General features: G+C 38.8%; 6 protein-coding genes and 1 pseudogene across 8 annotated transcripts in view; 3 read left to right on the forward strand and 4 right to left on the reverse strand.

Annotated features, from left to right (window-relative positions):
• Nucleotides 1-5,192: 5,192 nt before the first annotated feature.
• LOC126583298 (ubiquitin-40S ribosomal protein S27a) lies at nt 5,193-5,881 on the reverse strand. Its single transcript, XM_050247633.1, has one exon. It carries the CDS (start codon nt 5,794-5,796, stop codon nt 5,326-5,328), a length of 471 nt encoding a protein of 156 aa, XP_050103590.1. The 5' UTR covers nt 5,797-5,881; the 3' UTR covers nt 5,193-5,325.
• Nucleotides 5,882-6,001: 120 nt separating this feature from the next.
• On the forward strand, nt 6,002-15,177 carry LOC126583290 (uncharacterized). The gene is made up of 9 exons (XM_050247626.1): nt 6,002-6,156; nt 6,235-6,300; nt 6,445-6,813; nt 6,893-7,130; nt 7,277-7,334; nt 13,993-14,079; nt 14,206-14,337; nt 14,465-14,603; nt 14,734-15,177. The coding sequence occupies exons 1-9, from the start codon at nt 6,083-6,085 to the stop codon at nt 14,957-14,959; spliced, it is 1,389 nt and encodes a 462-aa protein (XP_050103583.1). The 5' UTR covers nt 6,002-6,082; the 3' UTR covers nt 14,960-15,177.
• A 911-nt stretch (nt 15,178-16,088) lies between these two features.
• Nucleotides 16,089-18,389, reverse strand: LOC126582025 (autophagy-related protein 8i-like). Its single transcript, XM_050245987.1, has 5 exons — nt 18,222-18,389; nt 18,061-18,116; nt 16,942-16,994; nt 16,543-16,661; nt 16,089-16,417 (listed from the first exon to the last, which is right to left on the reverse strand). The coding sequence occupies exons 1-5, from the start codon at nt 18,259-18,261 to the stop codon at nt 16,317-16,319; spliced, it is 369 nt and encodes a 122-aa protein (XP_050101944.1). The 5' UTR covers nt 18,262-18,389; the 3' UTR covers nt 16,089-16,316.
• Nucleotides 18,390-18,460: 71 nt separating this feature from the next.
• On the forward strand, nt 18,461-27,897 carry LOC126582022 (uncharacterized). 3 transcript variants are annotated; one of them, XM_050245983.1, is made up of 20 exons: nt 18,461-18,693; nt 18,769-19,067; nt 19,181-19,301; nt 19,406-19,488; nt 19,782-20,005; nt 20,101-20,218; nt 20,637-20,719; nt 20,915-21,118; nt 21,697-22,053; nt 22,348-22,498; nt 23,317-23,505; nt 23,724-23,930; nt 24,037-24,129; nt 24,379-24,593; nt 24,733-25,296; nt 25,378-25,458; nt 25,547-25,632; nt 26,164-26,895; nt 27,098-27,251; nt 27,385-27,897. In XM_050245983.1, exons 1-20 carry the CDS (start codon nt 18,564-18,566, stop codon nt 27,458-27,460), a joined length of 4,167 nt encoding a protein of 1,388 aa, XP_050101940.1. In that variant the 5' UTR covers nt 18,461-18,563; the 3' UTR covers nt 27,461-27,897. The 3 variants fall into 3 exon arrangements, with proteins under 3 accessions (XP_050101940.1, XP_050101941.1, XP_050101942.1); XM_050245984.1 differs by having other exon boundaries at nt 19,184-19,301; XM_050245985.1 differs by lacking the exons at nt 19,782-20,005; nt 20,101-20,218.
• Nucleotides 27,863-28,842, reverse strand: LOC126582023 (chlorophyll a-b binding protein of LHCII type 1-like). The gene has a single exon (XM_050245986.1). It carries the CDS (start codon nt 28,766-28,768, stop codon nt 27,971-27,973), a length of 798 nt encoding a protein of 265 aa, XP_050101943.1. The 5' UTR covers nt 28,769-28,842; the 3' UTR covers nt 27,863-27,970.
• A 38,483-nt stretch (nt 28,843-67,325) lies between these two features.
• The window catches only part of LOC126582636 (aspartic proteinase 36-like), a 6,097-nt pseudogene continuing 2,099 nt past the window's right edge, over nt 67,326-71,323 (forward strand).
• Nucleotides 70,280-71,323, reverse strand: part of LOC126582640 (uncharacterized) — a 36,085-nt gene continuing 35,041 nt past the window's right edge. Inside the window, exon 2 of the mRNA XM_050246802.1 lies at nt 70,280-70,292. The gene's annotated coding sequence lies outside the window, so the exon portion shown is untranslated. The remainder of the gene's footprint in view (nt 70,293-71,323) is intronic.

The following is a 71,323-nucleotide window of genomic DNA, read 5'->3' on the forward strand; positions in this document are numbered from 1 at the left end:
CTCAATCTATTGTATTTTTAGTCGAAGGAAATAGAAAAAAAAGGGGCTCTTAAGAAAATACTCATATTGTTGAATGTTGAGGATGATCCTAAAAGTCTAAATGAAGCATGAACTTCAAGAGATGCAGCCTTTTGGAAAGAGGCTATAGATGATGAATTAGAATCATTAATATCTAATCAGACATGAGTTTTAGTAGACTTGCCCTAATGATCAAAATCAATAAGTTGTAAGTGGGTGTTTAGAAGAAAATACAATATAGATGGGTCTATTCAGACATTTAAAGCCAGGCTAGTTGCCAAGAGTTTTAAGCAAAAAAAAGGAATATACTATTTCGATACATATGCAATAGTAGCTAGGCTCACATCAATTAGAATATTGTTTGCATTGGCATCTCTTTGCATGTGCATCAAATGGATGTGAAAACGGCAGTGATTTAGATGAAAAAGTCTATATGGAACAACCAGAATGGTTTGTTTTCCCTGGGAATGAAAAGAAAGTTTGTAAATTAGTCAAGTCATTATATGGATTGAAGCAAGCACCAAAACAATGGCATGAAAAGTTTGATATTGTCATTTTATCATATGGATTTAGACATAACAGTGCTGATAAATGCATATACTCTAAATTCACAAATGATTATGGTGTTGTTATATGTTTATATATCGATGACTTGCTAATTTTTGGTACAAACATGAAAGGTGTATATGAAATTAAAGAGTATCTAAATTCAAAATGAAAGACTTGAATGAGGTAGATATTATCTTGTGAATTAAAGTAAAGAAGGATAATAGAGGTTACGCTTTGTGCCAGTTACATTATAAAGAAAAATTGCTTGTTAAGTTTAAGCATCTACAAATAAAAGAAGCAAATACGCCTTATGACCCTAGTGAGACTTTGCTTAATAATTCTGGTAGGTCCGTTGCATAGCTTGAGTATGCTAGTGTAATCGGAAGTTTAATGTATGTCATGCATTGCACCAAGCCAGATATCGCATTTGCAGTAAGCAAACTTCCTAGATACACTAGTTATCCAGGTAATGCCCATTGGAAAGATATTTATATGCAATACTTGAGTTTCCAGCAATACTTGAAGGATATTTATATGCAAGTTGGATAACAAGTGCTAATGATAATAAGTCTACATCAGGGTGGATTTTTACAATTGCCGGATGAGCAATTTCTTGGGCTTCAAAGAAGCAAACATGTATAGCACATTCAATTATGGAATCTGAATTTATAACATTAGTGGCAGCAGGTAAAGAAGCAGAATGGATTATAAATTTGTTATTGGAAATAGAGTTGTGGTCATAACCAATGTCATCCATATCTTTATACTGTGATAGTGAGGCTACTTTGTCTAGGGCATACAATAATGTATACAATGGAAAGTCTAGACACATTAGCTTAAGACATGAATATGTCAAGCAATTAATAACTGATGGAGTTATTAATATTATTTATGTTAAATCAAGTAATAACTTGGCAGATCCTTTAATGAAAGCACTTTCAAGAGCTTTGGTAGTTAGTACATCTAGTGGAATGGGGCTAAAATCCATTACTGAAAATTAGCAACCAATAATGTTAACCCAACTTTGTCTAGAACATCACTAGTTTAAAAGTTTAATGGGTAATAACAAGTTATTGATAAGTGGTTGTGAAAGCAATGAAAATTAATATATAGCTCATTCTAGGATGATCTGTGCAAGACTGCTACGTTTAGGAGGATGAGTTTTATCTCTTAATGAGTTTATTTGTAGTTATGTTTATAGTAGCAGGGACATGGGAATGAACCTCACCTATATGAACATAAGAAGTGATGCCGCTTCTACCAAAAGTTAGGTTTTCTCTTGTAAATGTTCATGAAACCAGGATGAAGCACAAGGCCATAATAGTGCTTAATTAGTTTAGAAATTTCTTTAAGGAAATAAGATATGGTCATGTGTGTAGTGATTTCGGTTTTAACATAAGAATCGTTAGTTTAAACTTAGGTCACCATCGCATTCGTTATAACTTTGAATTACTTACACTAATTAAAGGTTTAATTCGAAAGACACCTTTATTGTATGCATGATTATATCAGTATGTTTGTGGTTAATTACATATATATATGACTTGGTGCTGCATTGTGCAGCATGTGTGTGTACGGACGACAACCTTTTGTTGAATGGTTGCAACTTTTGGTTAAAAGACATGATGCTTACTTAAATTGTATAAGTAGAATTAAAAGATGTAATTAATCAATATTTATTTTCTGAAAATTCTAAATCGAAGACATGTCTTTTGGGTCAATGTTATTAAGAAGGGTTGTATATCTTCAACTAAAATGAAGGGACTCGATGAACGGATGCTTTAATGCCTATAAATACCTATTGTGGCATAATGTTTCACACACAATTTCATAAATTTGTTTCTACATTCCTTGTTTTCTTCTCTCTCTCCATCACATTCATACAATTTCTTTCTAGTTATTTATAAGGGAATATAATTTGGTTTTGCTAATTGAACATTTCATATTTGGTTGTATCCTGTAAGTGATTTGTCAAGAACCCATTAGCAAACTCATTCGAGTGGTGACAAATATCACTTTGAGGAACCAATTCAAGTTGTACCTCAAAGTCATTATTCAGATTATTCTCTATATTTCTAGATTATCTCTAACATTTAGTTCGAATAGAGGTTAATCTGAAGATAAGGATGAAAGACAACTTGCAGAAGCAAACAGAACATTGATGTGGGTATTAAAGGTAATTCCATAGACCAGGAAGAAAATGCTAGAACACTTCAAAAAGAATGGAGTTTGAGAATGTGCAAGCATGAGGAGGGATATAATCTCTTAGATAGAGTCAAAATTGACCTAATAACTAAAAACTATTAATTTAGAGATAGCCCTAGTTCATCAAGGGGAAGAGATAATGCCCAAAACGGTGTCAGTTTGATTGTATTCATAAAATAAGTGAAGAATATAAAAAACAGGATTAAGTACCTAAATCCTCCAACATTTTAGTGTCATTCTAAATTGGTCTCAAACTTTTTAAACATTCTAAACAAGTACCTAACCTATTAAAAATGTCACATCCGTTAAGCGCAGTTAATTTGTCAAATATAGATTATGTTTAAAATCCACTGATTGGGTATATCATGTTCAACATTTATATTAGTTGCCTCAAAATTCGAATTTCAAATTTAGATTATGCAATATGGCACCCAATGAACAAATGAGTGTTGAATTGAATTGAAAATGCACCCAAATTGAAATTATATCAAGAGGGCAATCTTCTAAAAAGAAGAGGGTTAATAATTCAGATAAGGTTTCAAGGAGTTTGTTTCTGCTCGTGCGATTTCCTCATACACTGATTCTCAGCTCGTAAAGCTTCTAGTTCTTCTTTGTGGAAAGAGAAGATGGTGGTGGCCGCATCATGACAGTCCATACCATTTCAGCAACCTCCATGACCTTCTCGATGTTGGCAGCTAGAGTTGTAGGGTGAAGTTAGTGGTTTTGTGTTGGGTTAGGTGATGGCACGATGGGGCAGGTGATGACCATTAATTGGTGGATGATATGCTTCCATGACCTTTTATTGATTTTGAAGACAAAGTATGTCATAGTTAATTCAACAGATTTTTAATTATGGCTTAACGGATCTGACATTTGCAATAGGTTGGGTATTTGTTTGGAATGTTGAAAAAAGTTAAAACCAATTTGGAATGACATTAAAAGGTTGGGGAGCTTTATGTAACTAATCCTAAAAAATATATAGGCTTATTTTTAGCTACACTTTTTGAAATTTGATTTTGATTTCACTTTGCCTCCTGAAATTTAAAAATCGCCACTTTACTTCTTGAAATTCAAAATTCACCTCCTTTTTTTTGGTAACTTTTTATAAATAAAACTTATGTAGTTTATCTTAATTTATTTTTATGAGCATTTTAATCTAAAAATATTTAAATTATGATGAATAATGAAAAATCATTAAGTCTACCTCATTCTTACACGTATGCACCGCATGAAAGAACACGGAAAACTACACAACATACCCCATTCTTAAACACAAATACATAGGTGGACAGAAAGAAAAAAAAAGGAAGAATTGTATGACGAAAGTGAATTTTTGTGGATGTTTGGACAAATATATAAGTATTTATAGAGTTTGGGGTGTTTTATTTAAATAACTTTTAATTGTTTTAGTCGTTGGATCTTTTTTTTATCGTTATATTTGCTCATATTCGACATCAGCCGTTAGATTTAATATATTTACAAATTTGATTTTTTTTAAATTTAAATTTGGACAATTGGATTAACCAACGGCAAACCACATGAGTCGTCTGATAAAAAAGTAGTAGTTGGTCGTTCAGCAAGTGGCCGACAACGTCAGCAATTGGATCTTAGCATCGTGCCCTAGTCACTATCTTTTCTCATTTTCTATGCTAAATTTGACCCAAAATATAACTAAAATTAGTTGGCTTCTCTGCCCACTTCCCATACACTCCCATCCTCTTATATTTATGCGGTTACGGTTAAATCATATCAACATTTTATATTGATTTATGATGGAAATGGGAGGGCAGAGAAGCCGGTTCCGGTTTTATTTGCTTGAAGATTAGAAGTTTATACGTCTTTTCGAATCAAACGCGTGGAGGTGCTGCAATGCTAACAGACATTGTACATGGGCCGTCTACCACTCTTGATAATTGGTGCTATAATCCGACAATGAGAGTGTTGCAGGAGGACGTTGAAAAACGACTGTTAGCCTAAATCCATTTAGAAATCCAAATGCTCATCATTATGCAACATGTTATGAAGAACACAATACGGAATGCCATCTTAGAAGCAACTCTGGCCAATCACACAGCCAGGCCCAGGACACTCCACAAATGAACCACCCAGGGCCTACCAAATCACTAAACAAATGGCTTAGAAGAAGCAATTGTTTAAAAGCACAAGTGCTTCAGCAGTAAGTGAAAGAAGCAATCAAACACTCTCTTTGTGTTTAATCCAAGCAACAATCAGAAAAGAACCCACTGCAAACATAATCAAATTCCATCCGGGAATTGTCTCCGCAGAAAATCACAACCAGGTTGCACCAATTCGATAACAACAATCTGACTTCATGCATCCATTCAATAAACTATGCCACAGAAAATGGCAGGACAAATAATATAACAAAATTATGATAGCTAACCATTCAACTCCAACAATTTGAAATTAAAATTCTAAATACCATATCAAAATATATCAAACATAATCCACAACAACCACGGTTCCAAGTCTAAATCAAAATTATGATAGTTAACGATACTCTCAACAACCATATAAAACGGTGCGTTTGACTCAGTCGCCGCCAGCCTTCTGGTACACATAGGTGAGACCACACTTACCACAGTAGTGCCTGTCGAAATGGTTGGCCATGAAAGTCCCGGCGCCACACTCAGCGTTGGGGCACTCCTTTCTCAGCCTCTGGACTTTTCCAGAATCGTCGACCTTGTAGAACTGGAGGACAGCGAGCTTCACCTTCTTGTGCTTGTGCTTGATCTTCTTCGGCTTGGTGTAGGTCTTCTTCTTACGCTTCTTGGCGCCACCGCGCAGGCGGAGCACCAGGTGCAGAGTCGACTCCTTCTGGATGTTGTAGTCGGCAAGGGTCCGGCCGTCCTCCAGCTGCTTGCCGGCGAAGATGAGGCGCTGCTGGTCCGGCGGGATGCCCTCCTTGTCCTGGATCTTGGCCTTCACATTGTCGATGGTGTCGGAAGACTCAACCTCTAGGGTTATCGTCTTCCCCGTTAGGGTTTTCACGAAGATCTGCATCTTTGCTGTCCGCACAAGACACAGAGGGAGAATCGGCTAGGGTTTCAACTTTCGGCTCTCTCTCAAATGTGCCCTATTAGAAGGGAGTGGGGATTAGGGTTTTGAGGACAAGGGGACTTTTTGTCCCTGGGCTTTAGCAAATGGGCTTTGGCCCAGCAGTAACCTAATAATACGACGCGGCGTTTATTTTATACGAAAAGGCGTTCCAGCACCGTCTCCAGGTGGAAGAAGCATTTTCAACTTCGCTGGGCTGGAAGCGGTGAGGAGTGAAAAAAACCGAGCAAAAATGGAGAATCGATGCAAATTTTGGCTTCCGAAAAAGAAGAGATTTTGTGCCAATGTCCCCCTCAACGACTCTCTGTAAGCTCACTCACTCTCTCTCTCTCTCTCTCTCTCTCTCTCTCTAGAGTTGGTTTGTGATTGTTCATATCATGGTAGGTTTTGTGGGAACCACACAGCGAGGTCGGACGGCGAGTGGGTTCCATGCCCAATTGACCCTTCTCAGTAAGTTCCTTCCTTCTCTTATTAGTCTATGAAATGTGTGAAGTTTGAATCTTTCTTGCTTTTAGCAAACATGGTCTTTCTGTGTGTGTGCAAGTGAGTTATGAAACTGTTTATTTGTTGTGTTGGTTTTATGTGATTGAATAGCTCTGTACTTAGCGAAAATCTCGAAGGACATGTGAGGAGGTGCCCTTTACTCAAACAAGTGGAGTCTTTGACCAACCAACCCTTTTACCAAAAGGGTATCAATGCTGGCAAAGAAGACGACCACGATGAAATAGAATCGTTGGGAGTCGAGGGGCCCGGAGATTTGGCATCGTCTAATGAGCCCGTGTTGGGCGCTTTGGACATTGTTTCGGAGATGAAGAGGAATGCTGTTTATAGTATGACTGTGCCTGATTTTTACAAATTAGTTGAAAAAATTGAGTCTGTTCATGAATCTTTGTGTAAGGATATTCGGGAATCGTATAAGGTGACAGAAGCTTGTGCGATGTGGATTAAACGAGAGGTAGACAGGTATGTATAAGCTGGAATGTTTGGTTTGTTCTCATCATAGGGGTTGTTTGATTGTGTAAGATTAAGTTGTTGTTTGCAGAAAAATTCCGTTTCAAGAGAAACATGTTATGCAGCAGGTGTCAATTCTTGGGAACTTGGAAGATTTTGGGGTATTGAGGAATTCGGAAGGAGGAGAGAGGGCTGACTCTGGTGATGGCAATGGTGTTCCTGCGGTGGTTGAGTTTGGAGCGGGGAGAGGATACTTGACACAAATGCTGGCAGATTGTTATGGGATCAAAAAGGTTTTTCTGGTTGAGAGGAAATCGTACAAGTTAAAGGTTAGTTTGGTTGAATGCATCCTTTTCCTAAGGTTAGATTGATTGCTTGTATTTCATATAGGGAAATTTGAATATGCTCAGCACCTTCGCAGACCTGGATTGTCTAATAACTTACTTTTTCTCTGTCATGAAAATGCTAATTCTAGGCTGATCGATCCCTGCGTCAGAAGGAGAGCTTGATTTTGCAGCGTTTGAGAATTGACAGTAAGGTTTCTTGAAATTTTGTCTACTAGAAACTATAAAAATTTCCTGTAGTTTCAGTATCTCAATCAGAATATGATAATTTAAGTGCGATGGGATTTTTGAGGGAAAAAAATTAGTGCAGTGCTATTTTTTCCTTGACAGTTAACTTTTTACAACTCTCATTTAGGTATAGGCAGATGTTGGTTATAAATGTGCAGATACTTGTATGCAGTTTCACAAAATTTCAAGCCCACATGGTTCGCCCCTGTGCATGTGGCTAGTTATCTGGGACTTGGATGTACAACACCATTTGTCTGTCCCAGACACTATATTTGTTTCCATGGGCAGAAATCATAGCATGTGATTTTTCCTGTTATATATAAGATGGCGGATATTTATCAAAGTAGCAAAAGAGGTATTAGGAGAGTCCAAGGGCTTTGCCCCACACCAAAAGGAATCTTGGTGGTGGAATGAGGAGGTACAAACAAAGGTGAAGGCTAAGAAGGAATGTTGTAAAGCCTTATACAAGGATAGGACCGATGAAAATGGTGAAAGGTATAGAAAAGCGAAGCAAGAGGCGAAGAAAGCTGTGAGAGAAGCTAAGTTAGCGGCTTATGACGATATGTATAAGCGACTAGATACCAAAGAAGGAGAGTTGGATATCTATAAACTAGCTAGAGCAAGGGAAAAGAAGACAAGGGACCTAAACCAAGTGAGGTGCATCAAGGATGAGGATGGAAAGGTTCTTGCTACAGAGAACGCGGTTAAAGACATATGGAAAGGTTATTTTTATAATCTTTTCAATGAAGGACATGAAAGGAGTGCTTCTTTAGGGGAGTTGAGTAACTCAGAAGAGTGTAGAAACTACTCTTTTTATCGTAGAATTCGGAAGGAAGAAGTGGTTGTAGCTTTGAAGAAGATGAAGCATAGAAAAGCAGTAGGCCCAGACGATATACCAATCGAAGTGTGGAAAGTTTTGGGAGAGAGGTATAACATGGCTCACTGACCTTTTCAATAGGATTCTGAAAACGAAGAAGATGCCAAATGAGTGGCGAACGAGCACTTTGGTGCCTATCTACAAGAATAAGGGCGATGTACAAAATTGCATGAACTATAGGGGTATTAAGCTAATGAGTCATACAATGAAGCTCTGGGAGAGAGTCATTGAGCATAGATTGAGGCAAGAGACACGGGTTTCGGACAACCAATTCGGGTTCATGCCAGGGCGCTCAACCATGGAGGCAATCTATCTCTTACGAAGATTGATGGAAAGATATAGAGATGGGAAAAAGGATTTACACATGGTCTTTATAGATTTGGAAAAAGCGTTTGATAGGGTCCCAAGAGACATTCTTTGGAGGATTTTAGAGAAGAAAGGAGTACGAGTAGCATATATCCAAGCTATACAGGATATGTATGAAGGAGCAAAGACTGCCGTAAGAACTCATGAATGACAAACCGAAAGCTTTCCCATAACTGTAGGATTACATCAAGGTTCATCCTTAAGTCCTTACCTTTTTGCGTTGGTAATGGATGAGTTAACAGGACATATTCAAGATGATATTCCTTGGTGTATGCTTTTCGCAGACGATATAGTGTTGATAGATGAAACTCAGGAAGGGGTAAATGCAAAGCTTAACCTTTGGAGAGAAGTGTTGGAATCTAAAGGTCTTCGCCTAAGCCGATCAAAGACAGAATATATGGAGTGCAAGTTCAGTGCAAATGGAGGCCAAAACGAGTTAGGGGTGAGGATCGGAGATCAAGAAATAACAAAGAGCGACCGTTTTCGTTACCTAGGATCTATCTTGCAATAGAACGGAGAATTAGATGGAGATCTCAACCATAGAATACAAGCTGGATGGATGAAGTGGAAGAGTGCATCAGGCGTGTTGTGTGACCGCCGTATGCCACTAAAGCTCAAGGGAAAATTCTATAGGACGGCAATAAGGTCGGCGATGCTGTATGGCACAGAATGTTGGGCGGTGAAGCATCAACACGTACACAAAATGGGTGTAGCGGAGATGAGGATGCTTCGTTGGATGTGTGGGCACACGAGAAAGGATAAGATTAGGAATGAGGATATCCGGGGTAAAGTAGGAGTAGCCGAAATTGAAGGAAAGATGAGAGAAAATCGGTTACGGTGGTTTGGACATGTGCAAAGAAGGCCTACTGACGCTCCGATTAGAAGATGCGACTATGGGACAGAGGTTCAGGGCCGAAGGGGTAGAGGAAGACCTAGGAAAACTTTGGAAGAGACCTTAAGAAAAGACTTAGAGTACTTGGATCTAACGGAGGACATGACACAGGACAGAACACAATGGCGTTCTAAGATTCATATAGCCGATCCCACTCAGTGACTTGGATTTTTCAAGTCTCCAACCGAGAAGTTTTCCTCACTCGAGAAATTAAGGGACCACTACCTCAACCTACATGCTCCACTCACAAAGCTTCAACATACAAGCTTCAACAAAAGAAAATTCAAAGAACTTAGCGAAGAAGGCTTTGGTGTATTTAACACAATACGTTGAAATGAAGGAAAGCTTATTTATTGATATCCCCGATAAGTTACAAATATGTACATATACTTGAGTCAAAATAAACAAACAAGAGGGAGCCTTCACAAAGGTTGCTTAGGAGAAGTCTCAGCAGTCGGTAGAGCCCCAGAAAGAGAAGGCACCGGAGGGGGATCATTCGGAGCCTCAGTACTGGACAGAACCCTAGAAGGAGGAGGCATCAGAGGTTGATCATTTGGAGCTTCATTAAGCGGTACAGCCCCAGAAGACGAAGGCAATAAATGCCTTTGGAACAAACCCACAAATCTCTGATGATCAAGTAAAACCTGACCATCAGATTCCTTCATCTGGTCAAGCTTCCTCTTCATGTTTGTAGCATAGTCATGTGCGAGCCGGTGCAACTGTTTATTCTCATGCTTGAGCCCTCTAATCTCCTGTTTGAGACTCATCACTTCAGCCGCCAATGATTCAACTTGGCGGGTTCGAGCAAATAGGCGTTGGGCCATATTAGACACAGAACCTGCACACTGAACACTGAGAGCCAGAGAATCCTTAACAGCCAATTCATCAGACCGTTTGGAAAGTAGTCTGTTATCTTTGGGAGTAAGAAGCCACTACCGCAGCGGTCATATCATTCTTCATCACGGAATCCCCAACGGTAAGAGGACCAGTAGGGGAGACGAAGGATGGGCGCCATATGTTGTCTGGAGAAGGCGAGGCTGCCTCTTCAACATGGTTCAAGTCAAAACGACGGTCGGAGGGGTCAGACATTTTCAAAGGTGTTGAAGAGAGAAGAGGTCGGACAAATCAAGATCTTAGAAGTGCAAGAATGGAGCTTCTACTGGTGGATATTCAAGTGTGCTTTGGAACTTAATGTCAGCCCCTATAAAAATCTGCACTCGACGAAGCTTCAGAAATCGAAGAGGCGCCTGCTTAGAAATCGACGAGGCGTTTGCTTTCTCAAAAGCTGGGCTGCTCAGAGACCACGAGGGTCGATCTCAGAAATCGAAGAGGCGTTTGCTTTCTCAAAAGCTGGGCTGCTCAAAGACCACGAAGGCCGATCTCAGAAATCGAAGAGGCTTGCTTTCTCAAAAGCTGGGCTGCTCAGAGACCACGAGGGCCAATCTCAGAAATTGAAGAGGCACCTACTTTTCCAGCCTTGTCAGCACTTGTCAAACGCACACTCAGCTTTGCGGAAATTATGGGCATTCTGTCGAAGATTTCTGGCGAAGTAGAAAGCACATGAATCGTACTGTTCAATCACCCACTTCCCACACGCAACAGTAGCTCATGGGTACCACAGATAACTTTGCCAAAGTTCTCTGACAAAGTTGAGACACGTGAAGCTTGCAGCTCCCACTACATCGCTCTGATCAAGAAGGGTAAAAGAATAGCAAAGAAACAACACTAACAAAGTTTAGACACATAAATTTTGAAGGTCTAGCTACCATATTATTACTCACAAGGGTAAAGGAACAGTACCACTGCTGGATAATTGGAAAGTCCCGGTGTGTCAACCTCTGTGCTTCGTGGCAAGGTAGACTAGCAAACATGCCCAACCTTTACTCACATTCGAGAAAACACTCCCAACAAGATTGCTTGCTCCAAAATCGAAGAGGCACCGCCCTCCGAATCTCGAGAGCCAGACTCCCAACATGATTACTTTCTAAAAAATCGAAGAGAGGGTAAAGGAACAGTACCACTGCTGGATAATTGGAAAGTCCCTGTGTGTCAACCTCTGTGCTTCGTGTCAAGGTAGACTAGCAAACATGCCCAACCTTTACTCACATTCGAGAAAACACTCCCAACAAGATTGCTTGCTCCAAAATCGAAGAGGCACCGCCCTCCGAATCTCGAGAGCCAGACTCCCAACATGATTACTTTCTCAAAAATCGAAGAGACACCGCTCTCCGAATCTCGAGAGCCAGACCCCCAGCAAGATTGCTTTCTCAAAAATCGAAGAGGCATCGTTCTCCGAATCTCGAGAGCTAGATCCCCGACAGGATTGCTTGTTCAAAAACAGAAGAGGCACCACTTTCCCAACTTCAAGAGCTGGATCTCCTTGGATAAAGCTTGTCTGTAATCTTCACACGCAACATCAGCTTTCCAGATACCACAGACCACTTTTTCAAAGTGCTCTGACAGAGTTAAAACATGTGAAGCTGGCAGCTCCCACTACCGTGCTATGACCAAGCAGGGTAAAGGAATAGCATTATTACTTGATGTTAGGGAGACTCCTATATATGTCGACCTCCATCCCCAACGGACAGGCAGACTTGCAAAAATGCTCAACCCTTCCTCTTATCTGAGAGGGCACTCCCAACGAAGCCTTTCGAAATATTCAGCTTTCTTTCCCCCCGATAACACATCTGTAAACAAGCTATTCTAGAGCAAGAATATCTCATATCATTAGGGTTAAAAGCAAGAGTATCCCATATCATGCTTTTTCCCTGTCTTTTCCTTTGGCCTTGTTCTTACCTGCAAGACAAGGAGAATGAGAGCAATCAGTCAGCACTTGGAATCAAGCTTCCAGCCAAGAACTGACTGCCTGGAACCCCTTATCTGATTACTTACCTGGCATTGCTCTCGAGTACTCATCTTCAACATCTTATGCTTCCAGGGAAGATACCGCATCTACCTGAGGAACATATAGGGCAAGTGAGAAGGATACAAGGAAGCATGTGGAGACAAGCGTAACAGCACACGTGCCGATACATCCACTACTCTGTCAAAAGCAAAAGTATCCCATATCAGCAGGGTCGAACGTACTCTAGATTTGATGGACTTGTTTTGACCCTCAAATTCTTCAGTCGGCCTTATACTCTGGAAAAAACCAGAAAACCCTCCAGCCCAGTTCAAGAATAAGCCTGTGGAAAGTTACTTCTTCAAAAGCAAAAGTATCCCATATCATCTCTTCTCATTTTTCTTCTCTTTATCCTTCATGCTGCCTGCAAGATGGGGAGAATGTGAACAATCAGCCGGAGCTCTGATTGCTTACCTTGTCTGTCACCTCTTTCAGCAGATCCCCTAGCTCGGCGACTTGGGGGACTCCTACTACATGGTTTGTATCGCGCTTGACCAAGCCTGAAACTACAAGTAAGCTTCAAGTGAAATTGATACATTACCTTGTGCATCTCCACCAGTTACAGATACCACCCCTGGATGGAGGAAGAGTACTTCCAGAGAAGATGCCACATCTACCTATGAGACAGATAAGGCAAGTCAAGACGATACCACACTCCGGTACTTAGAAGTTTCGTGATTACGAGATCATTCTCCCACAATATTTCCTAATGTCATTTGTACTAAATCATTCACTTGTACTCACTAAAGGAGAGCTTGAACCTATGTACTTGTGTAAACCCTTCACAATTAATGAGAACTCATCTATTCCGTGGACGTAGCCAATCTGGGTGAACCACGTACATCTTGTGTTTGTTTTCCTATCTCTATCCATTTATATACTTATCCACACTAATTACCGGAGCAATCTAGCGAAGATCACAAAAAGTGACCGTTTTCGCTACCTAGGATCTATCTTGCAAGAGAACGAAGACTTAGATGGAGATCTCAACCATAGAATACAAGCTGGATGGATGAAGTGTAAGAGTGCATCCGGCGTGTTTGTGTGACCGTCGTAGGCCACTGAAGCTCAAGGGAAAATTTTATAGGACGGCAATAAGGCCGCGATGTTGTATGGCACAGAATGTTGGGCGGTGAAGCATCAACACGTACATAAAATGGATGTAGCGGAGATGAGGATGTTTCGTGGGAGGTATGGGCACACGAGAAAGGAGAAGATTGAGAATGAGGATATCCGAGGTAAAGTAGGAGTAGCCAAAATTGAAGGAAATATGAGAGAAAATCGGTTCCGGTGGTTTGGACATGTGCAAAGAAGGCCTACTGACGTTCCGGTTCAAAAATGTGACTACGGGACAGAGGTTCAGGGCCGAAGGGGTAGAGGAAGACCTAGGAAAACTTTGGAATAGACCCTAGGAAAAGACTTGAGTACTTGGATCTAACGGAGGACATGACACAAAACCGAGCGCAATGGCGTTCTAGGATTCATATAGCCGACCCCACTTAGTGGGAAAATGCTTTGTTGTTGTTGTTGTATATATAAGATGGCGGATACTTTGTTATAGTTCAAATTTTAACTTTTGCAGTTGAGGATTTAAACTTGAATGCTGTTGAGTCATTGCGGGGAGGTCAGTACCTGGCTATTGGGAAGCATCTTTGTGGGCCTGCAACAGGTAGTCAACGATAAACTCATCTTAAAGCCACAGAACGACAGAAGTCATCACTTATAGAGAAGAAGTTAGAGTCTCATAGCAATCATTGTATTTCATGTTAAAATTGTTTGTATGTTTCTTATGCAGATTTAACTCTGAGATGTTGCCTTGGGGAACACTTACAAAGCAATATCGAATGGCGCAGTGTTAACCCAAACCTGAGAGGTTTGGCTATAGCAACATGTTGTCATCATCTTTGCCAGTGGAAGCACTACATAAGTAATCACTAATCAATTTTTCTTGCCATAAAATTCATAAATTAGTTGTTGAAGTAATATGTCATTTAAATTACATGCGGATATCTTTTCATCGTTAAACGGGCTGTATAAAATTGGCTTCCCTGCAGATAAAAAATATTTATTAGAGTTGGGTATCACCAAAGAGGTATTCCATGCAATTACATGGTTTACTAGTTGGGCAGTAGATGCTGATCACGGTGCTAATCTTCCTGATGTTACTGATTGCAGACCGCATTTAGAATCCATGTAATCATCTTGAACTTGTGTTTATTTGAATAGCCTGATCTATGGTTAACGCTTTCCACGAGATAGCTTTCCCTTTTTCTCTCTTGTTTTGGAACGGTTGCTAATCAGTGGAAGAACTATGTTGTGACAGTGAAAGGAAGCAATGTGGCACGGACGATGGAGTTGAAGACTGTGTGCGAAATATGAAGGCAGTTGAAAGGGCTGTGTTAGGTTTTATGTGCAAGCAGATTATAGACATGGGTAGGTTAATGTGGATGAAGGAACGAGGATTAGAAGCAGAGTTTGTCAAATACGTTCCGTCAAGCGTTTCTCCTGAAAACCATCTATTGATTGGTAGATGCACCAACCATTCTTGAGATATAATTTTCTTCTTGTATTGAACCCGCATTCATAGTTGTTATTTCAGGTTGGAAACTCTTGCTGGCTTTCTTCAGGCTGAATGAAACGAATGTACCAAAGGCTGTCAAATGCAAAATGGACTTTTCATTCATATTAACTAGTGGCAGCAATATGCTCCTTGAATAATTACAATCTGAACCAATACCATTCAAATTAAAGGAAGCCTAACTTCGTACTGAGGGTGTTTTTTCGGAAGGATAGGATCCGAAACGTTTCTAATTTTCATTTCAAAATTTCAGAATCAAATCGGATTGAATCGAAAAGTTCGACATATTTGGAGATTTGGAATCGGGATAATCGTGGATGCAGAACATGATTCGAAAACAGTAAGTTCGAACACAATGCATCTAAAACTAGGGGTGAGTTTGGTTTCATTTGGTTCAAATTTTAGAAATTACTAGTCAGTTCTGTTTTTGCAATCTGTAAAGGAGAAACCGAAATATTATGGTTAGATCTCTTTTGGTTTGGTCCCTTTTGGTCTTTAGATTTCTTCAATTTTTTTTTCCCGCAGAAATAGAAGAGAAAATGAAAAAAAATATATATAGCGAATAAGGTTCAACATATTTGAGCCTTAAGTTGGGTTTGCCTAGGCTTAGATTGAAATTTGGCAAAAGATCGACTCAAAATTAGTTTTAAAAGATGAATACAAAACATAAATAAATAGATAAAATATTATTTTATATCTCATTCAATTCGGTTCACGCCAGTTTATTTTCCAAACCATCAAAAATGAAACTGAACCAATAGTTTTCGGTTTGATTTTTTTCCGGTTTCAATTCGGTATTCAGTTCGGTTTTCAATTAGTTCATTTTCCCCCTTTTTTTTTGGGTTTTCGATATATTTTGCACTTCAAAAAAAAAAGAAAAAAAGAAAAAAAAGAGGGGTTCATTACCACTTTCTTGCTTCAATCTAGAGTGTTAATTTGAATCAATAAAGTGGCGACAACATTTTAAGAATACACTGAGGCTCATTGGTGCGTTTGGACGTGGAACTTCCTAACAAGATTGCTAGAGAATGTAGCATCAGTTGAAGGTCTGCATGGTAAAAGTTGCTGCGTGGATAAGAATCAGATACACCACTCCTACATTGGCAATGTCAATCGCGGATCAAATTCACCCAATTCTAAGTTAAACAATGTCTGTCAAGGGCAAGGTTTGAAATGAAGTTTGAAGAACTAAAATTTGAAGCCTTCCTTTTTTTGGGGAAATTGATGAATAAAGTCTGCATATGATGCATAGAGATACCGAGACAGAGAAGTATGAAAGTAGAGGAAATCATTGTTCAAGATCTTGTGTGAAGATTGGCATCATCATTTCATTGATGATGAAAGCCAAAGGTCTTCTCAGTGCTATAACACAGGTACAGAAATCCATCCTTGTCCTTGAACGATTCATACACAGAATCCATCAAACTAGCTGCAAATCACATTGCCAAAAACGAAGAGAGCTGTTGCTATATTATCATTGTATATACATGACAAAATACCGAAACCAGAATGCTGATGCTGATGATAAACGGAAGTAACTTGACTTGAATATACCTGTTTGAGGCAAAGTATCCTTCACAAAAACGAAGAGAGCTGTTCCAGGGGCCAGGTGAAGTCTGCTGCTCAAAACGTAAATGAATTGGCCGACGGACATGTCTCGAGGGACAAGGTATCTGTCATCCAAGAGATCATCGATCAGAGATATATGTTAATTATAATAGGGGTGCTAACCATCAAGTTCATTTGTATGTATTATGCATGTATATCCTATTGGGTCCTTGGCATCAAGGAAACTAATATAAATATTTAAATGCTGGTGGCCAAGACAACCTTTAACCTAAATGGAAAACATAACCCTAGGCTCCTTACTATTTCGGTTTGGTGTTTCTGATGAGTTACGTTTGCATATGCGACAAACTGTGATTTGCACACGAAAGAGGTCTATAAACTTACTTTTTCTTTTCCATCTGAGGAAGATTGCTCCTCGCATACTTTTCCACAATTACCTACAGTAAATATGAATATCAAAGATTTAAACTCTTTCACTTCAATCGCAAATGGTATTCTACTTCAAATTACCAAAATATATATATATATATATATATATGGGTAAACTGTCGGTTTACCCCCTGAACTTTCATCTCACTTTCGATTTCCCCCCTGAACTTTTCTATTGGAAAATTAAGGACTCAAACTAATTTTTTTAGCCAATTTGCCCCCTACCGTTAGTTTTTCATATATTCCATCCATATTTCCGTTAAGTGAGACCATGTGCATAACATGTGAGGATAGTTAAGTCATTTCAATTTTAAAATGATTAAAAACTGAAAATAAATAATAATAATAATTTTCTCTCTATTTTTTCCCGCTAATTCCTATCCTCAATTTTAATTTTCCCTCTCATTCCTATGCATGAGAAATAACATATGGTGTTATTGTCTTCATAAGTAGCTAAGTTAATCTTTTTTTTGAAGCATGTACTACCATTTTTATTTTCTCTAACAAATTAATAATTTGACAAATGCTCATGGTGTTATTGTCTCCAAAGCAGTGCATTAATATAAGAAACATGTCCATAAAAAAGACTAGGGTTTCTTATATTAATGCACTGCTTTGGAGACAATAGCACCATTAGCATTTGTCAAATTATTAATTTGTTAGAGAAAATAAAAATGGTAGACAATAACACTATATGTCATTTCTCATGCATAGGAATGAGAGGGAAAAATAAAATCGAGGATAGGAATTAGCGGGAAAAAATAGAGGGAAAGTTTTGCTTTTTTTATTATTTTCAGTTTTTTAATCATTTTTAAGAGTGAAATAACTTAACTACTCTCATATGTTGTGCACATGGTCTCACTTAACGGAAATATGGATGGAATATATGAAAAACTAACGGTAGGGGGCAAATTGGCTAAAAAAATTAGTTTGAGTCCTTAATTTTCCAATGAAAAAGTTCAGGGGGAAATCGAAAGTGAGGTGAAAGTTCAAGGGTAAACCGACTATATATATTAAGACTAATAATACGGAAGATTAACAGAGTTGGGCCCACAATTCAGAAGAACAACTTACGGGGACTCGATCAGGGTATTTGGTCACCATGTCCCATGATTCTTCAATCCTTTGATCTGAAGAAAACAATTTCAAAAGATTTACATATCAGCCTCAGCCCGATTCCAAAAACAATAACAAACAAAAGGAGCAAAGATTTTGTTTGAAGAATCCCAACACACCAAATGTAAACTCGTCCTTGAATGTTTTTGTTCGACCCATCGCTGTCTGTCGCTCTGTCTCTCCGACTCTGTTCGCGTCGGTACGTCTCTGACTCTCTGAGATAGGAGCAAGGAACAAGAAAAGAGTACCGCAAACGCAATGCAACTGCAGACGAGATGAATTCTATTTCTTGGGTTTATCTTTTCCCTTGCCTTTCAATGAATTTTTTTGGGCCGAATATTTGGGTCCAGCCCGGCAAGGCCCATCAAAACGCTTAAACCCTTCACGGTTCAAACGGTTGAATCGGAAACTCGGACAACAAACGAAGCAAAGGAGTTTGAGCACTGCGCAAAGGCGAAAGCATGGCTATGGCAGTGGAGAAGAAGAGCAGTTCATGGCGTCTGCAGAGCGGCCAATACCTCGGAGAAATCTCAGCCCTTTGCTTCCTCCACCTTCCTTCTCCCCTCTCTGCTCTCCCTTACCTACTCGCAGGTACGATTCTCTCCGTCTCTCTAAAACCTTTCAGCTTCAAATTCATTGTAATCTTGATTTGATTGCACAAAACAGGGTCGGGTTCGCAAATCATGGTGTATGATTTGGAAATGGGAAGAATGGTGAGATCGTTCGACGTGTTCCAAGGGATTCGAGTGCACGGGATAATCTGTTATAGCTCTGGTTCTAGTACTGAACGCGCAGAGGGAACACTGGCGTCTTCTATTGCTTTCAAAATTTCCGTGTTCGGCGAAAGAAGAGTGAAGATGTTTAGTTTGCAGATTGAAACGGTGCAGCAAGTCAATGTCAGTTTGACTCTATTGCAATCCTTGCCAAAGTTCTCAAATTGGGTCTTGGATGTTTCCTTCTTTAAGGTAAAACTTCAAATTCTAATGCTTTTTCTCATTAACTAATGGGTTTCCAGCTAGCTTACACGGGTTGTGGAGTTGAGAATTTAGTTTTTGTTGTTTGATTGGTGAATTGGTAGCAGGGCTCTGTGAGTGGCTCATATGGGGAGGGTGATTGTCTTGCTATAGGGTGTAGTGACAACTCTGTCCATCTATGGGATGTCTCAGCTTCTGCTGTGGTTCTTGAAGTTCGACATCCTGGTTAGTTAGTTCTAACTGAATTAACTAATTTGTTTTGAGCTTTCTTTTTAGATTTCCGATTTTTATTTGAAGTTCAAGTACTAAAATTTTTATTTGAACTGTAGAGAGGACCCTTCTTTATTCAATGCGGTTATGGGGAGACAATCTTCAAGCTCTCCGTGTTGCATCTGGTACCATCTATAATGAGGTGCCTAGTCTTTTCTTTCCATGATTCTCCCCACCCACCCAAATGATTATTATATGCACCCAAAGCGTGTTTAAATTGTTCTACTTTTCTAAGTTTCACCGAGGTTTTGAAATGAAAAAAAGACAAGAAAACTATCATAGATTCATAATTACAAAAATCTTTCAAAAGGATCTGATTCATTACATATTCTGTGAATCACCGCCTTTCCCCCTATGCCCCTATTAATAGTCTTAATGTACTGATTTTTCTGTTTTTCTTAAGTTCTTAACTTTCAAAGAATTGGGTTTCCACAGATCATTGTATGGAAAGTGGTGTCTCAGTATAATGCTGCATCTTTAACAAATCAAGTAGAAGACGGTATTGATCAGATAAATTCGTTCTCAGACTCTGTTCAGCCTCATGCTTGCCAGTATGAAGCTGTTCATGTAAGCAAACTTGTTGGACATGAAGGTTCCATCTTTCGGATAGCCTGGTCCTTTAATGGAACCAAATTGGTTTCTGTCTCTGACGATCGTAGGTGAATTTGTTGATTCTATGATCCTAAAACAACTATCATGTGTTTTCCTCTTGAGAGTGTTTCCATTCAATAACTTGGTCTCTTCTTTGGTACAGTGCTCGTGTCTGGGCAGTTTGTGCGGAAACAAAGCATTCTGAGAATCCAGGAGAGTCCATTGGCCTTGTGCTGTTTGGTCACAATGCCCGAGTTTGGGACTGCTGTATTCTTGGTTCGGTAAGCTTTACAAAAGCTTTTGAGCAGTCATTGTCTTCTTCTTCTCCCTTCTTTTTTGTTTCTCTACTGTCCAAACAAAATAACATCATTGGAAAATCAACTCACCGTGTCAAAGCAACATAGATAAGAACAGATTATTAGCTTCAGTTAAATCCTGGGGTAAGTTTTTCATTTGATTGGGTTTTCAATCCTATCTATCTCTAAGCATGCCATTTAATCACTGTGTCAATATGTAGGGTGAGAAGAATAAACTTTCCAAAATCAATTATCCAAGTCAACTTCGAACTTTTTACGTAATCACACTGGGTTTGTCTCGCGTGTGATTAACTCATGATGGAAATGGTCCTGGTGATTTAGACTAGATTATAAAATTCCTAATGTATGGATTGCTGATTCCAAAACCATTTATTTGTTTTAGTTGATTGTCACTGCTGGCGAGGATTGCACATGTCGTGTGTGGGGACTGGATGGTAAACACCTTCAGATGATCAAGGAGCACACGTAAGTGCCTTGTGGTTCTTTTTCTGTCAATGATTTGAATTCATTTTTATTTAACTTGAATCTGTAAATGAAATGGTTGTAGAAATAGTAAGAATAAATTTTACAGAAAAAAAAATTGTTGGTAGTGATTCCAGAAACGTTGCTGTTCTGGTAACAGCCTTGATCATTCCCTTTTTGTGGTCCTGTTATATGCAGAGGAAGGGGCATATGGCGTTGTTTGTATGATCCAAACTCTTCGCTTCTCATTACTGCTGGTTTTGATTCTGCAATTAAAGTGCATCAGCTGCACACATCCTCTGGGAGCCTGGAGGGACATGCAGATACAAAAGAATTTAATAGAACGATTGCATACACAGTTCATATCCCTACTTTTTCAGAGAATATTGGACCTATGGACAGGTAATGCTTTGATTATTGAAGAAGGTTTTGGGGTCCTTCCCGAATTCTTAACTCCAAACAAATAAAAACTTAAGTTTGTAGTCTTGGTAAAATATTGTTTTGTATTAGAAAATGCTATATAACAATTTGGTCCTCCACCTGCTGATCTAGGGTTTTGATTCATTGGCACCACAGCTAAGAAGTATTGTGGCTGTAAGAGTCCAACTTCTTAAATCTCATTTCTCTTGAGGATGTTTTATAGAAATTTTTAATGTGTTGCGAATGATCAGGGGAAGGGTAGTTGAGGCCTAAAAATTGATTCTTCAATATTCAGAATCCAAGCAAACCTTATAATCACTTATATATGCACATGCATTTTCCTTATTTTGGTTTATGTTTCTTAGATGTTGTCTTCCTGAAATCTAGTGAATATGGTATTGTTATCTTACTTTACATTGGTATTAAGAAATACTGTTTCCTTTTTCTGATTTGGTCCAGCAAAAGCGAATACGTCCATTGCTTGATAGTAAATATAGTAATGTTATCTTACTTTACATTGGTATTAAGAAATACTGTTTCCTTTTTCTGATTTGGTCCAGCAAAAGCGAATACGTCCGTTGCTTGAGCTTTGCACGTGAGGATACCCTTTATGTTTCAACAAACCACGGCTATCTGTACCATGCTAGATTATTGAACACTGGAGAAGTTGAATGGACTGAACTCGTCCGCCTCAGTCAGGAGGTCCAGATTGTTTGTATGGATTTGTTGTCAGAACCATTTGAATTTTGCTCCAGCATTGAGGACTGGGTTTCTGTTGGAGACGGAAAAGGAAACGTTACAATAGTTGGGGTTATACGTGATGCTTGTACTCCTAAAGTGGGTTTCTCCCTTACTTGGTCAGCTGGGATAGAGAGGCAACTCCTAGGAACACATTGGTCCAAGTCACTAGGTTCTGGGTAATGATTAGTCATTGCTCTATTAAAAAATAATTATCAATTTTCTCTTCAATACCTGATTTCTTCATTGCAACTATGTTATCAAGGTCTTCATTCTAGATATATGTTGTCCATAATTGGCAAGGGTGGTCCATATCATACAATGACTACACATACCAGTGTTCCACTTTCTAGAATGGTATACCCATGCCACTTAAATTTCCAATGATAGACATCATCCAACCCTTGCTTTAAATTTTAGATGCAGAAGTTTAAAATATTTAAATCACCAATTCTTCTGTTCATACCATGTAGGTATATCTTCACCGCCGATCCTAGAGGAACATTAAAGCTCTGGAGGTTGTCTGACCATTCTGCAAGGAGCTGCAATGTCTTTCTTATGGCAGAGTTCACATCAATTTTTGGAACTCGAATAATGTGTTTGGATGCATTGTTGGAGGAAGAGGTAACTGTTAGCTAAAAATATCGTCCGTATACTATTATTTCAATTTCCGGAATGGTATGAGGACTTAAAGGATTGGAATAGAGAAATGCATGTTAAATGTACCTATAACGGTGTTCAATTATCAGAAAAAGAATTTCCAAAAAACTGGTTAACAGACAGCATTCAGATCAAGATCCTATTTCCTTTTCGTCTTAAACCTTGGCATTGTTGGAGGAAGAGGTAACTGTTTTCCATTGTCTTTTTTTTACCTCTTAATTTCATTTGAATGGGTTTGCACGTGGTCCTTTGATTGGCATGAAGTGTCCAGAATCACTACGAAGAAATATTTAAATACCAGAGAAACCCCGTGGAGTGTGGGTTGACACTGGCCAGCTTAAATTAAGACAAAATATAACACATGGTGGTCACTGTTGTGTTAAGCGACATATTTTATATCCTATCCTTCCCAACATTAGTGTTTGTTCATCTCTCTCTCTCTCACACACACACACACACACACATGCACGCACGCACAATGAAATCATGTTATTGAATATTCTTGTATGTTAGATAAAAGGAGACTATGACTACTGCTCAGGTACAGAGAGATATGAAGACTTTAAGGATAAGTCTAAGGAAATATTTAACCGTGTGCCTAAATTTATAAGAGATTATACATGAATTGTTGATCATGTGAAAAGAAGATGCGGCTTGGTTAACTTTTCAGTTCTTGAATTTAATCTAGAGAAAACTGATATTAGTCTAATTTCTTTAGAAACTATTTGGTATAGTCCAGATAAACTTAATTGTTTTTATTATCTTATGGTTGATTTTTGTAGGTATTGGTATGTGGAGATATACGTGGTAATCTTGTTTTGTTCCCTCTGTTGAAGAGTGTCTTGCATGGAACGGTAGAACCTAACATGAAAATATCTCCGTCCAATTACTTCAAAGGAGCTCATGGAATATCAAGTGTTTCAAGTTTGGCTGTTGCTAAACTAAGCTCCGAAAAGATTGAAATACGCTCGGTATGGTCACAATTGACTTTTAATCTGCAAGAGTGATGACTTATTATAACACTTGCTTTCCATTATTTCCGAAGTTATTTGTGTGTCTTTGTGTATAGTGAGTAGTGAGAAATTGTAATGCCTTTTAAACTTTACCTTTTCCCTTTTCTTTATTAGAAACACTTTATAGCTGTTACCAGAGAAAATACGACTGCTTTCTTAATTTCCCAGTTTCTCAGACAGGAGCAGATGGGTGTATATGCTATCTGGAGTATGAAAGAGATATGAAGAGTTTGCAATTTATAGGGATGAAACAAGTGAAAGAGTTGAGTCTTATTGAATCTGTTTCTGATAATAGCTCTGTTAATGAGTTGTCAACCTGTCATTGTGCTGCTGGTTTTGCATCAGTGGATTTTATAATTTGGAATTTAATAACTGAAACCAAGGTATTGTCCCTTCCTGTATGGCTGTACCTATAACTTCTTCCCCTGAAACGATTGTAAGTTTTTTGTGTTATTTATTTTGGTGCCTGAGGGTCCATATATGTTCCAGGTTGTCCAAATTCCATGTGGTGGATGGAGGCGGCCGCATTCCTATTATCTTGGTGATATACCAGAAATAAAGAACTGTTTTGCATATGTTAAGGTTTGTAATTGACCAAAAAGTAGACATCCATAGCAGGCTACAATATGAGTTGTTTTAGTTTTATTTATGCCATTAAATGTTCTTTTTCTGCTAGGCACATTACTCTATCTTTTCATTTGATCATTCCGTATACATTTCATTTGCTTACTTTGAAATAGAAAAGAGTAAGTTTTCATCAAGTTTATAGAAATGTTGTATTTATCTTAAAGTCTGCACTAAAAGTCTGCATAATATTCATTTGAATTTCAGGATGAGATCATTTATATCCATAGGCGATGGGTGCTTGATGGTGAAAGGAAGATACTCTCCAGGAATTTGCATATGCAATTTCATGGGAGAGAGATGCATTCCATATGCTTTGTCACTGAAGATTTGCAACCTGGAGTAGATGAGAAGTACAGCCTATTCACTGGATCTAGTTGGATGGCTACTGGGTGTGAAGATGGAACTGTGAGGTTGACTAGGTATGGTTACAATTATTAGCAATTTACTTTCTAAAATTAAAAAAAAAAAGAGAGAAAGTAGTTGAGCACCTCCGCTATGAAACTGGGGTTTTTTCAGAGGGTTATGCAAAACCAGCTAAATGTATAATGATTTACTTAGGTATACGCCAGGTGTTGAAAATTGGTCTGCATCAAAATTGCTTGGGGAGCATGTTGGTGGATCAGCTGTGAGATCAATATGTTGTGTGTCAAAGTTATACATTGTTCCATCAGATGCGGCCAGCATAAATGAAAAAAATGCAGCAGCAGAGAACAGAGAAACTCCAGTTTTATTGATTTCAGTTGGTGCAAAGCGGGTCTTAACTTCTTGGCTACTAAGAAGTAATAAGGTGAACAAAAAGGATGAAATACTATCTGATCAGCAGCATAACATCACTGGAAATGGAAATAAAGTTTTGTCGCAAGAGTCATCTTCAATGTCATTCCAGTGGCTTTCAACAGATATGCCAGTCAAGTATTCTAGTAATCCAAAATTTCCAGACAATATAGGGAAAAAAATTGGTCTAGCAGGGAATGTTTCTACTGAAGATGCTGATGCAGGATCTAGATTAGTGTCTTCAAAAAAGGGAAATATGGAGTTCAAATCTTCAGTTAAGGATAAATATGAAGATGACTGGAGATACCTGGCTGTCACTGCGTTTTTGGTCAAATGTGCTGGTTCCAGGTAATAGGAAATGACTAATTGTTTGCTATTCTTATCTAATTTCTCTTTTTGATCTAATTCCAAGTTCTCGATTTCTTTCAGGATTACCGTTTGTTTTATTGTTGTTGCTTGTTCAGATGCCACCCTTGCATTGCGGGCTCTAGTTTTGCCCTATAGGCTATGGTATTAATGAGGGAACCCTATCTTCTATTTTTAATGATTTTCGCATCACTTCATAGTTCATATATGACATTCCTCTATGATACTGTAGGTTTGATGTTTCTGTGTTGGTTCCTCTCTCATCACCAGTTTTGGCATTGCAGCATGTCATCCTTCCCACATGCGTCCCTTCTGAAGGTCAGTCGTTGAATGGATCATATATGGGCTTGAGAAATAGGCGTATGGGATTGAGAAATTTCACCAATTTAAATTTCTGGATCCCTCTTTTGAATTTGGGATGAACCTTGTACTGATTAAAGTCTGTACACATAGCCTTCTCTGATCTGATGTTTTCCCCTTTTTTTTCCTTGGACTACTGGTACTGTCACAACTGATGCATCTAAAGTCCTTTAGTTGAACATAAGAGAAGGTTTTTCATATTTTAAATTAAACTCGACACCCCTATGAATTTATAATGCATAGAATACCTTTCTCTGAACTCCAGGTTGATATTTTTGAGATAATTGCGAGCCTCATATCTTGAAAATCTAGACGGTCACTTTCCTCTTTGTAACCTGAGCTTTGTCCCTTGTCATGATTTTTATACTGCCTAAGCACGTTCTTGCTGGGTTGTGAATATTAATTGTATTTCACTTTTGTCCGAATTTTATGTTTTGATGTTTTGAATTTATATTTTCAAAGTATTGTCTCTAATAACTTGATTTGCAGATAATGTTCAGAGGGGGTGTTTGTATATTCTCATTAGTGGGGCTACTGACGGAAGTATTGCCTTTTGGGACCTCACCAGAAGCATTCAAGCTTTCATGCAACTTGTATCAGTACTTGATGTTGCAAAGTTCATTGATTGTCAGAAAAGGCCACGGACAGGGAGGGGAAGTCAGGGTGGACGACAGTGGAGATCTTTAGGCAGTAGCATGTCAAAGAATAGACTTGGCACTGGTTCCACCACTGTAAAAGCTGGAGAGCAAACTAAATGCAATTTGCCTAATCACATTGTGGATGGAATGACATCGATGCAAAATGATCACGAGAGCAGAACAGTTTCTTCCCAAGCTGACGATACTGCTTCCGAAGTGAATGCTTCTGATTCCTCATCTGATATATGTGAAATATCTCCTTTAGTTGTTTTCAAGACCATTCATCAATCGGGTGTCAATTCTCTCCATGTTTCAGATGTAGAGGGTTGTCGAAGTCCTGAAATTGGGTTTCTGTACAATTTAATTAGTGGCGGTGATGATCAAGCGCTTAGTTGTCTTACGTTTGAATTGTCAGTTTCAGCATCAAACACTGGATCTGAGAATATGGCACTGGAAATTACAAATTCAGTCACTGAACTTGGAAGTACAAAAAAAATTATTCACTCTAGTCAAGACAAGAACTATTGGATCAGATTCCTAAATCATGATAAAGTCCCTTCAGCTCACAGCTCTGCTGTAAAAGGTAAAGGAAATTCTTTGAAACCTGATTACTATCCCATTGTAGAGTAATTCCCAATGTTGAGAATAAAGACCCTTTATTTTTAAACTCTTTTTTTTTTTTTACGTCTCCTTTCCTAGAACCTTTGAAGGACTAGTGTTAGTAATTTTTCTTGCTGAAATTCACTGTATTTACTGTGTAATCAATTTGTGTTTTATTTATGAAGGTGTTTGGACAGATGGATCTTGGGTTTTTTCCACTGGTCTTGATCAACGTGTCAGGTGCTGGCGTCTAGAGGATGAAGGTAAACTAATCAAGGGTTCTTATTTCATCATAAGTGTGCCAGAGCCAGAAGCGCTGGATGCTAAAGTGTGTGGCCGGTGAGTAAAGTGCCTCGTACTAACATAGATTCACAACTACCTTTATAGCAGAATGATTTAGTATATCAGCATGATATGAACTGATACCATACTTCTTTGACATTTTACCAAATATTCTTTATGTTTTGTTTAGGAACCATTATCAGATTGCAGTAGCTGGGAGAGGAATGCAAATGCTTGAGTTCTCTGAATCTTTAGATGTCAGTTGATGAACGCAGAAGAGTCAAGTTGGTATTTTGGTGATTTAATGTTTCACATGGCGAGGCGTTTTCTTTCCAGCAATCATGTTTTTAACAGCTGTTTTAGTAACAGCGGTCCTGCTATCATGAGTAAGAGTCTCACAGTTTTCACACTGGTCTGCCATCTGCAAATTCTTGTTCTCTGAATTGCATAGCATAAGTAGAAGACCAGCTAGGTTGCGATATGGTGATAGGTGTCCTTTATATTTAGTGTTCATTTTTCTTTGGGGTCCTTGATGCAAAACACAAGGTATGTTTAGCTGATTTATCCAGTTTTGCAGTTCGCATGAAAAATCTGGAGTTGTGAACTGTAATAAGAAAATAATAGATATGACAGTAAATTGTATAATCTAGCTTCAATGGATGTACAAGTTTTCAAGATCAAGTTAAAATTCCCCATTGATGCATTTTTTGAAGCTTAATTTTACATACAAGTAGGTAGCTTAAAAATCATCTATTGTACACACTGATTAGGTGTCCTCACTTCCCGGGCACGAAGTTGGTGGCATAAGCCCAAGCGTTGTTGGTAACAGGGTCAGCCAGATGATCAGCAAGGTTCTCAATGGGGCCCTTTCCGGTGACAATAGCCTGCACAAAGAAGCCGAACATTGAGAACATGGCAAGCCTTCCATTCTTGAGTTCTTTGACCTTAAGCTCTGCAAATGCCTCTGGGTCATCTGCAAGTCCCAAAGGATCAAAGCTGCCTCCTGGGTACAGTGGGTCGGTGATCTCACCAAGGGGTCCTCCGGCAATGCGGTAACCCTCAACAGCACCCATGAGAACCACCTGGGTTGCCCAGATTGCTAGAATGCTCTGTGCATGAACTAGGCTTGGGTTTCCAAGGTAATCGAGGCCACCTTCACTGAAGATTTGAGCTCCGGCTTTAAACCACACTGCTTCTCCAAACTTGACTCCGTTCCTGGAGAGGAGCTCCGGGAAAACACAGCCCAAAGCACCAAGCATTGCCCATCTTGAGTGAATGACTTCAAGTTCACGGTTCTTGGCAAAGGTTTCGGGGTCTGCTGATAGCCCAGCAGTGTCCCATCCGTAGTCACCAGGGAACTCTCCGGTTAGGTAAGATGGAGCCTCACCGGAAAATGGGCCAAGGTACTTGACACGATCAGGGCCGTACCAGGGGCTCCCCGATGAGACAGCAGGCTTTTTCGCCGTCTTCCTCATAGAAACCCTACCGTTTCCTTGGACAGCTGAGAACTCTGTCTGTGTGTTCAGAGGAATGGCCTTCCCAGTGAATGGGGATGAGAGAGCCATAGTTGCCATTGGGGGGGAGAGAGAGAGAGAGAGAGAAGATGATGATGAAATTGTTTGATGGTTTGAGTGTGCAGAATCTGTTGGTTCTATATTTATAGGGGGGGGGGGGGGTGTCCTGTGAGATCCAGAATCCTATCCAGAATCGATGTGTATCTTGATCCTTTTCCTGATTGGTTCAAAGGGGTGATGTAGTGATTTAGCATCCAGCTCACCTTCCCATCCAATCAATGAAGGATACCATTGCAAATTGCAATCGGATTGTGTTCAAATTATTTTGGACTATTTCCCCAGAACAGATATTGAGTCACTCTTTAGTCCTCGTAGCCCCGTGTAGGACATCTCTTGTTACGAAAATTCTCGAGTATGCCAATTATATTGTATGCATTGTTATATTTAACGACTAGTCGTGCGATCATGAATTTAACAAGTGGTGGTGATCCACGTAAAAGCTAATGTTACATTGTCGTATATTAATTACTATGTACTCTCCTTTGTTTTGGTGGTGCTTCAGAATTTCCTGACTGTTATATTGAAATAGAACTAATATAGTTTGGGATTTGATTTGGCTAACTTATTAACTATTAATGTTTGACAAATTGTATTTTCTTGCAAAAGTCATGCATGAAAAAAGATTCTCAGTTTCATCCAACCTTGTCAAGACCTAGAGATTATTGAAAGCAATTTTTAGTTTCAACTATATATACTAGTGGATTTGGAGAAGACTAGTAACTCAGAAATTAAGTTTTGCACCACACTACAAGTGTACAATGATTATAAGAAACAAATTATACCATCCACCAAATTGAACCCCAAAATCCTTCTCTTGCTCGATTATGTTGTTCTAATGAGATAGGAAGCTTGAATAATCCCGAGTATACGCAATTGGCTTGTAGCTTATTTGGGTAAGAGCAGGTGCCCTTGCATATGAAGTAGCGTGTTCGAATCTCCACCCCCGTGGTTTAAGTGAGTTTAGTATTATCTTAACATTTGTCAAGAAAAAAACCACGAGAATAACATAAGGAGATTGGTACTAACTAAGATCATCAAACTATTATTCTGATTTTATTATCAGCTGATGCGAACCACAACAAATCACACACAAATGAAGTGTTAGAAGGGAATTTAAAATTTAAAATACGGGTATATGCCGATTGGATTATCGAAAATTAATTGGATCATAGGAGCAGGTGGCTATAGTTTCATTTAGCACCAAACAACCTTAAGAAAGCAAATGTTGTTTTAATGTTCCGTCATTTTTTCTCCTTTGCCGTCTTGCAACACTCCATGCATACCTTGCCATAGCTTATGCTAGAGTAGTGAAATAGATATGAATCCTTTAAATGGTACAAGCTTAAATCTTATTTACAGCACGTTGGGCTGACCCGACCCAACACAAGTACATCGGGCTAAAGTTAAAGACAAACCTTGGACAACCCTAGTTCTTTGAAGCTCCGCGCCTAGGTCCATTACCAAAGGGAAATTTCTACAGTAATCCCATGCTATCTTTTAGCATTTGTTTGTAAAATTATGTATATACACTGCTTTCAATTACTCTTTGATGAATATGTTTTCTTTTGAGTTAATATAACTAGTTTTAATTACTATTTTCAAGAAGTCTTATTATGCAATCAACTTTGAAAGCATTGCAGTCAATGGGAAAATCTTGCTCATTTATCTAACAGTTTTTAGAGCATGATCATGCTACTTTTGTCGACATAGGAACCACGTTGGCATACTTTGTAGAAGAGGCATATGAACCCTCTTGTTCGTGCGGTATGTTTGTTGCACTTTGTTTGATTCATTTGACTATAGCATTGGGATGAAAAGAAAGCCTATCCTTGCCATTGTAACATGTTCTTTTAAATGATCATTTCCTCTCATTCTTGAGTATGTGATTGTGTTGTACATCTATTTTTTCTTCGGAACTGATTTTCTGTTTGTTTGTTTGTGTAGATAACTTCAACTTCCAATTATGTGTCTCCCATCCTTTCAAGACAATCACAATGTTATCTAACTCACACCTAGTTAGTTCTATCTCTTTCTTACACACACAGTCACTCGCTTTAGAATGAAAACTCAATAACATTAGGTATGTCTATTTTATTGGTTACAGCTTGGTATTGCTATGTGGTGCTTGGGTTTCAAGAAAGCTCAGGGAGCAAGCCGAGGCTTCACAGTGTTAGGAGGTCAGGCCTCCAACACTATCATTAGTATTTTCAGCAAAATGTTACAGTTTACTTGCTCAATGTTATTACGATTACTATACTTAAAACATTTGTTTTGTAACTTGGATTGCAAATCTTGTTATAAGGGATAAGATTGTGGTATCTAACCCGTCAGAGACTAGAATGGGCTAACTAAAATTGTAAGAGTAATTACCTACTCTTTCCTTCTTTTAATTTCCTTTCCATACAGACTACAACACACCTTAGAGTTTACGTGCAAGAGTGCACTAGCCAAGTATCGTGTATACACGCTTGTCCCCAAGTACGTCCTCCACTAGTAACTCCTCTTTCATGCTGTTTATGTTTATGAAGGAACTATTAATAAACTAATATAACTTTTAAGGTATAGGCTGGACCCATGCTTAGGCTCGACCCCAAAAAATAAAGTTGTTCTATTACATCCTAAGTTTAAGCCAACTCTGCTCGTGTTGGGTCAGGCTAGCCCAATCAATTTGAAGTAATTATTTGTTATGTTTATATTCGTATATCTATGTTTACATTGTAATTGTATCATATGCGACAAGACAATTGTATAAAATTCTGGCCTCATCTCCCTTCTCCATTAGAATTAAAAAAACAAGTCTTTATAGCCCAGAATTTTTAGGTCTTTGACAGCATACAAGGCAAATACATGTCCTCTTTCAATGAAATTAATGGGTTTTATTATATAATATAATACACAAGTAGAGATTTCAGGTACAACATGGGCTAGCCCGACCCAACACGAGCACAATGAAATTAAAGTTCGAATGACGTATAACTTTATCTTTTTTTTTAAATGTGACAAGTGACAATTCTTTCTCTCTCCCTCTTTCTAAAAATCTTTGAGTGAATGACATTACCTATTTTTTACATTTCAAGGTGGCCGAGGCATTTCCTCCGGAGAGTCTAAATTTTGTTGTTGGTCTATTTATATTTTTGAAACCGGAAGACTACCTTTTATATAAGGGCTTTCATCAAGTATGTTTACCTCAACGCTCTAGCTTATTTTGTAAAATATCTTCGAAGTGAATGAATATTGTTGGAAATGTATGAATTAAGTGTATTCTTTTATCACATTGGTTTTGCTATGTGGTGCTTTGGTCTCATAAAGTTTAAGGGACTGAACCGTGGATTCACAGTTTTAGGAAGTTAGGCCTCGAAACACTATGTTTATATATGTTTTTGTAAGGCTATTCCAAGATATTTTAAGAGCATTTTTTCATAGCTATTAGTCTTCTACCATAGTGTTTACTTAACGCCTCTATGCATTCGTGAAATGTTAGTTCCCCATCATTTCAATTGCTATTGACGAGCTTTCCGTTGCATCTATACATTGCTAAATTCAATTTAATACATCTCTTGTTAGAAATTTAATAATTTAAATATTAGTATTATTAATATTTAAATATTAAATATTCAAGTGAATGGAAATTAAAAATAGAAAGAATGTGTTAGTCTTGGATTGGCTATATATTAGCAGTCTGCAATAGTTCTTGAATGGGTTTGACCGGTTCTTGTTTGAATTCAAACAAGAATTTTGAAAGACACATTGGTTAAAAAAAAAAGAACTGATACATGTGGGCATTGATACCAACTATCAGACGCCTCATTTTGTTCGAATCACTTGGAAACCGAAACGGTTTCCTCCAGCTTTTCCACAAGGTTAGGATATGACTGTTGAACAAAAATTGCATCCTTTTATCTTTTTGAAGCAGACACAACCTTTGAAAAGGGGGCATGTCAAAGCCTATAAATAGACTACCAAGTCAAGCATTTTAGATATACTTTTGCATCCAGAAATCATATAGAAATTAGAGTAGTTTAGTGTTCAAGAAAGAGAGAGTTTTAAACACTTTTGGTTCGCTGTTCTTTGTGGATTGGAGTGCTACTTCATTGAAGAGAAAGATCATTGTATCCTGGGAGACATTTGCCAACGCAAATCTTGAGGCACCACTGAGGGGCAATCTTGTCTTAAGGCTATAGAATCAAATTCTAGCCTCGATCTCTTAAGGTTCTTTTATTCCTTGTTCATCTTGCATTTGTAGAGATTTAGTGTGTATGTATTGTTTAATAGTTTATAATAAATTATATAGAAGTTTTTCAAAGTTATTTCCAACATCTCTTCCACACCGTTTGCCGTCTGGGCTTAAAGATCTTCAATCCAATTCATTTAAGCTCAAGGTTGCAGACTTGATGACAATCCCCTCAAAGAGGTACAAATTTACATCTTAGGTACAACACGTTGAACTAGCCCGAGTTAATGTAATAATTAGTTGGTAATTAGTATTGTCAAGTACTCATTTTAGCCAATTAAACTTCAAACCGTTATTGTCAATGTGCAAGATTTGCCTATTGATCTAGCCACATTTAGTCCATTACATGACCGAGCAACTGTTATGGACACGGGAACCCTTTGAATTACAACACATCGAGCTGGCCCGATCCAGCACTAGCATAGCGGGCTAAAGTTGGGACGATATGTAGTTTTATCTTTCACTTTTACAATTTATTACTCAAGTTCTTTGATTAAGTATGTCAACTCATACGTTCATGTTTTACATGTTCCGTTCAAATTGTACGATCCTACCAACTCATCAATTGCGTAGGTGATTCCTTGTTCAGAAAAAAAATTTCAAAGTTGGTTTAGGAACCGAATACTCCCATGACAGTAACCAGTGGAGCTAGAATCTAGAATATGCATATCAAATGCATTGCATTGTGATATGATATGATACCGGTGTAATCTCATGTTAAAATTGACTTTTCAGTATTTGTGGTTTTTTGGTGTGCTATTTTAATTTTTTAACAATCAACATTAAGAAAGTAGAAAAAAAAAAGAATGACGTAGAGGTTTTTCAGTTGCTTTCTTGTTCCATTAGGGGGCGTTTGTTTGCCCTCGCTAACTCTCACTGGAATGGACTGGACTAAGGGTTAGTCCAGTCCCGTGTTTGGTACCCACTAGGACTAACTTTAATGGCACTAACCTTCACTTGTCTCGACTAACCATGAGATTAGCTGGTCTTAGCGAAACCCCTAAAAAACTATGGGATTGCTAGTCCCGTTTTCAAAACTGTCTGCATGTCATATGAAAGCTGCAAGTCTGCAAGCATGCTTCTGGGCAACTCCATTTGCCCTTCCATGCCCAGATCTGAAACCCATACCCACTCACAACCTAAATCTCAAAATCCAACCACCAAAATCCGAAAGAATAAAACAAAAGCAAAACAATAACATCAACAATCTCAATAGAAAAATTCTACCTTATTTTCGAAAATTCCCAGAAAATTCCCATAAAGGTTCCATTTTCTCTAGAAAATTCCAGATAGAAATGGATAGAGAAGGGGGGAGAGTTGGGGACAAAGAGAGATTAAGAGACAAAGAGGGAAGAGAAGGTAGCTTTGGGGATGATTTTGCAGGAAACTTGGTTTTGAAGCTTTTTGCAGGAAAAAGATGGGAGGAAAGGAAGTATTAGGGACGGAACCAAAGAGGAACAAAAGTAAAAAACTCTCTAGAGAGAGGTAGAAGTGTGTGTTCGAATTTTGAAGGAAAAAAAAAGTTGAATTAATAATAAAATATTATTAGATATATATTAAATAATATAATATTATAATTTGTTATTTTATCCAGTTTTTTAGTCCGACATTGCACCAAATGTTTCGCTAAGTTAGTACAGCTTAGTCTAGTCTAAGTCAATCCAGCTTAGTCCCTGAAGTTAGTCCAGTCCGAGATAGTCTAGTGTAACAAACGCACCCTTAAAGTTTAATTAATATTGCATTGATGATCATACGTGTTGAAAACAAGTGTAGTGCCTCAGTGTTCGGACTTTTGTTTGGACTGCAACTTTAGTTAATAATTTATTTTAGATCAACCGATGGAGAATGTCTGTTATATGACATATGCCCTCACAACGGACAACTGCCAATATGTTCTCCCATTGTTTGAAGGGAGATGGCAATGACAGTGGTATACTCATTCTTGATCAAATTTTATAGCCAAGTATTGTTTATAATGTCTTGACTGTTGAAAATACTGCTGGGTAGTGAATGCCCACACTACCTTGGAAGACTTTCCAATTCTCACACATAATGGGTTTTCAATTTTGGCATAAGTTTTCAATACCCATGAAAATGGAAATTGACTTTGGATGTAGGAGATCGTTTTTCTACATTGGGTGTTGTAAATGTCAAATTGTAATAATACGAGTTGCTCTATAAATAGAGTAATCGAATGCAATCAAAAGATACGAAAAAACGTACAAAGAGAATCACGGTAGAGAGAGAGGAAAAATGAGGAAGAGAGAAAAGAGAGGAAGAAGAGTTATTTTTGTACTCTTATTTTCATATTATAATGAAAGCATCAATGCTGCCCCGAGGATGTACTCTAGTCAAACTGACTGTAGACAAACCTCGTAAATTTTGTGTCTTGTTTATTTATTCTATTGCACCCACCATCAATTTTATAACACGTTATCAGCACGAGAAGCTCTCATGTAAGTGGAAAGCACAACGCCATAAATCCGGTGAAACATTACCTACCTCCCACCTCTGCTAGCCAAAAATCTCACAGAATAAAAGGTATGTCCATTTTATGTATCTCCCACCGCGCCAGAAGCGCCCCACTGAATTCCGGTGAGAATTGAAATTTACAATGACCTGAAGTCGTCACGAGATAAGAAAACTCGTACTTGACAACTGGTTTCCAGAGATCCAGAAAAATCTCATCAGACTTGGAAACCCAGATCGCGTCGTTTTCGATGGATCTCGAGAACTCCCATGAATACTCAATTGTCTGAGATGGTGATGGCAATACTGACTCCACTTAAGCCTCCCTCTCTTGTGCCTCCATCAACCCCGATGTCATCTATATCTCTGTATGAAGGTTCTTGCTTCGTGATGCCATGTTCTCTAGGTCATGCAAGAACAACACCAGTCTCTAGTAGCCTTTTGATTGAATTGGATTTGTGCGACCTACACAACAACCCAGTTGGCCTTGCGTTTTGAGACTGGCAGAGACAGAGAAGGAAGAAAAATAATAGAAAACGGGGATTGATGGAATGGTAAGGCACATGTGAAAATAAAATATAAAAGGATTTGAATGGTGCACGGCACCATTTGGTCAAAATATGAATTAAAGACAAGAGCTTTGGTTTGGTGCATGACACCATGATGCAGAAAGAAAAAAAAACATAAAGGTTTGAATAAGTGTTGACAAAAGAAGGAAAAATAATAAACAAAAGGGGGTCTGATACTTCTTGTTATTTATGTGAAATTGTGTTGGTTTAAAACCCTTTCACAAGTTCCATTTACTTTAAAGCAATTTATTTATCATGGACGGTTTTACCGCCTACGGCTTTAAGTATTGATTTATGTGAATGGTGCTAAATTAAAGCCCTTATCACAAGCTTTATCTACTTAAATGCAATTTATTTACTATGGCTGGAATTACCGCATATTGCTTTAATTTATTTATTGTACTTATCTTTTGTTACGATGAGTATAACAAGAACCCAAAGTTCCTTGATTAGATCAGAACCTGCAGTTTCTTGAACCTCATCATATAAAAATGATTGGACCCGAAGTTCCATCATACAAAAAAGGATCGAGCATGGAGTCCCTTGATCCTCAAGATCAAGACGTAAAGTTCCTTGATAAGTACCATAAGTTTGAAGTGCCACAGTGCCTCAACTTAATTGTAATAAAAGCCATAAGAGTCTCAATCTACAGACTATTAAATAAGGACCAGAAGTTCCTTATGTCCATACTCAAAATGGTTTAGCAGAAGCATTTATTAAGCGGATGAAATTGATTACCCGCGCTTTGCTCATGAAAACGAAATTGCTAGTTTTCTACATGGGGACATGTCATTTTACATGACGCATTATTAAGTTCGGTTGAGACTAGTTGCCAACCATCAATATTTCTCAGTACAACTCGTGTTTGGGCACTAGCCAAACATTATACATTTACGAGTTTTTGATTGTGTTATTTATGTGCCTATTGCACTGCCACAACGTACTGAATGGGTATTGATGTTGAACACCATCTATCATTCAATATTTAGAACCCTTGACTGGGGATATATTTACTGCATGGTTTGCGGACTGTCATTTTGATAAGACAATTTTCCCGCCGTTAGGGGGAGGAAATATCATTCCAGAAGAATGACAATAAAGGATTGTTCTAGAAGAACGAAGAGAATTTGTCTTATTTTGATTCACGAAGCGACCAACATGAAAATGAAGTAAGAATAATTGAATGATGCAATGATGTGTCAATCAAATGCCAGATGCATTTAATGATGCAACAAAAGTGATGAAATCACATATACTTGTTGCAAATGTGCCTACAAGAATTGATGTCCCTGTTTGGACAAAATAATGAGGCTGTAAATGAGTTATCAGTTGCACGCCTGAAGCGTGACAAACCCTCAGACTCAAAAGATTCAGTCTTTTGAAAGAAGAAGAATATGACATTATTGAATTATTACATTCTCGAAGCATAACAGTTGCATGCTAGAAGCATGACAGTTGCCGCATGGATACACATCCCAGAAAGGACAATCTGCGGACATGGGAATGTTGATGTCTCATGCATGAAGCATGATAGACGTATAGGTTCCAATGACTCAACTCTCAGAAGTGGAGATTAAGATCCAAACTCTATAACGCTTAAGAAGAGGTTATGATACGCATTCTCTAAATTACGACTATCCTGGAAGAGATAATGTAATGCCTTTGAAGAGGCAATGGATATCCAAAGAAATAAAAAACTTTTATGCATGCGCATGCACATGAGAATATGGGATCACAGATTGATGATAACCAATGGTAATGTTGGTTCTTACAAGTAGCTACTAAAATCATCAATGAGCTGTGTTGATATTGAGTCTCGTTCTTTTCAACGAAAAAAAAAGATGGAGAAAGGCAATTCCATTATAATTTTGTAAGAACGTGGAAAAATAGACCAATATACTTGAATACAATACAAATAGCCAAAAGGTGTTGAACCAAGGAGTTTACATTGGGCATTTATAATACAGTGAAATACACTTACATGATATGACACAAGGTTGTAAACAAGTTCATATGAATGGAGAATTATATACGAAGGGTTATGAGTCGCCCACATCATATCTCCATAAGTAAATCCCTCAATTATACATGAGAGCAAGTTGCTCTGTATAAATTCCAAAGGAAAATGTGTCATGAAGTGTAGAAAATCCCTGAAGGATTCAAATTGCTTGAAGTAAGCCCCCGAAGGGTAAAGCATAAAATATGTACTCAATACCAATGGATGGTATAATTGCCTTAGTGAGTACTATCATTATGATATTGTTGCAACATACTAAAATCTCTTGCAAGAATCGATGACATTAAATTAGAACTCCTGAAGAGTTAATGATATTAAAATTGAGACTCCTGAAGAGTCAAGAAAGATTATAAAGTGTTGAGAGAAATATTATCTCGAACTGCAGATCGAACAATATGCCAACACGAATCTTATCCATGGTGTTTATGATATTAAAGAACCATATGGATTGAAGATTATAAGTTGAATACTCAAATATTTAGACACTAAGAAAAATCATTCATTTTCGTGAGGGAAAAGTTGAATTGATATTTGGTTCAGAAGTACCACATCTTAGTACAATATATGTTTTATTGTATTTGACACAATACATTGAATGAAATAAAGCTTATCTATTGATATCTCCAAGAAATTACAGACGTACATATGAAAACATGAGGGAGCCTTCACAAAGGTTGCTCATGTGAAGCCTTAGTACTCGGAAGTACTCCAGAAGGGGGAGGCACCAGAGGTTGATTATGTGGAACCTCAGTACTTGGTGAAACTCCAGACGGTTGAGACAATGGGTGTCTTTGGAATAAAGACCTGAACCTTTGATTGTCACTTTGCATCTGACCTTCGGATTCCAGTAGCTGATCGAGCTTTCTTTTCATACTCGTTGAATAATTATTTGCAAGCATGTGTAACACTCTATTCTTGTGTTTGAGCCCTCTGATATCTTGTTTAAGACTTGCCACCTTAGCCATCAATGATTCAACTTGGCGAGTTTGAGTAAGTAGGCGTTGGCCTATATTAGAAATAGAGCTCGCACATTGAATACTGAGAGCCGAAGAGTCTTGAACGGCAGCCTCATTAGATCGGGTTGAAAGGATTCTGTTATCTTTGGGAGTGAGAAGATTTCTAGCTACCACTGTAGCAGTTAGGTCATTCTTCATCACAAAGTCCCCAACCGTAAGAGGACCATTTGAAGATAAGAAAGATGGGCACCATATATTATCCTGATGCAGCTCGCCTGTATTAGTCCTAAGACTCAAATCTAAGCAAATGTTAGATAGGCAAGCTGTTTTCAGAAATTGATGAAAAAAGAAGGTTAGATATAGTGAAATCTCAAAAATACAACAAAGACAATTTTCACAAGTGGAAAATCTTCAAAGTGTGCAAATTTGAATACAATCAATACCTCTATAAAAGAAGAGGCAATATAGCCACTTGTTCAGAGATCGAAGAGGCACAGCTCTCTGAATTTCAAAAGCCAGATTTTCCTTAATAAAGTTTGTTGGCATTTTTCAGACGCAATCTCAACTTTTGGATATCACATGCAACTTTTTCAAAGATCTCTGATAAAGTTGAAAACGCGTGAATTTCACTATTCCAACTACAACACTGTTGCCGACAAGCGTGGATGACAAAGTCACATCCACACCACTACTTGCTATTGGGGAAATCCCTATAGATGTCAATTTTCATCCTCCATGGCAAGGCAGACATCCAAAACTCCTAACTCTCTCTCTCATTGCCGAAGATGCATCTGCAACCAAACCTCTCAACATACTTAGTTTTATTTCTCTCCGAGAATACCTCTTCAAACAAGTCACACCAGAGCAAGAGTATCTCATATCTTCAGGGACGAGAGCAAGAGTATTTCATATCATGCAATCTCCGTGTCCTTTCCTTTGTCATTGTTCTTACCTACAAAGACAAGGATAAAGAAAGCAATATGTCAGAACCTGGACTCAAACTCCTAGTAAGGAACCGACTGCCTGGAACCTTTCCTAATTGCTTACCTAGCTCTCGAGTAGTCATCTTCAACTGTTGTTGGAGCTGGGTCTCCAGTTACCAAGAAGTGATGAATCATCCAAATGCAAGGGTTGCATTCCACTCCTGCATCAAAGGGCAAATACTGCAGGAGAATATGCCACACATGCATGGGGGAAACCCAGGGAAAATACTACTTAAGCAAGGGGAACAAGTAAGGAAAGTGAAAATGATACATTGAAGCATGTGGAGACAAGCACAACAAACACGTGTTGATTCATCCCCGACAAAACCGAAGATCACTTGCCACGTGAAGCTTCACATGGTCCAATTTCATTCAAGATCAAGTCGCGAAGGTCCTTGAAGAAATCACAAGTCCGATTCAAGATCAAGTGTCCACCACCCTTGAATAAAATTCAGCTCTAGATAAAAGGAGTAAATTCAAACTTTTGAAGCAAGTCTAGCAGAAAGCCCTCCAGCTCAGTTCAAGAACAAGCCTGTGGAAAAGTTAACAACAAGTAAAGTACCTCTTTCGGCAACTCTTCTTACTAAGAGACTAAAGCAGAATGATCAACGATTAGCTTAAATGATTTGAAAACAGGGGGAGATACTCATCAGGGGGAGCATCCAAAACAGATCAAGGTCTTAACGAGGTAACTGATGTTGATATGTGGGCATCCAAGGGGGAGTGTTGAAAATACTGCTGGGTAGTGAATGCCCACAGTACCTTAGAAGACTTTCCAATTCTCACACATAATGGGTTTTCAACTTTGGCATAAGTTTTCAATACCCATGAAAATGGAAATTGACTTTGGATGCAGGAGATCGTTTTTCTACATTGGGCGTTGTAAATGTCAAATTGTAATAATACGAGTTGCTCTATAAATAGAGCAATCGAATGCAATCAAAAGATACGAAAAAACGTACAAAGAGAATCACGGTAGAGAGAGAGAGAGGAAAAAGGAGGAAGAGAGAAAAGAGAGGAAGAATAGTTATTTTTGTATTCTTATTTTCAAATTATAATGAAAGTATCAATGCTGCCCCGAGGATGTACTCCAGTCACACTGACTGTAGAGGAACCTCTTAAATTTTGTGTCTTGTTTATTTATTCCATTGCACCCACCATCAATTTTACAACATTGACAAAGTATGTCTTTGTCCCTTGTTTTATTTAATCGAAGGATGTTGATTTGTGTGGATTATCTATTGATTAATCCACTTGTCTTGTTGTCATTAGTGATACTGTTACATGTCATTGTTTTTCAAATGTCAGTTGTTAGTGCTAATTTGTTGAGTCAGAAATATCTTCTCCTTAGTAAAATTTGAATTTTTATGTGCATGTGGATAACTTCGGCTTAAAAATCCACTTAGGCTCATGTTGTGCTTGGATCCGCCCACTTAGATAAACCATTAAGCCTGCCATAGCTCATTTATGTTTGGGTTGTGCTTTAGGCCGGATCACTAAACGGGCCAACTTCGGCTCACTAAACTTTAAGTTCTCTTTTAGTATTAAAAAAATATTTGAACCCTTTTAATGTTAATTATTATAAATATTAAGGAAAACTAATGAAAAGAACTTGAAAACTTCGAGTTTTAATGATAAAGACAAAATAAAGGGTAAAGTGAATAGTACCAGGATTGACCTTTTAGTGTAAAAATGTGGTTTTTCGTTAAAATGAACAGTATCGGGAACTTTTCGTTAAAGTTTCCTAAATATTAGGGCACTTACTCATTATTAGCTCAAATATGAATGTTTGTACTTCGAAAGCCCATATATAAAGGAATTTGTTTGGTCACGACCTAGAAGATATAGGTTTAGGATTAAGAGAAATTCATTTTTTGGCACATATATTGACACATATTTTGTAGGGCTCGTTTCGTAATGTATTTCATCAATCTAAATTGTCTAAAATCAATTCATCAATCATAAATCATCCTACAAATAATTACACAAATTTAAAATCATTATGACATAAATTTGTCGTTAAAAATTGATTATCATTTAATCCAATGGTCATATAATTTCAGATTTGGATGATCTACGTGATATTTGATAGAAAAAACTAAAAGATAGACAATATGAATCGTTGAAATCCATTACGAAGATGACCCTACAAAATAGGTGTCAAAAGATCTGTCAAAATATGAGTGTCCCCCAATCTAGATCAAAATATGTATATTACCATGAACTCTCATCTTCCTTTTCGTCCCCTTCATGCGGACCTAGATTCTTCGCCCCACCTACTTTTTCTCTCACCTAGTTTCTCAAAGCACTTCTCACATGCGTAGAACTTTTCTTTGGATAATACTTGAATCCTCACTAGCAAATACTCACTTTTTTATTTTATCTGATAATATTTTAACACGTTTTATTATTTTATAAAACAATAGACATGTTATTTAATGTTTCTTGGATTTAAAAAACAAGGAACACGTGATATTTTTCTATTGAACCAAATAAAAAAATGAGTACGTAAAGTACGTACTCACTAGTGAGTACCCAAGTTTATCTTTTTTTGCTCTCTCTCTAAAATATACCTATGGAGAGTGACACGTGCGATGAATCTGGTTGAATTTGGAAAAAGTTATCAAGGGGTTACTTGCAAAAAGATAAATCTATGAGTGAATCAGTGAAGAGGAAAAATGGGAGTGCGTTTATGAACCCTATCACAGTATCACTAACACATTTATCAACCCCTATATCACTCATTTCATTTGAAGATTGAAGCTTTTAAATGAGATATTAATTAGGTGTGTAAGTCACGTTGTACTTTAGGTTGTCCAAATGAGAAGAAACATTAAAATCTATCACTCTAAATTTTATATCTTAGTTTTCTTGAATTTCATCATCTAAGTGACCATAGTGTTATGCATACGCCTACAATGACTACACATTCGTTTGCCATTAATCGCACTGGTGGTATCTCAAAGATACTCCAGATTATGATATTGTTTATCGTTCCAGCTCTCTTCAGCTCACTGCCCAGGCAGATGCCGATTATGTTACACAAAATCTAAAAGTCAATACGAATTTAGACACTACATTGTAGTTTATGTTATACAAAATCTAAAAGTTCAGACTCTGTGTTACAGTTTCTGATTTATTATAATCAAATTAGGGAAATTTAATATTCAAACTGTTGATGCACAAAATCAGTGGGGACTTTGGTACAACAGAAAGTGTTAAGCCTGTGACCTTCGCTAGATTGCTCCAGTCACTAGTGTAGATAAGTATGTAAATGGATGGAGACAGGGAAGCAAACACAAGATGTACGTGGTTCACCTAGATTGGCTACGTCCACGGAGTAGAGGAGTTCTCATTAATTGTGAAATGTTTACACAAGTACATAGGTTCAAGCTCTCATTTAGTGAGTACTAGTGAATGATTTAGTACAAATGACATTAGAGATTATTGTGGGAGAATGATCTCCTTTTATAGAAGAGAGTTTCTAGCTTTGTTCTGACATTGACACGTGTCATGCTGTGATTGACCTTTGATGTTGACACGTGTCACCATGTGATTGGCCTCTTGGTGTTGACACGTGTTGCACTGTGATTGGCCTCCTGGTTGGAGGGAAATTCTTCTGGGTCCTTGACGGTATAACGTTGACCGGTGTTTAGTAGTTTCAGAATTGGTCAAGTATGGTACAAATAGTGCTCCCCTAAGTTCCCGAGTGAGGGAAGCTCCTCGGTTGGGGACTTGCAAGATCCAAGCCGCTGAGTAATTATGAAACTTCTAAGTACCGAAGTGTAGTATCGTTTTCACTTGCCTTTTCTGTTTCATAGGTAGATGTGACATCTTCTCTGGAAGTACTTTTCCTCCATCCAGGGGTGGTATCTTTAACCGGTGGAGATGCACAAGGTAATGTATCAATTTCACTTGAAGCTTACTTGTAGTTTCAGCCTTGGTCAAGCACGATACAAACCATGTAGTAGGAGTCCCCTAAGTCGCCGAGCTAGGAGATTTGCCGAAAGAGGTGACAGGCAAGGTAAGCAATCAAAGTTCCAAGCAATCAATTCCAGATCAGAAGTTTGATTTCGAGTTCCGGTTGATTGTTCTCATTCTCCCTATCTTACAGGCAGTAAGAATGATAAAGAGAAGAAAAAAAAAAGATGATATAAGATACTTTTGCTTTTGAAGAAATAACTTTCCACAGGCTTATTCTTGAACTGGGCTAGAAGGTTTTCTGGTTTCCTCCAGAGTATAAGGCCGACTCAAGAATTTGAGGGTCAAAACAAGTCCATCAAATCTAGAGTACGTTCGACCCTGATGATATGAGATACTTTTACTGTTAACAAAGTAGTGGATGTGGCATGGCGAGGCTTTGCTCTTTGACGACGGCGTCAGTGAAAGGTTGTTGAAGCTTCTTGAGCTATTCGGATAGGACAACGATGTCGAGCTTGGATTTGACTTAGACTCATCCGTCTGGATTATACGGTTATGCATGGAGAGCATCGTGCTGTAGTGATCTGTTCTAGCTCATCGTTGAACATTCTGCTTCAATCTTTTGCATCGCAGAAGTGGTGCGCAACCTTTGCCTTTGAATGGTTCTTCAGAGTACTACTTCTCAGTGACTCATCCATGCTTGGCAGCTTCAGTGTAAAGAGCCAATATTGTATCAACTGTTCTGAGGTATTTGCCAAAAGAATTCGTGACCTTGACAACAGTTGAAGATGAGTACTTGAGAGCAATGCTAGGTGAGCAACCAGGCAAAGGTTTCGGGAAATCAGTTCCAGATCAGAAGTTTGATTTCAGATTCCAACTGGTTGCTTTCTTTCTCCTTGTCTTATAGGTAAGAGCAAGGGCAAAGGAAAAGACAGGGAAAAAACATGATATAGGATACTCTTGCTTTTAACCCTGATAATATGAGATAGTATGGCTTGGTTGCAGAGGTATTATCAGGGGAAAAAGAAGCTGAGTATTTCTAGAGACTCTGCTGAGAGTGCCCTCTCGAATGTGAAGAAAAGTTGAGCATTTTTTTTATTTGCAGGTCTGCCTGGATGTGGATGATGAAGGTCGACATATAAAGGAATTGTCCCAACAGTGAGTAGTAACGTTGTTCCTTTACCCTTCTCAGTTATAGCAATGTAGTGGGAGCTGCAAGATTCACGTGTTTTAACTTTGTCAGAGCGCTTTGAAAAAGTGGTCTGTGGTATCTGGAAAGCTAATGCTGCGTGTGAAGATTGCAGACAAATTTTATCCAAGGAAATCTGGCTCTCGAAGTTCAAAGAACGGTGCCTCTTTGGTTTTCGAACAAGCAATCCTGTTGGGGATCTGGCTCTCGAGATTCGGAGAGCGTTGCCTCTTCAATTTTTGAACAAGCAATCCTATTGGGGATCTGGCTTTCGAGATTTGGAGAGCGGTGCCTCTTTGATTTTTGAGAAATCAATCACGTTGTGAGTCTGGCTTTTGAGATTCGGATAGCGGTGCCTCTTCGATTTTTCTGAAAGTAATCATGGTGAGAGTCTAGCTCTCGAGATTCGGAGAGTTGTGCCTCTTCGATTTTTGAGAAAGCAATCCTGGTGGGAGACTGGCTCTCGAGATTCGGAGAGCGGTACCTCTTCGATTGTTGAGAAAACAACCCTGGTAGGAGTCTGGCTCTCGTGATTTTGAGCAAGTAATCCTGTTAGGAGTGTTTTCTTCATGTGAGTAAAGGTTGGTCATTTTTGCCAGTCTACCTTGCCACAGAGCACGGAGGTTGACACACATAGGGACTTTCCAGTTATCAAGTAGTGATGTTATTCCTTTACCCTTGTGGGTAATGGTGGGGTAACTGGACCTTCAAAATTTATGTGTCTAAACTTTGTCAGAGATCTTTGGCAAAGTTATATGTGGTACCCGATGAGCTGATGTTGCGTGTGGGGATTGTGGACATATTTTATTTAGGAAAATCTGCTTCTCGAAATCCAGAGAGTGGTGCCTCTTCCATTTTTGAACAAACGACCATGCTGCCCTTTCTTTTATAGAGGCACCAATTGTGTACAAGAAGTACGTTCAGAGAGTTATTGCTTGTAGGAATTTTCCCCTTATTTAAGTACTTCAGAGATTTATTGGACCTCATTTCTCCTTCATCATTTCTGAATATGTCTGGCCCATTCGACTGTCGTTTTGACATAAACTTTGGTGAAGAGGCAGCCATGCCTCCTCAAGACAACATATGGCGCCCATCATTCTTATCCCCTACTAGTCCTCTTACCATTGGGGACTATGTGATGAAGAATGATATAACTACTGCGGTGATGGCCAAGAACATTCTCACTCCCAAAGATAACAGACTACTTTCCAAACGGCCTGATGAGTTGGCTGTTAAGGATTCTTTGGCTCTCAGTGTTCAGTGTGCAGGTTCTGTGTCTAATATGGACCAACGCCTATTTGCTTGAACCCTCCAAGTTGAATCATTGGAGGCTGAAGTGATAAGTCTCAAACAGGAGATCAGAGGGCTCAAGCATGAGAATAAACACTTGCAAAGGCTCACACATGACTATACTACAAATATGAAGAGGAAGCTTGACCAGTTGCAGGAATCTGATGGTCAGATTTTACTTGATCATCAGAGGTTTGTGGGTTTGTTCCAAAGGCATTTATTGCCTTCGTCTTCTGGGGTTGTACCGCATAATGAAGATCCAAATGATCAACCTTCATGCCTCATTTTTCTGGGGTTGTGCCCAGTACTGAGGCTCCGAATGATCACCCTCTGGTGCCTTCTCTTTCTGGGGATCTGCTAACTACTGAGACTTCTCCTGAGCAACATTTGTGAAGGCTCCCTCTTGTTTGTTTATTTTGATTCATGTATATGTACATATTTGTAACTTATTGGAGATATCAATAAATAAACTTTGCTTCATTTCAACGTATTGTGTTAAATACACCAAGGCATCCTTCACTAAGTTCTTCGATTTTTTTTTTTTTTGTTGAAGCTTTGTGAGTGAAGCATGTAGGTTGAGAGAATGCTCCCTAAATTTCCCAAGTAAGGAAAACTTCTCCGTTGGAGACTTGAAAAATCCAAGTCACTGAGTGGTCATGAGACTTCCGAGTATCAAGGTGCAGTAGCATATGGTAGGAGTCCCCCAAGTCTCCGGTCGAGGGAGTTGACGAAAGAGGTGTCTTGCTAGTAGCCAAGTTTCCAAAGTAACAAAACTTCACCGTTTTCCTTTCTAAGTGGTAGCCCAAAACTCCTCCTTCATATATATTTGTTATGAAAGTTGTTAGGCCCAAAGAAGAGAAAGCCTAGGCCTTTTTTTTTTCCTTAAGTTTCCGAATTTTCAAATTTTTGAATTTCCGAAAAAATATATATATATATATATATATATATATTATATATATGTATGTATATTTAAGTTTTGTAGGTGAAGTTTTGTTGGGTACCATGAATTGATTTTGCTTCACACTATCTTGATCAAGAATGTGTAAAGCTTTTGGCATTTGTAGTTGAAGCTTTGGTGTTGAAGCTTTGTTGGTGAAGCTTTTGTATTGAAGCTTTGTAGGTGAAGCTTTGGAGTTAAAGCTTTGTATTGTGTTGAAGCTTTGTAGGTGAAGCTTTTGTGTTGAAACTTTGTAGGTGAAGCTTTGGAGTTGAAGCTTTTGTAGGTGAAGCTTTGGAGTTGAAGCTTTTGTAGGTGAAGCTTTTGTGTTGAAGCTTTGTAGGTGAAACTTTGGAGTTGAAGCTTTTGTAGGTGAAGCTTTGGAGTTGAAGCTTTTGTAGGTGAAGCTTTTGTGTTAAAGCTTTGTAGGTGAAGCTTTGGAGTTGAAGTTTTTGTAGGAGAAGCTTTGGAGTTGAAGCTTTGTAAGTGAAGCTTTGTAGGTGAAGCTTTTTTGTTGAAGCTTTGTAGGTGAAGCTTTTGTAGGTGAAACGTTTGTGTTGAAGCTTTGGTGTTGAAGTTTTGTAGGTGAAGCTTTGGAGTTGAAACTTTTGTAGGTGAAGCTTTAGTGTTGAAGCTTTGTAGGTGAAACTTTGAAGTTGAAGCTTTTGTAGGTAAAGCTTTGAAGTTGAAGCTTTGTAGGTGAAGCTTTTGTGTTGAAACTTTGTAGGTGAAGCTTTTGTTGGCACCATAAATTGATTTTGCTTCACACTATCTTGATCAAGAGTGTATGAAGTTTTTGAGGATTGTAGTTGCCCTCCATTGATGAAGCTTTCTTGACACCATAAATTGATTTTGCTTTACACTATCTTGATCAAGAGTGTGTGAAGCTTTTGAGATTTGAAGTTGCCATCCATTGATGAGGCTTTGTTGGCACCATAAATTGATTTTGCTTCACACTATCTTGATCAAAAATGTGTGAAGCTTTTGCGACTTGTAGTTACTCTCCATTGATGAAGCCTTGTCTACACCATAAATTGATTTTGCTTCACACTATCTTGATCAAGAGTGTGTGAAGCTTTTGAGAATTGTGGTTATCTTCCATTGATGAAGCTTTTGATTTCCACCATAAATTGGTTTTGCTTCACACTATCTTGATCAAGAGTGTGTGAAGCTTTTGAGAATTTATAGTGTTTGCATTATTACAGAGGATAAATGTCTGAAACAGATGCAAGAGGGCTGAGTAGCTTGATCTTCGTATACCATGCACTGAAGTTGTTGTTGGCTTGCAATAAGACTTTGTTGGTGACTATAACTTTTGTTGGGCTTAAGTGCTCCCCTAGTTGAGTTGTAAAGCTTGAAGGTTTTTGATTATTTGTGAATGCTAGGAGTTCACATGTACAAGTTGTACCACTCGTCTTCTAATTGGTAGAATGAATGATGAGTCGCTTTCATCACCTGGTTGGTGGTACGAAGGTGAGCTCCTTCATCACATTTCATCACCTGGTTGGTGGCACGAAGATAAATTCCTTCTTTACCTAGTTGGTGATAAAAGTGGCAAGTTTCCAAACAATATTAGAGTACGGGTTGTACATTTCATCACCTGGTTAGTGGCACAAATGTGAGTTCCTTCTTCACCTGGTTGGTGATAAGAGTGGCAAGTTGCCAAATAATATTAGAGTACGGATTGTACATTTCATCACCTGGTTGGTTGTTGGTAAGAATAAGGGCAAGGTGTCGAGGCACAATATAGCAAGTGTCGAATGACGCAAAGTATGTTGAACCCTTTCGAAGCACGGTTGGCTTATGTATGAATGTGTTGGAATGTATGATTAAACAAATATACTATGTAGTTGTTCATTTATTTGTATAGTCTTGTTGGCATATACTTAGACTTTGTTTCATGTTGGAAGCATTCACGTTGAAGCTTTGAACCTGAGTGTTTCATTGCTAGGAATGTAATAGGATTAGGACCGAGTTGTCTAAATCACGTCTTTATTGAATTCATGCCAAATGGTCTTCATTACATAGGATGCCGAACGGCTAAAGCTTAACACTTGTACAATGTGAGCTTACTTGTAATAGTACTTCAAGTGATCAGCGTTCCATGGATGGCTAAGGGTTTTGCCATTGGAGCTTCTAAGCTTGTATGAGCCAGGGCGACTGATACCAACAACTTCAAACAGTCCATCCCAGTTTAGACTAAGTGTTCCTTCACTCGGGACTCAGTCGCAGAGTAATATTTTTTTCAATACCCAGTCCCACACTTTGAAAGAACAAGGTTTGACCTTTGAGTCATAGTAGTGCGCTGCTTGTAGGCGACATTCCTCAAGTGAGCCTGGATGTTTTTTGAAGTTACCGATTCCTTCATGTCAATGATTGTTTGGATCTTCTCAGGATTAGCTTCAATGCCTCGTTGGCTAATCATGAAGCCCAAGAATTTGTCATAGCCTAATCTGAAGGCACATTTATTGGGGTTCAACCTCATTCGATACCTCTTCAGAATGGTGAAAGTTTCAGATAAGTTGGTGATATGTTGGTCAGCATGTTTGCTCTTGACTAGCATATCATCAATGTAAACTTCCATGCTCTTCCCAATCTGTTCAGCGAATATTAAATTGACTAGTCTCTGATAAGTCGCCCCTGCATTCTTTAGGCCGAAGGGCATGACTTTATAGTAATATAGTCCCCTGTCAGTAGTGAAGGTTGTATGTTCTTGGTTCGGAGGATTCATGAGGATTTGGTTGTATCCTGAGTAAGTATCCATGAAGCTCAGGGGTTCACACCCTGGTGTAGAGTCTATAAGTCTGTCAATGAGAGGAAGAGGAAAGCTATCCTTCGGGCATCCTTTGTTTAGGTCGGTGTAGTCGACACACATTCTCCACAAGACCTTTTGGAGCAAGAGACTTTCTTTGGTCGGATTTTTCTTAACAAGGACCATATTTGCTACCCATGTTGGGTAATTGACTTCGCAGACGAAACCTATGCCTTTGAGTTTTTCAACTTCTACCTTCATTGCTTCGTATCGTTCAGCGTCATAAGATCTTTGCTTCTGTCTCACCGGCTTGGTCTTGGGGTCAATACTCAAGCGATGACAGATGATATCGGGAGAGATGCTTGACATGTCCTAGTATGACTAAGCGAAGACCTCAATGTTCTCTTGCAAAAAGAGATCAATGTCAATCGAATGGGTGTTGACAAGGTGGTGCCAATCTTCACCATGCGATCTGGATAATCTTTTGAGATAGAAACATTCTCCAACTCTTCAGTGGGTTGTGCTTGCTGGGTGAAAGAGTCGTCTCGAGGATCATCGGGTTGACGTTTGCCATAGTGAATAGTAACAGTGAGTGGTAACGTTGATCCTTTACCCTTATATGTCATAGCAATGCAGTGGGAGCTGCAAGATTCACGTGTTTTAACTTTGTCACAGCAATTTGAAAAAAGTGGTATGTGGTATCTGGAAAGCTGATGTTGCGTGTGAAGATTGCAGACAAATTTTATCCAAGGAAATCTTGCTCTCGAAGTTCAGAGAGTGGTGTCTCTTTTGTTTTCGAACAAGCAATCCTATTGGGGATCTGGCTCTCGAGATTCAGAAAGCGTTGCCTTTTCGATTTTTGAACAAGCAATCCTATTGGGGATCTGGCTCTCGAGATTTAGAGAGTGGTGCCTCTTCGATTTTTAAGAAAGTAATCCTGTTGTGAGTGTGGCTTTCGAGATTCGAATAGCGGTGCCTCTTTGATTTTTAAAAAAGTAATCTTGGTGAGAGTCTAGCTCTCGAGATTTGGAGAGCGGTGCCTCTTCAATTTTTGAGAAAGCAATCCTAGTGGGAGTCTGACTCTCGGATGTGAGTAAAGATTGGGCATTTTTGCCAGTCTGCCTTGCCACGGAGCACGGAGGTTGACACACATATGGACTTTCCAGTTATCAAGCAGTGGTGATGTTCCTTTACCCTTATGGGTAATAGTAGGGTAGCCTGGACCTTCAAATTTTAAGTGTCTAAACTTTGTCAGAGATCTTTGGCAAAGTTATCTATGATACCCGAGGAGCTGATGTTATGTGTAGGGATTGTTAACATATTTTATTCAGGAAAATCTGCTTCTCGAAATCCGGAGAGTAATGCCTCTTCGATTTTTGAACAAACGGCCCTGTTGCCTTTTCTTTTATAGGGGCACCAATTGTGTGCAAGAAGTACGTTCAGAGAGTAATTGCTTATAGGAATTTTCCCCTTATTTTTATACTTTAGAGATTTATTGGACCTCATTTCTCCTTCATCATTTCTGAAAATGTCTGGCCCATCCAACCGTCGTTTTAACTTAAACTTTGGTGAAGAGGGCGATATGCCTCCTCACGACAACATATGGCGCTCATCCTTCTTATCCCCTATTGGTCCTCTTACCGTTGGGGACTCTGTGATGAAAAATAATATGACCGCTATGGTGGTGGCCAGGAACCTTCTCATTTCCAAAGATAACAGACTACTTTCCAAACGGTCTGATGAGTTAGCTGTTAAGGATTCTTTGGCTCTCAGTGTTCAGTGTGCAGGTTTTGTGTCTAATATGGCCCAACGCCTATTTGCTCGAGCCTGCCAAGTTGAATCATTGGTGGCTGAAGTGATAAGTCTTAAATAGGAGATCAAAGGGGAATGTGTCGAGGCATTTCATCACCTGGTTGGTCTCACGAAGGTGAGTTCCTTCATCACCTAGTTGGTAAGAATAAGGGGAATGTGTCGAGGCACATTGTAGCAAGTGTTGAATGACACAAAGTATGTTGAACCCTTTTGAAGCACAGTTGGCTTATGTATGGATGTGTTGAAATGTATGATGTTTATGTATGAATGTGTTGGAATGTATGATGTTTATGTATGAATGTGTTGGAATGTATGATATTTATGTTAACTGACATGAGTGATGCTTATGAATGTTTTGCTATGTATGAAGGGATCCATGTTTTCGATATGTGAATCATGTTGGGTGTAACACTTAGTATCACATACTTTGTGTCAAAGTACGCATGTTGAAGCTCTGAGTTAGAGTATAGAGGTAGGTCAACGTAGACTAAGTGTTCCAGTGCTAGCAATGCAAAAGATTCAGAATAAGCTGTCTGAATTCCCTATTCTTTAAATATTTGCAGAATGGTTTGTGTGACAAAAGATCTCAAGCGGTTGAGAGTCAAAACATTTGTAATGTGTATTCCTTCTTATAATAGCATTTCCTTCAGTACCTAGTCCTCCACTTTGAAAGAGTGAGGTTTGGCCCCATAGTCATAATAATCGACAGTATGTTCACCCCTAGTTGTCTTGATACGAACTTTTATCCCTCTTATTGTAATAGGCTTGCTGAGAGTAAAAATCTTTCCTTTTACCAAGAGACAAATACATTTGGTGACTTAGCGAGTAGTTAAAGAACGCAACGGGTGTCTAAATGGCAAAGATCTCCTCACTTAGTAGAACTTGACTTCCACTCCCCACTTGTTGATAGGGGTTAACCATATGAGGGTTCCCTTGGTATGTCATTGCTTCGGCGGAGGCATGGTTGTAAGCCTGTACCATCACCTCAGAGTAAATTTCCAAGTGTTGGCATTGATCATGTACTTGAAGAAACAATCACGTAGGCCTGCCGTGAAGACTTTGAGGGCGGTCTTGTCATTTGCCTCAGAGCAGTGAGAATACTCATGGGTGAAGCGACCAGCATACTCTCGTAGTGACTCGTCCGACTTCTGGCAAATAATGTACAAGTCATCTGCAGAATGTAAGCGATCGGTCTAGAAGATGTGTTAAGAGACAAACAGTTTCCTTAGTTCCTCAAATGAGTCTACTGTCTCGGGTGTAAGACGACAATATCAGTTTAGAGCTTCGTCAGAGAGGGTGGAATGGAAGAGAAGACATCGCTCTTCGTCGGTGTGCATCCGATATGCTATGATGGACTTAAAGAGGTTAAGGTGTTCAATCGGGTCCTCCCTTCCAATACAGAGTTGTAAACCAAGCTTTTGTTTTGTCTTCACGTGAAGGGGGTGTCGAGGATCCTCCTTGTGAGAGGGCCAGGCCTGGGTTGGTTCCAGTCAGGTATTTTGGCCTAACGTTCAGCCTTCAACTTGTTTACTTCCTCAAATAGCTGTATGACAAGGGGGTCTTGAGTGGAGTCATGTACCATTAGAATTTTTTTTCTGTAAGTCTCCATTGCCTCTTGAAAGTAGGAAAATTTAAGCAAGAGCGTGTGGTTTTTCCTTAGACTCACCGTTCTGACTTCCAAGGTATGTGTGTCGGAACATCTCTGAGTCCCCTATACCTTCGTGTTTCTCGAGGACTTGTTGTCCCTTCCCCAAATTGGTAGCCGGCCTAGGCCGTGGTAGGGGATCGAGTCTCTCAGAAACCCTTAGGTCATTTATCTTTGAGCTTATGTGGATGGAGTTCTCTCGACATTGCTTCAAGAAGTTCTGATAGTCGTGATAAACAACTTTCGATCCTTCCGTCCCTTCCGCAAGGAAGTGTCTTCCTCCACTTCTCCTGCTTCGAGTTGAAGCAACTGGATTGAGAGAAATCTTCCTCTAATCTCCTGCTTCGGGTTGAAGCAACTAGACTGAAAGACTCGATCCCTTCCCACGACCCAACCTAGCTGCCAATCTACGGAATGAACGATAGGTCCCAGATGAACATGAAGGTACAGGGGACTCAGATGTATTCTGACAAACCCACCCTAGAAGTCAGTACGGCAAGTCCAAGGAAAAACCACACGCTCTTGCTCAAACTTTCCTACTTCCAAGAGGTGATGGAGACTTACGGAAGACAATTCCAGTGGTACATGACTTCATTCAAGACCCCCTTGTCTTACATCTCCTTGAGGAAGTAAACAAGTTGAAGGTTGAACGTCAGGCTGAGATACCTGACTGGAACCAACCCAGGCCTGGCCCTCTAACAAGGAGGATCATCGACACCCCCTTTAAGCGAAAACGAAACAAAAGCTTGGTTTATAACTCTATATTAGAAGAGAGGACCCGATTGAACACCTTAACCTCTTTGAGTCCACCATGGCATATCGAATGTACATCGACGAAGAGCGATGTCTTCTCTTCCATTCCACCCTCTCTAGCGGAGCTCTAAACTGGTATGGTCGTCTTCCACCCGAGACAGTAAACTCATTTGAGGAATTAAGGAAACTGTTTGTCTCTCAACACATCTTCCAAACCGATCGCTGACATTCTGTAGATAACTTGTACACTATTCGTCAGAAGTCGGACGAGTCACTACGAGAATATGCCAGTCACTTCAGCCAAGAGTATTCTCGTTGTGCTGAGGCAGATGACAAAACGCCCTCAAAGCCTTCACGGCAGGCCTACGTGATTATTTCTTCAAGTACATGATTAATGCCAACACTTGGAAGACTTACTCTGAGGTGATGGCACATGTTTACAACCATGCCTCCGCCAAAGTAATGACATACCAAGGGAACCCCCATATGGTTAACCCCTATCAAAAAGTGGGAAGTGGAAGTCAAGTTCTACCAAGTGAGAAAATCTTGCCCATTCAGAAACCCATTGCATCATCTCCTGCCTCATTTTGCTACTCGCTAAGTCACCAAACGTATTTGTCTCTTGGCAAGAGGAAGGATTTTTACTCTCAGCAAGCCCATTACAACAAGAGGAATCAAATTTCGTATCAAGACAACCAGGGGTGAACGTACCGTCGACTATTATGACTAGAGGGCCAAGCCTCACTCATTCAAAGTGGAGAACTAGGTACTGAAGGAAATACTATTATAAGAAGGCATACACATTACAAATATTTTGACCCTCAACCGCTTGAGATCTTTTGTCACACAAGCCATTAGGCAAATATTTAAAGTAGAGGAAATTTAGACAACTTCTTTTGAGTCTTTTGCATTCCTAGCAGTGGAACACTTGGTCTACGTTGACCTACCTCTATACTCTAACTCAGAGTTTCAACATGCATACTTTGACACAAAGTATGTGATACTAAGTGTTACAACCAACATGGTTCACATATTGAAAGCATGGATCCCTTCATGCATAACAAAACATTCATAAGCATCACTCATGTCAATCAACATAAACATCATACATTCCAACACATTCATACATAAACATCATACATAAACAACATACATTCTAACACATTTATACATAAACATCATACATTCCAACACATCCATACATAAGCCAACTGTGCTTCGAAAGGGTTCAACACACTTTGTGTCATTCGACACTTGTTACAATGTGCCTCGACATCTTGCCCTTATTCTCACCAACTAGGTGATGAAGGAACTCACCTTCGTGCCACCAACCAGGTGATGAAATGTACAACCCGTACTCTCATTCATGCTACCAACCAGGTGATGAAATGTACAACCCGTACTCTAATATTATTTGGCAACTTGCCACTCTTATCACCAACCAGGTAAAGAAGGAACTTACCTTCGTGCCACCAACCAGGTGATGAAATGTACAACCCGTACTCTAATATTATTTGGCAACTTGCCGCTCTTATCACCAACCAGGTGAAGAAGGAACTCATCTTCATGCCACCAACTAGGTGATAAAATGTACAACCCGTACTCTCCATCATGCCACCAACCAGGTGATGAAATGTACAACCCGTACTCTAATATTATTTGGCAACTTGTCATCTTCATGCCACCAACCAGGTGATGAAATGTATAACCCGTACTCTTCTTCATGCCACCAACCAGGTGATGAAATGTGAAGAATGAACTCATCTTCGTGCCACCAACCAGGTGATGAAATGTGATGAAAAGTGATGAAGGAACTCACATTCGTACCACCAACCAAGTGATGAAAGCAACTCACCATTCATTCCACCAACCAGAAGACGAGTGGTACAACTTGTACATGTGAACTCCTAGCAATCACAAATAATCAAAAACCCTCAAGCTTTACAACTCAACTAGGGGAGCACATATGCCTAACAAGAGTTATAGTCACCAACAAAGTCTTATTGCAAGCCAACAACAGCTTCAGTGCATGGTATACGAAGATCAAGCTCTTCAGCCCTCTTACATCTGCTTCATACATTTCTCTTCTATAACAATGCAAACACTACAACTCGTAGAAAGCTTCACACACTCTTGATCAAGACTGTTCGAAGCAAATTCAATTTATATGGTTCATCTAAACCTTCGACTACTTCAAGGTGTGTCTTGCATCACAATCTCTTGCTCAACAGTATGGAAGCAAAGTTTGTATATGTTGTTTCTCTCATATTTTCAAATTTCTAGTTTCCCCAAAAAAAAAAATGGGGAAATTCAACAAAACTTCATCAATGGAGGACAACTACAAATTCTCACAAGCTTCACACATTCTTAATCAAGATAGTGTGAAGCAAAACCAATTTATGGTGGAAATCAAAAGCTTCATCAATGGAGGGCAACTACAATTCTCAAAAGCTTCACACACTTTTGATTAAGATAGTGTGAAGCAAAATCAATTCATGGTACCCACAAAGCTACAACCTCAAAGCTTCAACTACAAAGCCTCACCACAAAAACTTCACCAACAAAAGCTTCAACAAATGGAAGGCAACTACAATTCTCAAAAGCTTCACACACTCTTGATCAAGATAGTGTGAAGCAAAATCAATTCATGGTATCCAACAAAGCTTCAACCTCAAAGCTTCACCTACAAAGCTTCACCACAAAAGCTTCATCAACAAAAACTACAACAAATGGAGGGCAACCACAATTCTCAAAAGCTTCACACATTCTTGATCAAGATAGTATGAAGCAAAATCAATTTATGGTGTCAACAAAGCTTCACCTACAAAGCTTCAACATCAAAGCTTTATCTACAAAACTTCAACTCAAAAGCTTCACCTACAAAAGCTTTAACACCAAAGCTTCATTTGCAAAAGCTTCACCTACAAAAGCTTCAACTCCAAAGCTTCACCTACAAAAGCTTCAACTCCAAAGTTTCACCTACAAAAGCTTCAACTCCAAAGCTTTACCTACAAACCTCCAACACAAAAGCTTCACCTACAAAGCTTCAACTACAAATGCCAAAAGCTTCACACACTCTTGATCAAGATAGTGTGAAGCAAAATCAATTCATGGTACCCAACAAAGCTTCAACCTCAAAGCTTCACCTATAAAGCTTCAACACCAAAGCTTCACCTACAAAGCTTTAAAAAAAAAAATATATATATATATATATATATATATATATATATATATATATTCAAAATTTGGAAAATTCAAAAATTCGAAGAAAAAAAAAAGGCCTAGGCCTCTTCTTCTTTGGGCCTAACAACTTTCATAACAAATATATATGAATGAGGAGTTTTGGGCTACCACTTAGAAAGGAAAATGGCGAAGTTTTGTTACTTTAGAAATTTGGCTATTAGCAAGACACCTCATTCGTCAACTCCCTCGACCAGAGACTTGGGAGACTCCTACCATATGATACTACACCTTGGTACTTGGAAGGTTCACGACTACTCAGTGACTTGGATCTTTCAAGTCTCTAACCGAGAAGTTTTCCTCACTAGGGAAATTAAGGGAGCACCACCTCAACCTATATGCTTTACTCATAAAGTTTCAACATACAAGCTTCAACAAAAGAAAAAATTCAAAAAACTTAGTGAATAAGGCTTTGGTGTATTTAACATAATACGTTGAAATGAAGCAAAGCTTATTTATTGATATCCCCGATAAGTTACAAATATGTACATATACATGAATCAAAATAAACAAACAAGAGGGAGCCTTCACAAAGGTTGCTCAGGAGAAGTCTCAGCAGTCGGCAGAGCCCCAGAAAGAGAAGGCACCAGAGGGTGATCATTAGGAGCCTCAGTACTGGGCAGAACACTAGAAGGATGAGGCACCGGAGGTTGATCATTTGGAGCTTCATTACGTGGTACAGCCCCAGAAGGCGAAGGCAATAAATGCCTTTGGAACAAACCCACAAACCTCTTATGATCAAGTAAAATCTGACCATCAAATTCCAACAGCTGGTCAAGCTTTCTCTTCATGTTTGTAGCATAGTCATGTGCGAGTCTGTGCAACTATTTATTCTCATGCTTGATCCCTCTAATCTCTTGTTTGAGACTTATCACTTCAGCCGCTAATGATTCAACTTGGCGGGTTCGAGCAGATAGGCGTTAGGCCATATTAGACACAGAACCTGCACACTAAACACTGAGAACCAAAGAATCCTTAACAGCCAACTCATCGAACCATTTGGAAAGTAGTCTGTTATCTTTGGGAGTAAGAAGGTTCATGGCCACCACCGTAGCGGTCATATCATTCTTCATCACAGAGTCCCCAACGGTAAGAGGACCAGTAGGGGATAAGAAAGATGGGCGCCATATGTTGTCTTGAGGAGGCATGGCTGCCTCTTCACTAAAGTTTAAGTCAAAACGACGGTCGAATGGGCCAAACATTTTCAGAAATGATGAAGGAGAAATGAGGTCCAATAAATCTCTGAAGTACAAAAATAAGGGGAAAATTCCTACAAGCAATAACTCTCTGAACGTACTTCTTGCACACAATTGATGCCCCTATAAAAGAAAGGGCAGCATGGCTATTTGTTCAAAAATCGAAGAGGCACCACTTTCAGGATTTCGAGAAGCAGATTTTCCTGAGTAAAATATGTCGATAATCCTCACAAGCAACATTAGTTCCTCGAGTACCACAGATAACTTTTCCAAAGATCTCTGACAAAATTTAGACACATAAATTTTGAAGGTCCAGCTATCCTACCATTACCCGGAAGGGTAAATGAACAGCACCACTGCTTGATAACTGGAAAGTCCCTATGTGTGTCAACCTCCGTGCTCCGTGGCAAGGCAGACTGGCAAAAATAACCAACCTTTACTCATATTGAGAAAACACTCTCAACAGGTTTACTTGCTCAAAAATCTAAGAGGCACCGCTCTTCAAATCTCGAGAGCCAAACTCCCACCAGGATTGCTTTCTCAAAAATTGAAGAGGCACCGCGCCAGACTCCCACCATGATTGCTTTCTCAAAAATTGAAGAGGCACCCTCTCCGAATCTCGAGAGCCAGACTCCCACCAGCATTGCTTTCTCAAAAATCGAAAAGGCACCGCTCTCCGAATAGAGAGCCAGACTCACAACAGGATTGCTTTCTCAAAAATTTAAGAGGCACCGCTCTCTAAATCTCGAGAGCCAAATCCCTAATAAGATTGTTTGTTCAAAAATCAAAGAGGCAACACTCTTCGAATCTCGAAAGCCAGATCCCCAACATGATTGCTTATTCGAAAACCGAAGAAGCACCACTCTCCGAACTTCGAGAGCCAGATTTCCTTGGATAAAATTTGCCTGCAATCTTCACACGCAACATCAGCTTTCCAGATACTATAGACCACTTTTTCAAAGTGCTCTAACAAAGTTAAAACACGTGAATCTTGCAGCACCCATTACATTACTATGACCGAGAAGGGTAAAGGAACAACGTTACTACTCGCTGTTGGGACAATTCCTATATATGTCGACCTTCATCATCCATAGCCAAGCAGACCTGCAAATAAAAAAAATGCTCAACTTTTCTTCACATCCGAAAGGGCACTCTCAGTAGAGCCTCTCGAAATACTCAGTTTCCTTTCTCCCCGATAATACCTCTGCAAACAAGCCACACCAAAGCAAGAGTATCTCATATCATCAGGGTTAAAAGCAAAAGTATCCCATATCATGCTTTTTCCCTGTCTTTTCCTTTGCCCTTGCTCTTACCTGCAAGATAATGAGAAAGAAAACAACCAGTCAGAACCTGAAATCAAACTTTCGATCTGGAACTGATTGCCCAGAACCTTTGCCTGGTTGCTCACCTAGCATTGCTCTCAAGTACTCATCTTCAACTGTTGTCAAGGTCGTAAATTCTTTCGGAAAATACTTCAGAACAGTTGATACAATATTGGCTCTTTACACTGAAGTTGCCAAACATAAATGATTCGCTGAGAATTAGTACTCTGAATGACCATTCAAATGTAAAGGTTGTGCACCACTTCTGCGATGCAAAAGATTAAAGCAGAAGGTTCAACGATGAGCTGGAACAGATCACTATAGCACGACACCCTCCCTACATAACCACTTAATCCAGACGAATGAGTCTAAGTCAAATCCAAGCTCGACATCGTTACCCTATCTGAATAGCTCGAAAAGCTTCAACAACCTTTCACTGACTCCTTCACCAAAGAGCAAAGTCTCACCATGCCACATCCACTACTTTGTCAACAGCAAAAGTATCCCATATCATTAAGGTCGAATGTACTCTAGATTTAATGGACTTGTTTTGACCCTCAAATTCTTGAGTTAGCCTTATACTTTAGAGGAAACCAGAAAACCCTACAGCCTAGTTCAAGAATAAGTCTGTGGAAAGTTACTTCTTCAAAAGCAAAAGTATCTCATATCATTTCTTCTCATTTTTCTTCTCTTTATCCTTCTTGCTGCCTACAAGATAGGGAGAATGAGAACAATCAGCCGGAACGCGAAATTAAACTTCAGATCTGGGACTGATTGCTTGGAACTTTGATTGCTTATCTTGTCTGTCACCTCTTTAGGCAAATCTCCTAACTCGGCGACTTGGAGGACTGCTACTACATGGTTTGTATCTCGCTTGACCAAGCCTGAAACTACAAGTAAGCTTCAAGTGAAATTGATACATTACCTTGTGCATCTCTACCGGTTAAAAATACCACCCCTGTATGGAGGAAAAGTACTTCCAGAGAAGATGTCACATCTACATATGAGATAGAAAAGGCAAGTGAAAACGATACCACATTTCGGTACTTAGAAGTTTCGTGATTACTCAGCGGCTTGGATCTTGCAAGTCCCTAACCTAGGAGCTTCCCTCACTCGGGAACTTAGGGGAGCACTGTTTGTACCATACTTGACCCATCCCAAAACTACCGAGCACTGGTTAATGTTATACCGTCAAGGACCTAGAAGAATTTCCCTCCAACCAGAAGGCCAATCATAGCACGACACGTACCAACATCAGAAGCCAATCATAGCACGACACGTGTCAACATCAGAAGCCAATCATAACACGACATGTGTCAATGTCAGAACAAATCTAGAAACTCTCTTCTATAAAAGGATATCATTCTCCCACAATATTTCCGAATGTCATTTATACTAAATCATTCACTAATACTTACTAAATGAGAGTTTGAACCTATGTACCCTTCATAATTAATGAGAACTTCTCTACTCCATAGACGTAGCCAATCTGGGTGAACCACGTACATCTTGTGTTTGCTTCCCTGTCTCTATCCATTTACATACTTATCCACACTAGTGACCGGAGCAATCTAGCGAAGGTCACAAACTTGACACTTTCTGTTGTAATAAGTTACAAATATGTACATATACATGAATCAAAATAAACAAACAAGATGGAGCCTTCACAAAAGGTTGCTCAGGAGAAGTCTCAGTAGTCGGCAAAGCCCCAGAAAGAGGAGGCACCGGAAGGTGATCATTCGGAGTCTCAGTACGGGGCAAAACCCCAAAAGGAGGAGACACTGAAGGTTGATCATTTGGAGCTTTATTAAACGGTACAACCCCAGAAGACGAAGGCAATAAATGCCTTTAGAACAAACTCACAAACCTCTTATGATCAAGTAAAATCTGACCATCAGATTTCTACAGCTGGTCGAGCTTCCTTTTCATGTTTGTAGCATAGTCATGCGCAAGCATGTGCAACTGTTTATTCTCATGCTTGAGCCCTCTGATCTCCTGTTTGAGACTTATCACTTCAATCGCCAATGATTCAACTTTGCAGGTTCGAACAAATAGGCGTTGGGCCATATTAAACACAAAACCTATACACTGAACACTGAGAGTCAGAGAATCCTTAACAACCAACTCAGCAGACCATTTGGAAAGTAGTTTGTTATCTTTAGGAGTGAGAAGGTTCATGGCCACCAACGCAGCGGTCATATCATTCTTCATCACAAAGTCCCCAATGGTAAGAGCACCAGTAAGGGATAAGAATGATAGGCGTCATATGTTGTCTTGGGGAGGCATGGCTGTCTCTTCACCAAAGTTCAAGTCAAAACGACAGTCGAATGGGCTAGACATTTTCAGAAATGATGAAGGATAAATGAGGTCCAATAAATCTCTGAAGTACAAAAATAAAGGAAAAATTCCTACAAGCAATAACTCTCTTAACGTACTTCTTGCACACAAAATGTGCCCCTATAAAAGAAAGGGCAGCAATGCCGTTTGTTCAAAAATTGAAGAGGCACCACTCTCCGGATTTCGAAAAGCGGATTTTCCTGAGTAAAATCTGTCGACAATCTCCACACGCAACGTCAACTCCTCGGGTACCCCAGATAACTTTGCCAAAGATCTCTGACAAAGTTTAGACACATAAAATTTGAAGGTCTAGCTACCCTACTATTACACACAAGGGTAAAGGAACAGCACCACTGCTTCATAACTGGAACGTCCTTATGTGTGTCAACCTCTGTGCTCCGTGGCAAGGCAGATTGGCAAAAATGTCCAACCTTTACTCACATCCGAGAAAACACTCCTAACAAGATTGCTTGTTCAAAAAATCGAAGCGGCACCGCTCTCCGAATCTCAAGAGCCAGATCCCCCAACAGGATTACTTGCTCAAAAATCGAAGAGGCACCACTCTTTGAATCTCGAGAGCCAGACTTCCAACAGGATTGCTTTCTCGAAAATCGAAGAGGTACCACTCTCCGAATCTCGAAAGCCAGACTCCCAATAGGATTGCTTGTTCAAAAATCAAAGAGGCAACGCTCTCCGAATTTCGAGAGTCAGATCTTTAACATGTCTTTTTTCCTGAAAACCAAAGAGGCACCACTCTCCGAGCTTTGAGAGCCAGATTTCCTTAGATAAAGCTTGTCTGTAATCTTCACACTCAACATCAGCTCTCCGGACAGCATGGACCACTTTTTCAAAGTGCTCTAACAAAGTTAAAACACGTGAGGCTGGCAGCTCCCACTACATTGCCATGACCAAGAAGGGTAAAGGAATAGCATTACTACTTGTTAGGGAAACTCCTATATATGGCGACCTTCATCCTCCACGGACAGGCAGACCTGCAAAAATGTTTAACCCTTCCTCATATCTAAGAGGGCACTCACAACGAAGCCTCTCGAAATGCTCAGCTTTCTTTCCCCCGATAATACCTCTGTAAACAAGCCACACCAGAGTAAGAGTATCTCATATCATCAGGGTTAAAAGTAAGAGTATCCCATATCATGCTTTTTCCCTATCTTTTCCTTCGCCCTTGTTCTTACCTACAAAACAAGGAGAAAGAGAGCAACCAGTCAGCACTTAGAATCAAGCTTCCAGTCAGGAACTGACTGCCTGGAACCCCTTGCCTAATTACTTACCTGGCATTGCTCTCGAGTACTCATCTTCAACATCTTGTGCTTCCAGAGAAGATACCACATCTGCTTGAGGAAAAGATAGGGCAAGTGAGAATAATACAAGGAAGCATGTGGAGACAAGCGCAACAGAACACGTGTTGATTTATCTATTGTTTTGTCAACAGTAAAAGTATCTCATATCATCAAGGTCGAACGCATTTTTTATTTGATGGACTTGTTTTGACCCTCAAATTCTTAAGTCAGCCTTATACTCTGGAGGAAACCAGAAAACCCTCCAACCCAGTTCAAGAATAAGCCTGTGGAAAGTTAGTTCCTTCAAAAGCAAAAGTATATCATATCATCTCTTCTCCATGTCATTTTCTTTGTCCTTGTTGATTTCTACAGAACAAGGAGAATGAGAACAATCAACCGGAACACAAGATCAAACTTTCGATCTGAGAATGACTGCTTGGAACTCTAATTGCTTACTTTGTCTGTCACCTCTTTCGGCAGATCTCCTCGCTCAAAGACTTGGGGGACTCCTACTATAGGGTTTGTATAGCGTTTGACCAAGCCCGAAACTACAAGTAAGCTTCAAGTGAAATTGATACATTACCTTGTGCATCTCCATCGATTAAAGATACCATCCCTAGATGGAGGAAAAGTACTTCCAGAAAAGATGTCATATCTACCTATGAGACAGATAAGGCAAGTGAAAACGATACCATATTTCGGTACTTAGAAGTTTCGTGATTACTCAGCGGCTTGGATCTTGCAAGTCCCCAACCTAGGAGCTTCCCTCACTCGGGAACTTAAGGAGCACTGTTTGTATCATACTTGACCAATCTCAAAACTACCGAGCATCGGTCAACATTATACCGTCAAGAACCCAGAAGAGTTTCCCTTCAACCAAAAGGCCAATCACAGTGCGACACATGTCGACATCAGAAGCCAATCATAGCGCGACACGTGTCAACATCAGAAGTCAATCACAACACGACACGTGTCAATGTCAGAACAAAGCTAGAAACTCTCTTCTATAAAAGGAGATCATTCTCCCACAATATTTCCTAATATCATTTGTGCTAAATCGTTCACTAGTACTCACTAAACGAGAGCTTGAACCTATGTACTTGTGTAAACCCTTCATAATTAATGAGAACTCCTCGACTCTGTGGACGAACCAATCTGGGTGAACCACATACATCTTGTGTTTGCTTCCCTGTCTCTATCCATTTACATACTTATCCACACTAGTGACCGGAGCAATCTAGCGAAGGTCACAAACTTGACACTTTCTGTTGTACCAAAATCCTCACTGATTCTGTGCATCAACATATGGTTAAATAGTAAATTTTTTTAATTGATTTTAAGCTAAATAAGAATTCATAATTTTCAACATTAAGGTAATACTAATTTTTCTACCAGTGTACGAATGTGTGATGTGACTCCCAAAATAATCTGATTTCAACTCTGGTGTAATTAATAGGATGTGAATTTGAGATTTCAATCCCATAATTCATTTAAGATCTAAATTATAGCTAACCGTATATGATATAATTCGGTTTGACTTAGTGTATGCGCGTATGTATGTCTATACATATAAATATTTTCAGAAATATATTCCATAATTGTGTGTATATATATATATATATATATATATATTTTGAAAGATCAGTAATTTGAATATATTATAAGTTTAAAACATTAAAAATCTTAATTAGTATAAGTTTCGGTTGTAATACACGTGTTAACTTATAGCTCTCTGTTTTAACTTGTACATGGACCCCTAGTTTGGTTCTGCTGAACCCTAAATGCATGCATGCACGTGTTAATGACTCGTACGCCTCAATTGCCTATAGTAGATCCTGAAAAAAAGGAAAAAGTAGTCCTACAAACTAATGCATACCAGCATGGCAGGAATGTGCTAATCCAATCAAACAAATTGCAACACAACGAAGACAACATAGAGGGAATAAAAAAACAATCAAATAATAAGATCATGTTTTTATTTGTTTCGTATCTCTGTGGATCTTCTGAGTTTTTATTGATGCAACTAGTACGACTGTCTTTCAGCGTCTGGTAGCTAGCTTCAAGCAAACAAGCAAACGCTATGGTAGAAAGGGAGGGGTGGCTGCAAGTAAGCTTTAACAGGATAGGGATAGGGAGTAATTGTTCCTCATTGAAAAATAATTATGAGGCCTGTTTTCTTTTTGTAATTAGGCAAAAGAAACTCAAAAGCTGAATGAGGTGTTTCTGGAAATTGGGTCCCAACCCAAGGGCCAAAGCAGTGACCTTTCTGATCTCATCTCCAATTAAAAGGTATCATTAAAAAAAAAAATTTAACTAAGTAAAAGCGAAGAAGTCGTAGATATTGGAAGGTTACCACTCGAATACAATTCTCCATCTGATCTCTATCTCTACTGCTTATCTTCTGATTCTGATACATTCCCACCTTGATGATCAACAATATTGCAGACCTATATGAATAAGAAAAGGATATATGCTTTCTCAATTTGGTAGCCAAAAAAAAAAAAGAATTAAACACGTAATTAGCGAACTTAACAAATTTTTAGACTCAGTCTTTGTTGGCAAAAATTTGTTTCATTTAGATTTTATGCATGAAAAACCACTTTATAAGTAAAACGTGATGTTAAACTAACCAAGAATATATAATCCATTTGCTTGTATATCAAATGTAGATTATATCTAATCCGATCCGACTTAGTATTATATAATAGCATTAGAAAATAGAAACCCGAAATTCTTCTCTACCTTGATTATGTTATTCTATAATAAGATAGAAAGTATGAATAATCCCCAAGTATATACCGTAAGAGTAGTACTATTTCTTATATTGCAAATGTAGTATTAATTAAATTACCACAAAGTTAGATCAAAGCTCGATATGTAAACTAAAGTTTCGCCCTTTCCCTTCTGATTCTCAACGTGGAGAAATTTTTCAGTATGTTCAGTACACGGTACTATGGCACATTGAAAAATCTTTTGTCACAGTGGAATTAAAGCTCTGTCCAATCCATTTTAAGTCGAAGGTGGGGGGTTGCAGTAAAAATTCACTTTTGCATCACAAAGATAAAAAAACAAAGGATAACGTTAGGGAAATCAAATTTATAAATTAAATGATGTGATTGTTGATAATTGGATTACTAATAAGTGTTAATTAACGTGCTTATTTCTTATTGGTGACACATCATTTGGTTTGTAAACTTAATTTGGTACCTAAACACAAAAGAGAAGGTAAAAAAAAGTTTTCCCGGGCTTTTCTTTTCTTTTTTTTCTTTCGGTAAAGGCTTTTCTTCTCTCTCTCTCTCTCTCTAACAGTCAGTCTGTAAGTAAGGAGAATCGTAATTATAAAAAGAGTAATGCTAGGTATATTAAATTTTAGAAACTAAAGAACATGGAAGTTAATGATTGGTTTATTACTTAAGCATTGATAAATGTGCTTATTCTTATTGGTAACATATCATTTAATTTAGTTTGTAAATTTAATATCCCTAACATTATTCTTATAAAAAATTAAGAAACCACCTTGAACTACCACCTTCATCAATTTTCTCCACCAAAAACTAATTTTTCAGTCCTTCATTTGAACGCTCTCGGTTTCTCATTGCCTATTCCTCTCTCTCTCTCTCTCTCTCTCTCTCTCTCTCTCTCTCTCTCTCTCTCTCTTCCTGTTGCTTCAAATTTGCTGTAACTCCGTCTCTCTCCCCCAAACACACATCGTCCAGAACTCCTCGTTCTCTTCTGTAACTCCTCTCTCTCTCTCTCTCTCTCTCACACACACGGGTGCATTTGCTTGCTGCATAGTTTAGATCATGAACTCTCAAAATGCTTCATGATCTTTGATTTCTCGGTTGTATTTAATCATTGTAATATTAACTGGTAGCAGCTGATTTTAAATTTTAGTGAACTCAATCTAGAGATGCTGCTTGTGATTATAGGTTTTTTGGCCAATCCTCCTAATAGAACGACTGTAACTCTAAATATTAGTACCATTATTTGTTCAAAACCCTAACACAATTTTCTTATGTGTTCAGATTTCTTTGCACTATACGATGGGGACTGCTCACATACTTTTGGCCACCCTCCTCATTTCGTTCTTTGGTGTCCGCGGGAATGTTTTCTCTCTAGAGAGAGCGTTTCCGTCAAGGCACCCAATTCGACTGAATGAGCTCCGAGCTCGAGACCTTTCGAGGCACGCCCACGTCTTCAAAACAGTTGTGGGCGGCTTAATCAATGTTACAGTCGTGTATGAGGATTACTATGGCCATCCTCAACACATCGGGTAGCTTTTTTAATTGACTTTAATCATTTTTGGATGGTTTTTATTAAGAAAGCTCGCTATTTGTAATGCCCATTTTTCGATGAATGAAAATATCATACTATTCTCTGAAAAAACAGTTAATAACTAGTTTTGCTGCATGATTTTATGACTCTCTCTAGGGTGTATGTGACGAAAGTTAAAATAGGCTCTTCGCCAAGAGAGTTCTATGTGTTGCTTGACACGGGGAGTGACTTGTTCTGGGTTTCCTGCAGTTCCTGCAGTAATTGCCCCCGATTCACTGATCTGGGAGTAAGTTCACATTTCTTTCTTCTTTGTATTCCCCATTGTTTGCTATCAATTTTGCAATCCTACTTCCAAACGTTTAACGTACAATCTTGCATGTATGAGAAGCCAAGCTTATTCAAATGGCTAGTGCCAATGACTTAGCATTTATAATTGGACCCATAGAATGGGCTAAGACTGCCTCTCTTCTGCCTTGCCATAAGCTATGTAAAGCCTTTTTAGTTTCTGCAGTATATCTTCAATCCTAACATTTATCATCAAGCTTTTTAGAAATAAACCAAATAATGTGCTCCATAAAAAAAGTTTAGACCACACTAATCAACATATTCCATACAAGAGGGAGATCCCTTTAATCGAAGATGTTGACACTCTGGTGATGCCAAAGGAAATTTGCACGAATACATCTAAAAGTACCTATATGGAAGAAAGATAATTACGATTTCGGTTTAGCAAAAGAAGAGAATCTTATTTATTTGAAACTAAAAATGGACAGAAAACACAAATATTTGGCAAAACCATCATCCCTGCAAATAAGAAAAGAAAGCAGTGCAAGCACACATCACTAGTGCAGAACAATGAACAGAGGACTATCATAGCAGAATAGGGAATTGAAAATAATGGATTATATATATAAACACACACACATACATACACTGAGCTTCAATTTAGAATAGTCATATATGTAATACTTTATCTATTTCATAAACAACTAAAAACACTAACCTCTCCATAAATTATGCTCAATTGATAAAGTACTCGAAGTCAACATGGCATGTAGGAAAGATGAACCATCTTTATGTAGAATAGGCTCAACCATGTACTTCTCCTTATCGTGGAAATTGTATTGGAATCCTGCGGAATAATATGTTAGTTGACCAAAGTCTTCTGCACACTTAACACTCCTTTATACTCGAACTAATGAGATGTTCATATGAGTTTTTGTGTGTTATGAGCAGGGACCTTAGCCTTGTATTTATATGGAATTAACCCTAATGAATCTTCCCATAATAATGTCATTAGGAATCCTTGCAGTCCAAGAATAATTGATACACCAAATCTCATTCCAAATAGGATAAAATTAGAAGCCCTTATTCCCCAAGGAAATCCGGAATATATTAACTTTACTTGGGGTACAAGCTATAGCTATTAACTAAATCCTAATCTTATTTATATTCCAAACAATCCTTAAAAAAACTGTGTAGACCTATTAACCGCTGGATTAGGGTCCTACGTCCAACAATATACACTCAAATACACTCGACTGACCTCCTTTAGTGCTCATTTCACGTTGTGTTTCAACGACCTAAACATCTAATTTGGGTCTTCCCTCAACAATCTGAATCGTTAGGCATGGTTGCCCCAAATATATATATATATATATATATATATATATATATATATATATATATATATATATATATATATATATATATATATATATATGTACAAAAACACACTCTCCTAATTAGCCACATCGTTTGAAACCGGAAAAAAAAATTAGCCCATAAACACTACAAAAATTGAAACCTTGTTGCAGCATTGAGAGAGAATCCAAGCTTACTGTTGCATTGAATCTGTTTGTATATTTCAATACTATATCTTGTGTTTTTTGGTTTTGTCCTAATTGTTTCTGCAACATGTTTCAAAGAATCGATTCAGTTTCTATGACATTGTCAATTCATCCACTGGGGGGGGTGCTCCCTTGTTCACATGCAATGTGTGGCAAATGCTCTCGTCAAAGCCACCGGTGCGAATATGATATGACATATTCCGGCGGAGATCGCATCACCAGTTTTCTCGTATCAGATGTGCTTCATCTTGACACTATTCCAGTGCGATCTTATGTTGCACTGGAATCTTCAGCACCCATTGTTTTCGGGTGAGTATCATTTTAACCTTTCTTTTTGCATCTGTTTATTCACTACAAGTAAGGTGGTAGACTTTAGGAAATTAGCAAATGTAATGAAAATGCATGGTAGGCTATTGAGATGAAGCAAAACCAATAAAATGCAAACCTTTATGCTTTCAGTTCATAAAAACCACTAACACAAGCTGCAATTGATCTGCCATCTCTCTAATATCAACAAGCACTTCCTCCCTTGCATTTTTTTATTTGGCCAAAACCACCCTTGCCTTAATCGTCTAACTCCATAACACAGAAAAGTTACATTGCCATTTCAAACAAAAATTAGAAATTAGGAGAGGTAGACTTTCCATTTCTAAAAGCACAATCAAATATGTGTCAGACAACCTTGAACGACGGTGCAAAGAAAATGATTCAACCACTACATATAAAAACGCTAAAACTTAACTCAAGATATGAAGTATTGTGTAATCTGCTCCTTAATAAGTATTGGAGGTAACAGTGCCATCCTATGTTCTATAACTATTTCAATCCTATATACTATAACCACTCGTCGTACCCAGTGCACAAGGCTCCCGCTTTACGCAGGGTCTGGGAGAGGTGAATGTCGGCTAGACTTACCCCCATTTATGGAGAGGCTGCTCCCAAATATACTATAACCACTGATGAGCAAAAATTGAGGGGGGGAAAAAAAAAAGCTGTCTTCCTATTGACAAAGCTAAACGGCTTTTCACATTGACTGCTAGCATAAAAGGATGGGCCAAGGTCCAATAACTGTGTATGTGAAATCATGGCATGTAACAAGAACCATGTTATATACCAAAAATAACTAGAATCAAACAGTCGTATCATGATAAATATAGAGATCGATAAAGAGAGTACCAAGCTGCAGAGCCATGGTTCTTGTATTCTCATTTGAAATGTAACAACCAAAACTGGAAGCCTGGAATCATGAAACCTTCAAATAGCTTCTCCTCAACTTAGAAGCTCATTTGACAGATGAACCCTTGTGTATCCATCAGAGCATGTATTACACAATATTTAGCTTTGCATTAAGTAGGAGCAGTATGGCCCTTTACCTACTTAGTAGTATGGCACAAAATAGTATAACCAAGTTGATCAATCATATTAAAATATGAAAGAGTATAAAAGAACATCACTGCAACATCCACACTCAAGAACAAGTAAAGCATGTGTAGCTCCTTGATTAGTGCGTCCG

The sequence above is a fragment of the Malus sylvestris genome, chromosome 9 (assembly GCF_916048215.2).
Source record: "Malus sylvestris chromosome 9, drMalSylv7.2, whole genome shotgun sequence".
Lineage (NCBI taxonomy): Eukaryota > Viridiplantae > Streptophyta > Magnoliopsida > Rosales > Rosaceae > Malus > Malus sylvestris.

Bases quoted from the DNA above. Each gene is read 5' to 3' on its own strand.
- LOC126583298 (XM_050247633.1), bottom strand. From the start codon at position 5,796: ATGCAGATCTTCGTGAAAACCCTAACGGGGAAGACGATAACCCTAGAG.
- LOC126583290 (XM_050247626.1), top strand. From the start codon at position 6,083: ATGGAGAATCGATGCAAATTTTGGCTTCCGAAAAAGAAGAGATTTTGT. The intron at 6,157-6,234 runs GTAAGCTCACTC...ATATCATGGTAG, and splicing joins GTCCCCCTCAACGACTCTCT to GTTTTGTGGGAACCACACAG. The intron at 7,335-13,992 runs GTAAGGTTTCTT...TAACTTTTGCAG, and splicing joins GCAGCGTTTGAGAATTGACA to TTGAGGATTTAAACTTGAAT.
- LOC126582025 (XM_050245987.1), bottom strand. From the start codon at position 18,261: ATGGGTCGAACAAAAACATTCAAGGACGAGTTTACATTTG. The intron at 18,117-18,221 runs GTGTGTTGGGAT...TGTTTTCTTCAG, and splicing joins CAAGGACGAGTTTACATTTG to ATCAAAGGATTGAAGAATCA. The intron at 16,995-18,060 runs GTAAGTTGTTCT...TATTTACTGTAG, and splicing joins AATACCCTGATCGAGTCCCC to GTAATTGTGGAAAAGTATGC.
- LOC126582022 (XM_050245983.1), top strand. From the start codon at position 18,564: ATGGCTATGGCAGTGGAGAAGAAGAGCAGTTCATGGCGTCTGCAGAGC. The intron at 22,054-22,347 runs GTAATGATTAGT...CATACCATGTAG, and splicing joins TCCAAGTCACTAGGTTCTGG to GTATATCTTCACCGCCGATC. The intron at 22,499-23,316 runs GTAACTGTTAGC...TGATTTTTGTAG, and splicing joins ATGCATTGTTGGAGGAAGAG to GTATTGGTATGTGGAGATAT.
- LOC126582023 (XM_050245986.1), bottom strand. From the start codon at position 28,768: ATGGCAACTATGGCTCTCTCATCCCCATTCACTGGGAAGGCCATTCCT.